This window comes from Pygocentrus nattereri, chromosome 1, assembly GCF_015220715.1.
Source record: "Pygocentrus nattereri isolate fPygNat1 chromosome 1, fPygNat1.pri, whole genome shotgun sequence".
NCBI classification, from domain to species: domain Eukaryota; kingdom Metazoa; phylum Chordata; class Actinopteri; order Characiformes; family Serrasalmidae; genus Pygocentrus; species Pygocentrus nattereri.
The window spans coordinates 43,731,406-43,803,494 of record NC_051211.1 but is presented as its reverse complement, the minus strand read 5'-3'; the positions used below and the strand labels follow the sequence as shown (position 1 = coordinate 43,803,494).

The 72,089-nt window shown below is 42.4% G+C and overlaps 1 protein-coding gene across 4 annotated transcripts; it reads left to right on the top strand.

Annotated features, from left to right (window-relative positions):
* Positions 1-14,859: 14,859 nt before the first annotated feature.
* On the top strand, positions 14,860-58,996 carry lmo3 (LIM domain only 3). Of its 4 annotated transcripts, none has more exons than XM_017695768.2 (4): positions 14,860-14,982; positions 21,742-21,955; positions 47,939-48,064; positions 58,339-58,996. In XM_017695768.2, exons 2-4 carry the CDS (start codon positions 21,750-21,752, stop codon positions 58,442-58,444), a joined length of 438 nt encoding a protein of 145 aa, XP_017551257.1. In that variant the 5' UTR covers positions 14,860-14,982; positions 21,742-21,749; the 3' UTR covers positions 58,445-58,996. The 4 variants fall into 4 exon arrangements, with proteins under 4 accessions (XP_017551257.1, XP_017551261.1, XP_017551258.1 ...); XM_017695772.2 differs by lacking the exon at positions 14,860-14,982 and adding an exon at positions 15,428-15,624; XM_017695769.2 differs by lacking the exon at positions 14,860-14,982 and adding an exon at positions 17,508-17,883.
* Positions 58,997-72,089: the final 13,093 nt, after the last annotated feature.

Here is a 72,089-nt window from a genome sequence, read left to right as displayed (position 1 = left end):
CTGAAGGTTAATGGTATTAGTGAGAGGAGGCGTCCTTCTGTGTTCTGCGCATAGCCAGTTGCTCTAGTAATGTCAGAGCAGACCGAGCAGAGGAGAAGAATGGGAGTTAATGTCATTAACCCTTTGCGTTATTCAAGACACTCAAATCCATTTCTGAATCATTAGATGAGAGACCCTCAAACTGATCCCAGATCAGCGCAAAACGAGATGAATGCTTGCAATTTTGCTGACTGACGTGTGTAGGTGGGAAAATCGTAACAAGTACAGGGGTGACATCTAAGCACTGCTTCATGTTGCCAATTAGTGCTCACAGATCCATGTTGCAATGAAATTCTGAGCCTGATCTAACCAGCTGAAAGCCTCTGAGATCAGCCCTTCTACAAAGGCTTCAGCAGTGCCAAAGCATTACAATATAATGTCTGTTCTTGTTGCTGGGCCTCTGGTGTCCCTCTCTAGCAATGTAAAGGTATAAGCATCTGTTGGTGTGTTTGAAACGGTAGCTTTGAGATTGTGACCGTGGTGGTCTGGTAAAAAGAAGTAACTTTTAATTTAGACTTTTTCTTCATTTATGTTTCCTTATAAATTGCTGCCAAAGCCAGCCCTGTTGTATTTTCACAACTATGTTATATCCTGCATTTTTCTTAAAGTTATGACATTTGTTTTATTATTTTATCATTCATTTTCCAATCTCTCTATCATAAATTATGTTCCAACCTCACTTCACATAAAATTAAACAGGCTGTTTTTGTTACTGTGCCTTTAGGACAGATATGCTGTATGTAAATGAGCTCTGTTCTGATTAGCTGCCCTGGGTTTGATAAAATAAAATAACAAACAAAGTAAATTAAACGGTCTTCCCCAAGTCACATGTTCAACAGTAATTTGCAAAATCAACATTTTCTGAAAGTCATGGGAAGAAGAAAAGTAATATTTCTGCTGTGTTTTCATTATTTTCAATGATACTGTGATTTTGACAGGCAGGGTCACTTTGAGTTCAATCCTGTTACCTAATTATAGTTTGAAAGTAAATTATTAATATAGAATAAGAAAGTCAATTAATCATTTAGAATGGCCCTGACGTTCTTATGCTATTTACATTTATGGCATTTGGCTGACGCTCTTGTCCAGAGCGACTTACAATTTAATCATTTTACACAGGTAGGCCAAGGTGACGTTTGGAGTCTTGCACAAGGACTCTTATTGGTATAGTGTAGGGTGCCTGCCCTGGAGGGGGATTGAACCCCAATCTACAGTGTAGAAGGCAGAGGTGTTAACCACTACACTAACCATCCGCTAGCTAGTTGCAGGATGCTAACCATATTGCATGTATTTGCTAAGTCTATGCTAAACGTTTTCCTTTACTTATGTTACTTTATAAATTACATGCCTATTAAAGCTGGTCTTGCTGTATTTACAATTTTTTTATAAAAGGCCCATATCCTATATTTTTCTTGACCTTTGTGTGGTTTTATTTACCAAAACCAGCCATAATTTATTTTTCATGCTCACGTCATAACTTCTTCTTCTTTCAGCTGCTCCCTTTAGAGGTCGCCACAGCGGATCATCTGCCTCCATCTTGCCCTATCCACTGCCTCCTCTACTTTCACACCAACCATCTCCATGTCCACCTTCACTACATCCATAAACCTTCTCTGAGGTCTACCTCTTCTCCTTCTACCCGGCAGCTCCATCTCCAACATTCTTTGCCCAATATATCCACTATTCCTCCTCAACACATGTCCAAACCATCTCAACCTGGCCTCTCTGGCTTTATCTCCAAACTGCTCCACCTTCACTGTCCCTCTGATCTGCTCATTTCTAATCTTATGCTCACGTCATAACACAGAATGAAATAGGCTGCTGTGGGCTGAATAGGTAAATATATGCAAATGCACAGTTTTGTGACAATAAATTGAAAACTTGCCATTTTTGCAGCTTAGTATATATGGACTGAGGAGTGAATAATATATATACATAGACGGAGGGAGTATAAAATCAGTAAACCATTAGAATGCCATTAATGTCCTTATGCTATTAGCATAGATGCTAACCACACTTTATGTATTTTAATTCTATACTGAAAAAAAACTCAACCGTGTTATTTTTCAGTCATTGTCAGCAGAGAATCCTTGTAGAAAAAAGCAAAAAAAAAAAAAAAACAGAGATAGAGACAGTGTTCCTGAACAACTTTGATTTAATGGGTTAATGAATGGCACCCCTATCAGGGAATCACCCACATATATACCAGATACATTTACCTTTAACATGCTGTTACAATATCTGAAAGAATTTGTGTTTATAATTATATCAAAGTTGTATGGTCAGTTAAAGTGATCACCGTCATGATATAACTGCTCAGAAGTATTATAAAAATAGTTCAACCAATTAATGTAACTTCTTCTTCTTTCAGCTGCTCCCTTTAGGGGTCGCCACAGTGGATCATCTGCCTCCATCTTGCCCTATCCACTGCCTCCTCTACTTTCACACCAACCATCTCCATGTCCACCTTCACTACATCCATAAACCTTCTCTGAGGTCTACCTCTTCTCCTTCTGCCCGGCAGCTCCATCTCCAATATTCTTTGACCAATATACCCACTATTGCTCCTCAACACATGTCCAAACCATCTCAACCTGGCCTCTCTGGCTTTATCTCCAAACTGCTCCACCTTCACTGTCCCTCTGATCTGCTCATTTCTAATCTTGTCCATCCTTGTCACTCCCAACGAAAATCTCAACATCTTCATCTCTGCCACCTCCAGCTCAGCCTCCTGTCTTTTAGACAGAGCCACCAAAACCATAGTTTAATGGTCTCCAAACCATACATCATAGCAGGACGCACTACTCTCTTGTAAACCTTCCCTTTCACTCTTGCAGCTATCCTTCTGTCACACATCAGCCCTGACACCCGTCACCACCCACTCCATCTTGCCTGCACCCTCTTCTTCACCTCTTTTCTACACTGTCCATTGCTCTGGATGGTTGACCAAAGATATTTGAAGTCATCCACCTTTACGACCTCTACTCCTTGCATCTTCACCTTTCCACTTGCCTCCCTCTCATTCACACACATGTATTCCGTCTTGTCTCTACTGACCTTCACTCCTCCCTTCTCCGGTGCAAACCTCCACCTCTCCAGATTCTCTTCCACCTGCTCTCTACTCTTACCACAGATTGCAATGTCCAACCAATTAATGCTAACATGGCTAACAAATAAGGCTAATAAAGATGTCATGCTATAGCTCACAAACAGCTAGGTGTAATAACTTTCCTTCATTGTTATTTCTATTAGCATTGCTTTGCCGAACTAGGCCTTTAGGAACTCTCTGGTTGTTCATGATCGTTTCAGCTGCTCTTTAGACAGTGAGCTGTGATACGCCAGAATGCCTGATGCTATTTTAAATTAATATTTAAGAGATTTCAGCTGTATACTGAAGTAGAAGGATACTGCTCCTTTCTCTGCTTTAGGTATGCACACAGCATTTGTTGCTCTACTGGACCTAAATTTAATGGATGTCTGCTCATTTTGCAGTGATGATTGTGCCTGAAATCACAGATTATTGATCTGTGTTCAGCTGAGCAATAAGGTAGAAAAGGTAATGGATATCCTTTACAACAGGGGTGTCAAACTCAACCATTAAAGGGGTCATATTAAAAAATTTCAACAAATCTGTGAGCCAGAGAAAAAAAAAAAAATTATTTTTAATTAATGTTGTGCTATAACCCAAACTGGCCATTGTTTATTCAAAATATGCAAAACATTTGAAATTTAAATGTCACAAAGAGCTGTTTTAAACCTACCTATTTGAACTAGACACCTTGTATCCTTTCTTTGTTAATTAATACTTGGGCATCATTTCCGAGCTGCTGACCCTGCATTAGGTGTTTATATTGATTGAACTGCAGCTGAAATGCAGCTACTGCGTTTGGTGATACGACTGATGTGGAATTGCCTAGAACTGCATAGAATTGAGGTGTAACTGCTGTGTCATAGATTGTCATTTGGGTAGGAGAGTCAGAGCGGTGATTACGTTGCAGTGCATGCTGGGCACTGTAGTGCAGTGCGTTGTGAAATAAGTTAACATTAATAAAAAATTTAAAAACGTGTGGGCTGGACAGGATTATGTTGTGGGCTTGATCTGGCCTGCAAGCCCTGTGTTTGACACATGGGCTTTACAAAATAGAAAGGCAAGATATATTGCCTTTCACTGTTAAAATTTGCTGGTCCTGTATAAATCCAAAATGTTCCATAGCAAGTTTGGGCTATCTAGCACCTAAAAGCAGGTGAGATTTGTCAGTTTAAGAACAGGTTTAACATTGGACTGCATACATCTCCCATTGCATTTTCAAAAATCAATAGATTGAACTGGCTATTGAGCATCGGGAAATCTGATAGATTGTGCAAAACACACAACTACTGAGATGCCTATGGGTGTATGAGAAAATGGTAACATTAAATCTTATTACAAGGCCTTTTGTGCAGCACATAAATGAAGGGTTCCAATGCAAGCCTGGCTCAATTTTACTGTCAACTGATGCTCTGCACTGCAATCAGTGATTGTCTGCAAGAGATTAAAAGATATTTTCCTCTTCAGGCGGAGTAAATTGGTTTTGGATTAAGGCTGATTGATTGCCGCGGAGGTATACAGCAGTCTGTTTGAAATGCTCAGTTCTGAACACACACGTAATTTCAGCCGAGCTACTTGGGGAAAGCATGCCGGATGGAATCGATTGATATTATGTAGCAGTTAGCAGTATTGCATTGCTTTGCTTAAGGTTATCATTAAAGACTTGAAGAGATATTATTCAAAGGTTCATCTTCTTGTGGTTTTGGGTGTAGATGAGTGTGTGTGTGTGTGTGTGTGTGTGTGTGTGTGTGTGTGTGTATCATGATAGCCTCATATCCACAGGGCGTGTTCATTGACAGTAGATGCCTATTGTAATGGAATATTTATTGGAGAAATGTAAATAACAGTGACCTCTAAAACTTCAGCTCAACCAAGAGCCTCATCTGTCAAACTAAAAGTGATAAATATTTCATTGCTATAGATATTTTCTTTCACAAAATGCTTCATTAGAGCATCCTTTATTACTCATGAATGCTCCAAACCAAGGATTTCTGAAAGTGATCAGATTGAAACACAGACCATGTAAGTGTTGAAATTTGGCCTTGTAAACTTTGTTGCAGCTAGAAGAAAGCAGATCTGTGTAAATCAGTGGTCTTAAGTGAAATAAAATTACTGCGACAAAGTCATTTAAAATAATGGGATTAATGGTGTTGGCTCGATCAATAAGCCCTGACATATGCAACTTTAATGAGGGCGGATTGTTTATTATCATTCTCTCAAAGGTGGAATTCGTGTCATAAGTGAAAAATTACCTCTGAAGTTTCTCGTCCCTGTAAAGTCATATTGCACTTTATTTTACCACCATGTACAATTAATATAAACTTTAGTGAAACTGAACACAGTGTTTGCGTGGGCTGACGTTTTTGAGCATAGCTTCAGGGGATGTTTTATTGCATTTGCTTCAAATCAAAGCTCCTTAGCTGTTAGAAAAAAACGAGAGGAAGTTTTCAGAAGTTTAGCAAAAAAGTTTGACAATTCCTTACTGATCATCAAATGAAAAAAAGATAAATTAGAGGGCTCAAGCTATCATCAGCCAATACTGTTTAGATGTAAAGGGAAATAGCCTTGGTGATAGGTTAAGAGGAGTTTGATCATCACTGAGTCAGAGCTCTTATGTAGGTCACAGATATGATGTTTTGAGTTTAATCAGGTTCAGAATGGCCTACACTCTGAAAAAAGTAAAGCTGCTGAAAAGGGTTCTTTGTGTGATGACATTGGAGAACCACTTTTATTTACTTTCAGTATATGATTCAGTGTATGAGAACTGTGTGTGTGAGAAGCATCAGTGTGAAAGTTTACCACATAATGTGAAGACATAGTTCTTCACGGAATGAAAAATGGTTCATCCATGGGTTTATTCAAAGAACCCTTTGTGGTAACCTTATTTTTAGTACTGTAGGCCATTCTGAATCTGATTAACACTTGTGTTAATGTGGTGTTCATGTTTTTGTTACTCAGTGGTAACATTATTATTATTATTAAACTAATACAGCCATAACAATTTATGTAAAAATACTAGATGTTTGAAATATCACGTGTCCAGCGTAAGGTTCTCCTTTAGCAGCTGTAGCCAGTCAGCAGCCTGTAGATGTTGTGCACCCTCACACACACACACACACACACACACACACACACACACACACACACACACACACACACACACACACACACACATATACAAACACTAACAACAGGCCAAGAAGGAGGAGAACAGAGTGAAGGACACAACACCTCCACACTTTTATTCCCTGTGGGTTCAGCCCAACACCACATGTGTAATATAAATGTGCGGGGGTGAGTAGAGTGAAGTGACTGAAAATGTGTTATTTTATATATTCTTCACAGAAAATGAGTAAAGGCCAAGGAATCTGAGGTTGAAATAATATTAGATTGCATAATTAATTATTTTGATGAACTCTGAAAATCACTACACAAGGGTTAAACATGTGTTTTAAACCTTTTTAAAGAATGTGCAATCATATCTTTCAAAAAAGTGAAAAAAAAAACGAAGTACATTAAGGAAATATGAAGCTGGCCATGAGATTGTCAACTTATACTGCAAGAATAACATTTCATAGTAGCAGTGTAGGTTGATAAGGTTAGATATGCTTGGTCTGTGAGGCTTAATTATTAAAATTATATTACCAAGAAAGTTATGTTGCTAACATTAAATTTAATCATCTGGTTGTGTTTGTGACATTGAAAATACAGATACTTTAAACTAAGGCTTTGGCCAAGAATTAAATAAGACACATTTGGTGTTTGAAGTTAGCTTGTTTAGTCTGCACTAGAGCTATAAAGCTAATAGCACTAACATCTACTGCATTAACAAGTAACTAGGTTAGCATGGCTCAAATTGCATATCTATGGGGGGGGGGGTTACACTATATACATTAATTGCAGACCAACACACTAATTTCCTTTCAAGACATGTTTTGCTAGCTGTCTTTGTACACTGGGCAACTTGCATTTTATGTGCTCCACATGGCTGTGTTTGGTGCAGAAAGCTTCAGTCACCCTGAGAAGAAAAAAGTAGACAGAAACAGTCAAGTAGGCTATGTCGTGAAGGTTCTTCTCTGTTGAGAAATCAAACCAATCAAATCAAAGGTAAGATCAGTGTGCGTTATAGTGGAGGAGGCATTAGTGGTTGCAGTCCTTTACTGATCAAAATCATGACAAACCAAAACAGCCTATTTTTACATTAGCTTGTTTCTGCTAGCAGCACCACATTTGCTAGTTAATTAAATGTTGTGCTTACACATGTAACCATAGCTTGCTAGCACAGCTTGCGGTGATAGTTATGATGCTGATGCTGTTTAGCAACAAAGAAACTCCAGTGCGATTTACGTTTTTTCTGCCTTTCAAAAAAATAGTGTGAACCCTACCTAAAGCATCACATACTTTCCTCAAACCACAGTTGTTCAATCATTTTAAATACATTTTCAGATTCTTACAGTGGATGAGATACTATTCTCCTGTTCTCCATGAACATGGACAATAGTATGGACAAAATGTAGGCTTCAAGGTGGCTCCTACTACTGTTTTTAGCTGTACAATGTACTTGTACCTGGGAAAATCTGATTATCTTGGTTATACTTATAATGTAACTTTTCCTAAACCTTATCTCTATCCTCTTTCATCTGCCTGCTTGTCCAAGGGCTTTGAACAACCACCCCTTTCTCTGATAGTGTCACATTCTACTTAGATATTCTGGCTCTTGGACTGGCCTTTGCTTTTGTTCTGAACAAATTAATTGCCAGTTGAATTAAGTAATCTCCATCAGTTCCCCCTGGTGTAATAGTAGGACCCAATTTCCTGTGGTCTGGATATTCTTTAAATCCAGAGGGCTCCCCTTAGACCCATTACTAAAGGTGATCCTTCAGACTTTGTCAAAGACAGCCTCCGTAACTCACAGTAGTCGCCACTCTGCCAAAAGCTAAAATTGGTCTGCGGGGCAGAAAGAGAGAGTGAAGGAGAGAGAGAGGGAGAAAGAGAGAGAGACTCAAGAAGAAGGGAGGGAGGGAATGCCAGAAAGAGATAAAAAGGGAAAGAAAGATGGCATTAAAAGCTACGCATCCCTTGACCCTACTTGAGGGTCACCTACCTGAAGCAATTACCAAGTATCCCTCTAAGGAGAGGCCCCACTGGTCGTTACAGCAAAGTCACATGACGTATCTCTGTCTTCTGGGAGGAAAGAACTTTGAGAGAGGGAATAAATGTGTGTGTGTTAGGGTAGCGTCCAGTTGCAGAAGCTTTATATTAAAAGTACAACATATGTTAAACTGAGAATTCAGAGCAGGCTCCTGGGGCTTTTTTTAAATGTCACGGATGCTCGGCAGAGGGCCTCAGTCAGAAGGAGAGGGAAATAAACCGGCACAATAAACCAACACATGGCGTCGCACCTGGATACTGACGCCCAGCGTCTCCCGGCAAGGGGAATAGTACTCATGCATCTCACACTTTGACGTTATTCTACGCATAAGCACATTAAAGCTTCAGAAAATGGGCAGTGAGGATACTTAGAATCATTTAACTTTTTAAAGGAATATTCCAGGATTCTTCAAGCTAAAATCTATTTACCACATCTGTGACACATGGCTGATTACCACAGACAATAATTATGATAAATTACCATGGAACTTATTAAACAAACACACAAAACAGCACCTGCCCATCGGCTTCTATCGTAAGTCTGTATCAAGAATTAGAAATTAGGTTGAAAACGATGGAATGTTACTTTAACCCCTTAAAATCTCGTGTTTATGACATACTAAGGCTTATTATTCAGTTTCTACATGGACAGTGCAAACTAACTAGTTTGTTCTTATTTTATAGAGTGTAGTAAACTTTGAGCCTACCTGTGGCCATTTAAGAAGTGAAAGTAATAGGACTCATTGATCATGCTCATACCTTACCTATTCCATCCATCCATCCATCCATCCATCCATTATCTTCCGCTTCTCCGGGGTTCGGGTCGCGGGGGCAGCATCCTAAGCAATGAAGCCCAGACCTCCCTTTCCCCAGCCACTTCCACCAGCTCTCCAAGGGGGATTCCGAGGCGCTCCCAGGCCAGCTGGGCGATATAATCACGCCAGCGTGTCCTGGGTCTTCCCCGGGGTCTCCTCCCAGGTGGACTCGCCTGTGACACCTCCCGAGGGAGGCGTCCAGGAGGCATCCTAACCAGATGCCCGAACCACCTCAGCTGGCTCCTCTCGACGTGAAGAAGCAGCGGCTCTACTCCGAGTCCCTCCCGGATGACTGAACTTCTCACCCTATCTCTAAGGGAGAGTCCAGACACCCTGGAGGAAACTCATTTCGGCCGCTTGTATTCGCAATCTTATTCTTTCGGTCATTACCCAAAGCTCATGACCATAGGTGAGGGTGGGAACGTAGATCGACCGGTAAATCGAGAGCCTTGCCTTATGGCTCAGCTCTTTCTTTACCACAACAGACCGGTAAAGAGCCCGCATCACTGCTGACCCAGCACCAATCCGCCTGTCAATCTCCCGCTCCCTTGTACCATCACTCGTGAACAAGACCCCGAGATATTTGAACTCCTCCACTTGAGGCAAGAGCCTATCCCCGACCCAGAGAGGGCTCTCCACCCTTTTCCGCCTGAGAACCATGGTCTCGGATTTAGAGGTACTGATTCTCATCCCAGCCGCTTCACACTCGGCTGCACTCCTCTCCTTGGATCACCACCTTATCGTGGTGGAGGGGTTTGCGTGCTTGAATGATCTTAGGAGCTATGTTGTCTGGAGCAAAAGCTCCTGGTAGGGTCTCCCATGGCAAACTGGTCCTAGGTGACAGGTCAGACAAAGTGTGATCCATAATAACCCCTATGAAGACACAAAAGCAGGACTTGTGTACCCTGCCCGGAACAGGGTTACCGGGGCCTCACCCTGGAGCCAGGCCTGGGGGAGGGGCTCGCCAGCGAGCGTCTGGTGGCCGGGCATTTACTCATGGTGCCCGGCCGGGCCCAGCCCGAAGGAGTTACATGAGTCCCCCCTCCCATCGACCCACCACCAATGGGAGGGGCAGTAGTAGGGGTTCGGTGCGTTGTGGATCGGGCAGTGTCCGAAGGCGTGGGCCTTGGCGTTCTGATCCTCGGTTGCTGAAACTGGCTTTTGGAACTTGGAACGTTACCTCACTGGCGGGGAAAGAGCCTGAGTTGGTGCGCGAGGTTGAGAGATACCGGCTAGATATTGTCGGGCTCACCTCAACACACAGCTTGGGCTCTGGGTCCAATCTCCTTGAGAGGGGCTGGACTTTATTCTTTTCTGGAGTTGCCCATGGTGAGAGGCGGCGGGCAGGTGTGGGCTTTCTCATAGCCCCTCGACTCGGTGCCTGTATGTTGGGGTTTTCTCCGGTGGACGAGAGGGTAGCTTCCCTACGCCTTCGGGTTGGGGAACGGGTCCTGACTGTTGTCTGTGCTTATGCACCGAACAGCAGTTCAGAGTACCCAGCCTTCTTAGAGTCCTTGGGAAGGGTGCTTGAAAGTGCTCCTCCTGGAGACTCTATTGTCCTACTGGGGGACTTCAACGCTCACGTGGGCAATGACAGTGAGACCTGGAGGGGTGTGATTGGGAGGAATGGCCTCTCTGATCTGAACCCGAGTGGTGTTCAGTTTTTGGACTTCTGCGCAAACCACAGTTTGTCCATCACAAACACCATGTTCGAACACAAGGATGTCCATAAGTGCACATGGCACCAGGACACCCTAGGCCGCAGTTCAATGATTGACTTTGTAGTCGTGTCATCGGGCTTGCGGCCATGTGTTTTGGACACTCGGGTAAAGAGAGGAGCTGAGCTGTCAACTGATCACCACCTGGTGGTGAGTTGGATCAGGTGGTGGGGGAAGATGCCGGTCAGACCAGGCAAGCCCAAACGTATAGTGAGGGTTTGCTGGGAACGTCTAGCAGAAGAACCTGTCAGATTGATCTTCAACTCACACCTCCGTCAGAACTTTGACCAGATATCGGGGGAGGTGGGGGACATTGACTCAGAATGGGCCATGTTCCGTTCCTCCATTGCTGAAGCAGCTGACTGTAGCTGTGGCCGTAAGGTAGTTGATGCCTGTCGGGGCGGTAATCCTCGAACCCGGTGGTGGACACCCCAGGTGAGAGATGCCGTCAAACTGAAGAAGGAGTCCTACCGGGCATGGTTGGCCTGTGGGACACCAGAGGCAGCTGGCAGGTATCGACAGGCCAAGCGATCTGCAGCTTCAGTTGTCGCCAAGGCAAAAACCCGTGTATGGGAGGAGTTTGGTGAGGCCTTGGAAAGTGACTTTAAGTCGGCTCCGAAAAGATTCTGGCAAACTGAAGACGTCATTGGGCGGTGGAAGGAATACTTTGAGGACCTTCTCAATCCCACCGACACGTTCTCCAGTGAGGAGGCTGAGTCTGGGGACATGGGAATAGGCTTGTCCATTGCTGAGGCCGAAGTCGCTAAGGTAGTTAAGAAGCTCCTTGGTGGCAAGGCTCCAGGGGTGGATGAGATCCGCCCTGAGTTCCTCAAGGCTCTGGATGTTGTCGGGCTGTCTTGGCTGACACGCCTTTTCAACATTGCGTGGACATCGGGGGCGGTGCCACTGGATTGGCAGACTGGGGTGGTGGTGCCTCTTTTTAAAAAAGGGGACCGGAGGGTGTGTTCCAACTACAGGGGAATCACACTCCTCAGCCTCCCTGGCAAGGTCTATGCAGGGGTACTGGAGAAGAGAGTCCGGCTTATAGTCGAACCTCGGATCCAGGAGGAACAGTGCGGGTTCCGCCCTGGTCGTGGAACACTGGACCAACTCTTCACCCTCTCCAGGATTCTGGAGGGTTCATGGGAGTTTGCCCAACCAGTCCACATGTGCTTTGTGGATCTGGAGAAGGCATTCGACTGTGTTCCCCAGGGTATTCTGTGGGAGGTGCTTCGGGAGTACGGGGTACATGGCTCTTTGCTACGAGCCATTCAGGCCCTGTACAAACAAAGCTGGAGTTTGGTTCGCATAGCCGGCAGTAAGTCAGACTCGTTCCCAGTGAGAGTTGGACTCCGTCAGGGCTGCCCTCTGTCACCGATTCTATTCATAATTTTTATGGATAGAATTTCTAGGCGCAGTCAAGGGACTGTCTCACCATGGGTCTCACCATGGGCAACTCCAGAAAAGAAAAAAGTCCAGCCCCTCTCAAGGAGATTGGACCCAGAGCCCAAGCTGTTTGTTGAGGTGAGCCGACTATATCTAGCCGGTATCTCTCAACCTCGCGCACCAACTCAGGCTCCTTCCCCGCCAGTGAGGTAACGTTCCAAGTTCCAAAAGCCAGTTTCAGCAACCGAGGATCAGAATGCCAAGGCCCACGCCTTCGGACACTGCCCGATCCACAATGCACCGCACCCCTACTACTGCCCCTCCCATCGGTGGTGGGTCGATGGGAGGGGGGACTCATGTAGCTCCTTCGGGCTGGGCCCGGCCGGGCACCATGAGTGAATGCCCGGCCACCAGACGCTCACTGGCAAGCCCCTCCCCCAGGCCTGGCTCCAGGGTGGGGCCCCGGTAACCCTGATCCAGGCAGGGTACACAAGTCCTGCTTTCTTCTTTTCTGTTGTACTGATGATATAATGATGTACTTTTCACTAAATCATTATAACTGAATAATCACCCAGGAGTTATGGGAACTCTGTAATAAGCCTAGAGATTGACTTCTTAGGGTCAATTGCATTGCTTTTCTTGAACCACCATAATTTTTGCAATATTCTTACAAAGTAAAGTTTAACATGTGGTTTTGGCTATGTCTGAACGTTGACACTGCTTACAGTCTGATTTGTTGTCTTTGTGTAGTTTTGTGTTATTATAACTGTTATTATAAACACTTAGCCATACCCCTCTGTTTGATTCAGTTGTCCTGATAGTTGTTGGGATGGAGGGGTAGGGTGAAGTGTTGGGGCTATTTGGCCCTTCAAACAGATTTTTCAGAGGCGCACTACAAACGGAGGGTTATGAGAAAATTCCCAGAATGCTGTAATCATCAGCAAGATGGCTGCACAAGCGGCCAAAGAGACACATAAATGTAAGTATTTCTCTGTTAAAAAGCCGCTGTATTGTAAGAACCATTGTAATAGCGTTTTATGGTCATTTCCTTCATAACACACATAAAAATCGCTAGTAATACGCTGATGTCTCAGTCGCTACCTAGCAAAATTTCCCATTCTACCTTAAATGGTGCAGCAGTTACGTTCTGGTACCTGAGGTTGCTGCACCATTTAAGGTGGAATGGGAAAATTCAATCATGAAGCTGGCGATTAAAAAGCTAAGTAAATAAATAATTGCCCCCTCTTTGAAGGCGTATGATGCCCTATATGTATTTAAGCAGTGAGGAGCTGAACTTTCCCCTCCTCTGCTGTCCCTGCTGGCTGGCAGGGTCGCCTACAGAGCAGCGCTAGTAGCTGTTAATGAAGTGATGTAGTTTTTTATTTGTGCTCTTTTTTATTCGGTGACTCGTTTGATTGATTGACGTGTAAAACTGAAGTTGTGAATGAATCTTGAGCGCCCTTTCTTTTCAGTCTCCTTCGGATAAAAGGCAAATGTCAGTGTGATATACCATTATTAGTGTAGTATGGAGACAAAGCAGGAAAACATGTCCTGATTATTTTTCCAGGCTATTTTAAATATGATTCACCTGTCCTGTCATGTGACACACAAGTGAGATCACCACAGCTGGAGGTGGCCTATTGGAAATGGCCGGAAAACCTTGTCTAGTCTGTTTACGTAAAAGTCACTGACAACTGATGACATTTCTGGTTCTTGAAGGGTTGTCCAATGTCACAGGGGGGAAATTTCAACCACTACCCCTTGTAAGTCAGTGTCAAGGGGAGGGTTACACTCAAAAACAAGGGGTAGGGGTAAAAATAAGAAATGGGATTGAGCCTGGGATTGAGTTTAAGGCTTCAGGCCCATTTAAACTGGCGTTCTTGAATCACTCTATTTGTAATATCCTCACAAAGTTTAAAAATGTGTTTTGGCTATGTCTGAATGTTGACGCTGATTACAGTCTGACTTCTTGGTCTAAGCCAAGGGTTATAACTTATTAATAAACTTAGAGTTTAAGGGTCTGAGGTCAATTTGCATAGATCATTTGTAACATTTTCACAAAGCCATGTTTAAGGTGTAGTTTTGGTTACATCTGAATGTTAACACTGTTTACAGTTTGACTTGTTGTGTCTATGTTTTTTTGTTTTGTTTTTTTTAACACACTCACAACCTGTGCTCCAGAAAAACGTGCCTGGCAATGATTGGCACCGAGTGCACCCGCGCTTTCTCTGTCTCCCAGTGTGACGAAACTGTCTCCCCTTTTAAGTGAAGAAGTGTGACATCCCCATTTCCCTTAAGTGCTCTGTGTTTTAGTGTGCTCGCTAATTAGATGGGTAATAGGAGTGGCTCTGATTGGCATTATAAACGCCTCGCCATCACTCCTCAAACTGTTCACGCCACCAGCCTCTTCTCCTTTCGCATCCGTTCCTCAGAGTTGCCATCAGAGGAATTATCAAAGATAAAAAGACATTATAAAAAAAGATCCTCCCCTGACAGATATTATCATTACAACCTTTTATCAAAAGTACAAACTTGTTTTCTCTCTCTCTCTCTCTCTCTATACCTCATTCTCTCCCTCCCTCCCTTCCTCCCTCCCTTCTTTTCATCCCTTCACACACCATCCTTCACTCTTTCCCAGGGTGGTTTTTCAGCAGGGAAGAGAGAAAAAGGAGCTTGAGAGAGAGGGAGAGAAAAAAGAGCGAGAGATGGAGGGAGACAGAAAAAAAGAAGACTGAGCTCTGTCAATTGGAGTGAGCGCACTACTAAGTCTGGCTTCACTACAAAGGTTAGCAGATCTGACTGTCAATACTGTCAGAGGGATGGAGTCTTTGGGAAGGGGAGGAGGAGGTAGTGGAGACATGGAGGTTAGGTGGTGGTGGTGGTGGTGGAGGGGTTGGTGTGGGGGGAGCAGGAGGGTTTTTGCTTTGAGAGAAAGAGATACTTTGATATTTCGGAATGTTAGAAGGGTGAATGTGGAGAGCTGGAGGTTGGGGATCTAATTACCGGGCCATAATTGGGGGCTGGGGAATAGGTTGCCGTCCTCTCAACTCGCTGCAGATCAATTATGTTAAGAGAACATCTGTAAGTAGAGCTTAATGAGGTCCATTAGAGCAACATGCGCTGCCTTCCCTAACGGTGCTTGTCAGCTTCTTGGATGAGCTGGAGCGCGCTGCTAACTAGGGACCTGCTGGAAGGTGCTTAAATAGGGCCGGCTCAGGTCCGCCTCAACTCTGCTGTCTTAGAGAGGAGAGGAGAGGAGAAGAGAAGAGGAGAGGAGAGAAGAGAGTAGGAAAGAAACAGTCGTTTCATCACAGAGGAGAAAATAAGGGAGGAAAAAGGGAAAGACGCTGCTTTCTGTATCCAGTGGAGGAGATCCAGTCCAGGCTAGACCTGAAGCATACGAGCTTGGCTGCTGCTTTTTCGCTCGGTACGGTATCCTGAGATTTCTAACATCTTTAAAGTGGCCAGCGTACGTGTATGCGTAAAACAGGCGGAGCGTTTAGTCGCGTTTCTGTGTTTTACATATTGGGGGCGTGTGTTAGAGTGAGGTTTGTGGACATGGATCGTCTGAAGGGTGCTTGATAAGTTTTTAGGAGGTGAGAAGTGCGTGTGGGTCTGGTGGGTGGGTATGGGGGGGCTTGACGTTGATGTTATGTATGCTAGCACTGGGTTCGTAGGTGTGGTGGAGGTGCTAAATGGGGGCTAAACGAGATGCACGTCTGTTTACTTTTTTACTCCAGTATTGTTGTGTGTGTGTATGAGAGAGAGAGAGAGAGAGAGAGAGAGAGAGAGAGAGAGAGAGAGAGAGAGAGAGACAGAGAAAGCGAGAGACACAGAGAGAGAGAGAGAGAGACAGAGATAGAGAGAGAGAGAGAGAGAGAGAGAGAGAGAGAGAGCGCGAGAGACAGAGAGAGAGAGAGAGAGAGAGAGAGAGAGAGAGAGAGAGAGAGAGAATGTATTCGTTTGTGTGCGTGAGTGTGTGTGCGCGCGCGCTTCCCAGTTCGAGAGCGTGTTAGTCCGAGAACTGTGGACTCCTCGTGCGTCTGACCGATGTCCGTTCGCAGGTGCACTGCGCGCGCTGCCGGGACTATTTCTCACACAAACACAGGCGCGCGTGCGCGGACGCACCGACGCTACCGCTTTCCAGCTCATCTCTCCACATAACTCACATATCTGTGCTGAATAATTGACGTGATAATGCGATAATGTGCGAGATGAAGTGGTAGTGGGGTGGGGGGTGAAGGGAAAGGGGGAGGAAGACGAGCCTCGTGCCCCCTCCCCATCTCTATCTCTCTCCCTCTCCCCTTCGCGCGTCTCTCCCCCGCAAATTGCATGATTACGCAGATAGCCCGCTTTGAAATAATTCAATCCATGACAAAACCTAATTACTGGCAGGTAATACCCTGTCAGCTTTAATGCATCTCATCACTCATAATGGTAGCGAGGAGCGTTTTATGACCCATCTCATTAGCGCCGCGCTTCAGCCACACTGATTGGCAAGAGGCCGCGAGCTACCAATGGACCCGCTGCCTCTGACCCCATCTCCTCCACTCAAACTGAGAGAAACGAGAAAAACAAAGTTTTTGGACACGGTCAAAACCAGAAATCTATCAGGCAAGTGTATGTGTGCGTGCGCACAAGCCCTGTGAATCACTCTCCTTGGCAACGGGCATCAATAAGCTCTAAACGGGAGTAAAAACTGAGCAAAAGCTTCAGAGGAAGTCAACAGCGACTGCAGTATGGCGTGCTGTAAACAAGAACCAGACAGCATGAAAAATGAACTCTTGCTGAAATAGTCCTACTCTAAAAAGTGCGATTAATCGGTGGGATAAAGTGGTTTTAGTGGTCAGAGCCCGGCCTGCAGAGATGACCACTTGTAGAGCAACGTTGGAAGTGTTGAACACGACTCTTCAGGATTATTACGATTGACCTTCACACCGCGCGCTCGACACATTAAGTCTAGGTGACATCTGGCTGATGCAGAACTGAGCCTTGTGGCTTTTGCGTAAAGTCTTCCTCTCAGAAAGTGGTGGTCCGGAGCGGCACGTGCACACGTCACTTGTGAAGAGCTTCGTCCGCGCGCATTGGCGGTTTAGAGTTGTAAAGTGATCTGAATGTATCACTTTGCAGCCTGTATGAAGAGAGAGGGAGGAAAAGAGAGAAAGAGAGAGAGAGAAAGAGAGAGAGAGAGAGAGAGAGAGAGAGAGAGAGAGAGTTAAAAAAACTGTAGGAAATAGTAGACTACAAGGCTCGTTTGTGCGCGCGGCTCGACCTCCCGCACGCGCCAACGAGGAGAGCGCGCGAGAGTTTGTGTACAGACGCGCGCGCGCGCGCACGCTCGCACACACGCACGCACGCGACTCCCGACTATCAGTTATAAGTGAGCGACCTTTTCCTCGCCGTGTAACGTCTCACGCACTGCGAACGCAATAAAGCTCGCGACTCAAAACTGCACGCGCTGCTCGAGTCTATGAGGGCTCGCGCAAGAGGAACACCTGTAGCTGTGGGCACGAACAGCGGCTTGCGGAGATCCATGTGGACCTCATTATTTTCCACCTGAAGATTCCGCGGCGCCATGTCGGCTTCGTGAACTTTTTGTTGTTTTTCTTCGCTCGGAGATATTTGAGAGAGTTGGGAGTGAGCGCCAGACTCCAGGGTGAACCTTCTCCTGAACTGGGCCAAGAAGGTGAGTGGGGTGGCTGGTCGGCGGAGGACACACTTTGGCTTTATTTCGGCTGCCTTTAATTAATAAAATGAGGGGTTTTTTTTAATACAGCGAGACGCTCTTGAGATTGGATTCTGTAGCTCCGGCTTTATTAGCATGAGTTGGTGCTAATGCACTAAATGCTGATGCCCTAAGAGCAGCACTGTGTGAAACCACGTCTTTAGAAGCGTCGCTGCTTTTTTAAGGACTATTTCTTTCACCGCTCTTTAAGTGTCAGATAATTGTAATCCTCCTACAGATAATTGTACCTATACATAAGTATGTATGCATATGCTTAAACACGCCTGAATAGGAAAAACGTGTTCATGAGTTTAAATTTAGGCTTTTCCGTTGTTATTACTAACATTAATAACAATGATTCTGAATCTTCGACGATTAAAAATGGAGCGAGCGAAAACTCTGTATTTTTTTAAGTCAAGCGGGCTAAACAGGCTGATCCGCTCCGTCCCCCTGTTTGTTTTGTCTGTGAGTGAAGCGGCGGGATTATAAACTGAGGGCGCCGCGGAGGGGTTTGCCTGAGCAGATGCCTTTGTCGTGCGCGCTGTCATTTTGCTCGCCGTCACTCGGCTGATGCTGCTGCTGGATCTAATTTCATAGTCGAGCACTGGTCGTGACGAGACGCACGGTGTTAACGGCGTGTGGCGCGAGGCGATAGCGAGTCTCTCTCTTTCTCTCGCTCTCTTTCTTTCTCCCCCCCACCCCCCTCCTCCGCCGCCACCGGTCCGACTGTGTTTCGCTGATTGGTGTTTTCCTCGTTTTCCCCTCTTTTCTTGTGAGGGCGAAGCTGGATTTGTTACTTCTAACAAAAGCGAACCGCCCTCAGAGCGAGAGGGAGCGAGCGAGAGAGTGAGAGAGAGAGAGAGAGAGAGAGAGAGAGAGAGAGAGAAAACGAGCGAGCGAGCGAGCACGCGGCTGCTCACTTTACGGAGACCGAGGGGAAAAGCCTTGGCTCTCTCCTCCTCTTGTTGAATGGTGTGTGGTGGTGTTTTTTTGGGGAGCTGAAGCGAGTCGACCAATGCAGAAAAGGGAGAAAAGTTTCGGTAAGAGCTTCCATGTGTGATTTTCTGTCGTTGTCGCGTCATCGTCAGCACTGTGGCGCTAATGCTAAACTGTTTACGCTGTTTCTGCGCTTAGCTAGCCTGTAGTTTACCTCGAAAAACGCGACATATCGATATTTCTGAATCAAATCGTTAAATATACCATGTATTTGTGATGTGTGCACATTTTTCTCACCAACAAACGCGTGGCTCAGGCTTCGCGTAGACTCGGAATGTATTTTTTGTCGTTTTTTTTTGTGAGATTTCAACGCCTTTAACGGTCTCTGAGTTTAACGGTTTGGTCGTGTCGCGAGCTGCTTCGAAAATTGGGTTCTCTGTAGCAAATCTTATTGGCCTTTTCCGAGCACCGCGCTGCCATGGCAACCGTAATTAAAGTGATAAGCGGGTGAAATGTCAGCATCTCCGGCTCGCGCAGCTGTGACGCGCTTCAAAGGAGGGTGGAGGGGGATCAAATTGGTACTTTTCTTTTGCTCAAGTCTGTCCAAAATAATGGTGAAAAGAAAAAATCCAGATCTACATACAGTTATAGAATAGCTCAGTAAAGTGCATGCAGTGTCCTTGCCTGGGAGAGCGAGATGTGATGAAATGGCCATGGAGTAAAGACTGAAATAGGGGGGACACATAAAAGACACCCATATGTAAGACCTCAGCTTAGGCTGGAGAAACAGATAGTCGCTCAGCAATCAATAGAACAAATTCTCCTCCTGTAGACCCGCACACAAACTCAGACTGGCCATCTCGACGCAGAGCGCAGAAAGAATATAGCAGCATCCCAAACCGCTTACTATACCATAGTATACACACACTGTATGTACTATACTATTGAATGTATTGCTGATGGGTGTGTTCTGTTTTGACATGTTGTTTCGAGTGGCAGTGGACACACATAGGACATGCATGCTTTACAAAAGAGCCATCGACTCTGGTTCTGAAAAATGTACGGCAGGCTGAAGTAGAGAAAGGGCAAAGACTCAAACTTCTTTGGCTGGGTAATGAGAGGTGCCGGCTGTGTTGTGTTCCCCGGGCTGGTGCGGATGAGTGCTGCTGAAGAGGAAGCTCGCATAGCAGAGGCGATCAGCCGTGCGCTCCTCACACACATTCACCATCCAGCCAATTAAAAGCTCAACGGCTTAAATGCAATGGCTTGGCTCATTACGGCAAACAGAGTGGCAGCCTTGCAGCTTTTTTTCTCTTCCTCTCTTTTCACAAAAGCTCTACTTTTAATCGGCGCCTTTAAAAAAAACTTCTAAGCGCAGCAGCATTTTGTTTGCATTCAAATGACATGTGTTAAGGGGGGTTTGCGGCCTTTTGTATAGTTTGCACACTTGTGTCTGTGCATTTCCACTTTTTTGGCTAACCCTTCAACAGATTCCTACAACTTGAGAATGGCTCTGTAACAGAGGAGTGTCATTGCATGCTGCTATGCTCTGCCTAGTGCAGCAATAGATATTTGTTCCGCAGTGATAGGACCAGATAGATTCACTTTAGTGGTGTGTTTGCTTGAATTTCACACGTCTCTGATCTCTTATGTTCTGCATCTGTGGCATACAGTCAGTCATCACTGACAAAAATCCCTTTACATAGAAAACAACAAAATGTATAAGCAATAGAAGCCATTGGACAGTTGCTTCAATACCTGCCCATAGGCTTCTTTTGTGCATTTTAAGTTTTTTGTTCTTTTACTAAGTACTCAGAAGTGTGTCAAAATTACTGTCCATGTTAACTGACTGTATGCTACGGATGTGGCACACAGATGTTAGTATTTCTTTTATGGTTTGAGAAATTTAAAGGATTACTTGCTTAAAGGCGTAATTGTGCTCTGTACTGCATGTATAATGCATTTACTTTGTCCTTGTGCAGAAAGGTGGTAGCACCACAAGCTCCAGTTGCAAAGGCTTCAGGCAGCCCCCTTTACTTAAACTTTGCTCTTCTGTTTGCAGCTTTGCGATTAAGTCTGTAACATATATATTCAGTGTAGTCACTGTAGGCTGTGACAGTTCTCTCTGCAGCACAAGGTGAGCGAGGCATACTGTCCCGGTGTCAGCACAACAGGCGGGAATCAGACACACTAGTAATGGAGGACAAAAACTTATTGGAACAGGACAAAAGGGGAGCGGGAGTGCAGGCGTCGGGTAGAGCTCACTCTCCTCTGTATGGAGGGAGAATACTAATTACAGGCCGTCTGCATGAGCCCGCATTGTTCCCTCTCTACCCAACAAAGCCCTTTCAGAGCCTAAATGGGGGCTACACAATGACTGCTCTGGGGGCAAGCTTCTCCTGGCCCCTCCCATAGAGAGGGGGAAGAAAGAGTGAGAGCAAGACATGGGAAGATGCTAGCAGCTGTGGCTAACTGTTTTTTTTTTTTTTTTCGTTCGTAGATGCTAGCAGCTGTGGCTAACTGTTTTTGTTTTTTTTTCGTGGATAAGTAGCAGTGTGTTTGCATTTCCTTGTTGACTTGACAGATTTCTTCCCACTAGAACTGATCGGTCTTGTAAACAAAGGTTTGGATATATGGGGTTTTGTTGTTATATCATTTCACTCAAAAAATGACTAAAAAAAGTAGTGAAACCAAAAATATTTAAACATTCATTGCAGTTACATTTTATGTTGCGGTGACAAAGTCTGTATTTACAGACTCTACTCCATTTAAATGAATACAGTTTTGTGCCGTATCTAAATGAATACAACAGTTTATTTTTTTTAATGTTATTCAGTTGTCTTTTTTTTCCTCACAGCCTTTACTATTTTCTCAATATTGCAGGTATACAAATGCTCTCCGTCCAGCCGGACACGAAGCCAAAAGGCTGTGCCGGCTGCAACCGGAAGATCAAGGACCGTTACCTGCTGAAGGCCCTGGACAAGTACTGGCACGAGGATTGCCTCAAGTGTGCCTGCTGTGACTGTCGCCTGGGCGAGGTGGGCTCCACGCTCTACACCAAAGCCAACCTCATCCTTTGCCGGCGGGACTACCTCCGGTAAGATCCTCCACCACCTCACTGTACCCAGTATTTATCCCAGCCTGTCAGTGAATGAGTACGGCGTAGCCCAGCCTAAGTTTTTCCTGTGCCAAACACACTTCCACTTTATGGCATGTGCTTTGTATGTGTACATTGTGAACAAATGAATACTGCTGCCTATTAGAAGTTAGTTATATTTTTAAAACAGATTTGTTAAAACCCACGTGTATGTGTTATTTTTGAATATACTGATATGTCTATTCAAGAATGTCATATATGTCATGTTGTGTGTTGAATGTACTTGCAAAATAAGATAAGACTGTGAGAATTTATACTATGAGAAAGAAACAGGAAATTTCTCTTACATTTAAATGGGGTCATTAGGTTTCTCCTGATTGATGGGTGAAATCAAATGCTACATTGACCACATTCAAAACAACGCTGTCTGGTCAGTGTTCTGAATGCCTTGTGAAAGCTAACATCTAAAATGCCATGATTACTTGCAACACAGGTGTTCCTACTATTCTCCCTTGCATTTACACATGCTGTTCTCTTTATATACAAATGGGAACTTTATGAGCCAATAAAACGTTAGTGCTTCTACTCTAGTTTAAAGGAATTCACTTTTTTGATCCAATCAGTTTGTGGGAGCATTGAACCTTTAGACCACCCCAGATCCTGCAAATGAGGAGTCAGTGTCCAGTCCAGTGAGCCATGCTATACTTTTAACTCTTCTGTAGCAAAGCGTATAGTGTCTGATATGGGTTTGTTTATTTGCACACTTTTCAGTAAAGTTTTGCTTTGCCATAAGCTCACTTTATTGACCCAGTAACAGCACAGACACTGACCTTGTTTCTCTTGAATTGCAAAAGAATTTTGGGCTTGTCAGTGAATACAGTTAAATTTTTAAAGTAGATGATATAGGGGGTTAGCTCTTTGGCAATTTTGCTTTTGAAATGTAAGTCCAGTTTACGTTTTAAATTTAGAATTTTACATACTATTGGCAACATTAAAATACTTCACTAAAAGACACAATGGAAAATGTGTCTTGATAAAGCTTACTTTTCGTGTACTAAAACATTATCGTGAAAATAAGGTTATCCTGATGCCAAACCATTTAGTATCAAAATATTTTGTGTGTACCTACTGCTGAGTATTTTCATTAAGTTTAGGATATGTTGTTTGTTGACAGTAATCATGGTGATAATTATGGCAATGAGATTTTTTGCAGAAGGGGCTCCAAAGACTAAGACTAAGATTATGATAGTTCCCTGCTTTATCTGCTAGATGTTTTGATTCCAGTTGTTGCAGTATTATCATCAAGTTGATTTTTTACATTCAAAGGGTGTTAAGATTTGCTTGTATTGATCAGATCTAGTAAGCTATGTTCGTTGTTAATGTCAAAAAAGCATTTCGTTTTACACCAGTGTCACGTATAAGCATGCATGTAAGCAAACTCCAGGGGTGCAAAGCTTTTGTGAAAATGGTAGAAGCTACAGTAGGTGCTTGGTGCTTTTCAAAGTCACAGTTCATTTAATTTGGGTGGGAGGGATGAGGGTCTCTATTAGGCGTGGTGCACACAAGCAGACTTTGGGGAGACGAGAGGGAAACGCTGCCAGAGGGCTGAAACTGTGCTCAGATTACCATTCTACAGCAAGCCTCATTGGCTGCCCCCTGCTAAAGTGCATCTCCATTCAGGACAGCACACACTAAGGGTGGGTGATTTGGCAAAAATATAACATCACAATTCATGATATATAATGTGTGTCACAGTGTTTAGTTTTTGTAAAGTTTGCGAATGTATTGTAAATACAAAAAAAATCAAATCATCATATTGCTGATATTATGTATAATGAAACTGTGCAGCCTCTGACTGCATCTATATAGGATCCTTTTTGTTTTTGTTGCTCATGAGTGTTATTTTAGATTAGCACATTGATACGTTAATCTAATAATAATACAATCAGTTAAAGGTGGGCAATATGAAAGTATTTTATTGTTATCCTGATAAATCGTGTTGTCATGTCAAACAGTATGCTTTGCAGAGCGTGTCATGGACATCATCAGTGCTTAAAGAACACAGATCAGCTGCAAGTTTCATTACAAAGAAAGTATAATTGCTTCTGCAGTATAAATGCGAAATGTTAAATAAAATTATCCCCAGGGCTTTTGAGGTCACGTTTCAAATGTTGCTAGTGCATTGAATCTGTATGTCAAAATATTATACATATTGTGTATCATGAAAATGTTTTAAAATCGTGATACAATATTTTTTGCCATATCATCCCCATATGTGATTATTGGCTGACGTTGTCTGTATACTTAAAAAAGTGTACAAACACATGCACGCAAGTGCCTTAAAACAACAGTAGGATAAGGAAGATGACAATAAGTCTAAGATGTGGAAGCTGGCATCTCTTTGATAGAATATAAAGTGTTCTGCTAATGCTTGTTGGCAGATGTAACACATGAGGCCCATAAGTAGTTTGTGTTAAAAGTAAGGGATTAAAAGTTCATTCCCTTGGTAGCATTGTGTAATTCTTTTCTTTTTTTTCACTCAGTAATTGCCTGAGCTGTTTTGATGTTTGTCTATGTTTTTGAGGATATAGGTGCCTCTTTCTTTCTTTCTTTCTTTCTTTCTTTCTTTCTTTCTTTCTTTCTTTCTTTCTTTCTTCTCCATCATCAAAGTTCAAGGTGACTGAATTGATTTGATTGTGACTATCACGAGAGTGGCCCGTCTGCCTGGCATCTCCTGGCTGGCGCTTAATGAATGGCAAACATGGCCAAGGCCCGGCTCCTCACATCGCATTTGCAGCACCACAAAAGAAAAGCGGTCTTCATCGACGAGACAATCAATGGGCCACTCTTACAAAGCACTGCCTCTCGACTGCCGCCCCTCTATCCAATCGTTCCCTTATTTATTTTCTTAAGTTAACGCTGCAATCGGACACAGAGATAAGAGGGAGACTTAATCCCTCTCCCTCTTTTTATTTTGTGTTCTATTTCAGCATTCTATTTAAAAGTGAATTATGCTTGGATTTATTATACACAGCCATCCGGCCCCTCCGCCCACCCCTCCACACAGAATCAATCCAGTCCTGTTTAGCAGTGTGGCATGTTATTAAGGCTGACATAACCCGGGTTAATAGAATTCTTCAGGGGTCTACAACCATGAGCGACCAAGAGCAATGTGATCCCACCAGCTGAGAAATAATAATCCCTATCACAACGAACACAAAAACAAATTAAAAAAAGAACAAAAAAATATATAATTTTTTTTTCCCCAGCCCATCTCCCTCGCTGTATATTGTATTATCAAATAGAATGTAGGACTTTCTTTAGGCAAAGGGAGGGGCAGGAAGTGTTTGGTCTCCGACTGTCAGTTTCTGGGGAGAGAAAATCAGTCGATTCATATTCAGAGCATTGAGGAGGTAATTATTGATAGAAGGTGTTATCACATTCGACTCGGTTCTTGTAATGCACTCAGAATGTGGGTATGTGGTATTGGGCTGCCATATCGCCAAATGATTCTTTTGATATTGTGTTGACGTCTCCATTATTGATAAAGGTAATAACAGCAATAACAGTGTTTATGCTGATGTGGTTGCATTTCAGAGCGAAGAGCGATAAGGTTAAAAGGAGCAGACAAAAAAGACATGGACACATTTAAGTTAGGAAGGTGGAGAAATAAACTGTGTCGCAGCCTACAGAGAGTAGCCACAGACAGAGAAGCCATCCGCCAAGGCCAGGATGCAAGCAGGGGGGAAAAGCTGTTAGGCATCAGTTAATGGAAAACTGTAAATTTCAGGCATCCATTTTAAAGACAGCACAGGGAGACCACTTATTTATTTATCTATCTATTCATTCATTTTTTTTAATCCAACTTCAATTTTCCTCTACAGTGGTTTTACTAAGATTGTAAATGCAAGCCAACTCACAGAAGCCGTCAACATGACTGGATTTATTACCGTTTTGGAAAGCAGGCTATCGGTGGAAGATAACCAACATGTAAAGCGTGGTTTAGTTGTAATAACTTCTAGTCTCCCTCACTCATTCAGAAGCAACTTTGTGGACCACATCCACCTTGTACTGTATAAACTCATGGAAATGAACCATGAAAATGTATCTTTTGACTTTTTTCATATTTGCATCTGCCATATCGTGGGCAGTGCAGAATTCACATGCATTTTATGTGTTGTCTGTAATACAAAAGATCAATAAAGTGTGACACATTTGCCTTATCTGGAAGAAGTTGGGAAGTGAGTTAAATTGAATTGAATATATTGTAGTTTTTTGTAATATTCATCTTGTTTCTTTCTTACCAGTCCAATGTTCCTGATATGTTCAAAGTTTATGAATAGAGGTGTGACTGTTTCCAGCTGTTTGGCAGGAAACACCATCAGAGTTGATCAGTGAAGTTCTATCCAAGTTACAGAGGGCACACGTCTGTGAAAGTAGATCATATGTCCACACCAAAGTCAGCCAGTGTTCCTGGCTTAAGTGTAATTTTGTGCAGTTGTCCTTGAAAGGTCCCACAAATGTTATATTTGGGTCAGTGCCAAAAACGGGCCTAAAGAATAATGACCTAAAAAGACAGAGACAGATTGTTTGGAAACGCTTCTTTTGTGTGTGTGTGCACAAATAACTTTGTCCAATCAGCTGTTTTATTGAACATTTCAGATGTGGTGCAGGTGTGAAATCTTGTGTTACTCTTTGGTTCTGTTTAGCATTTGGCTTGATATGATTACAAAAAGGTCATGTAGGACTTAGAAAGTTTGAATGTACCCATTTGTGCCCTCAGTAAATAAATCATCATATGATAATTCATATGTCAGCCCATTAATTGTTCACTGATGATACATTGGAATCGTAGTGCAGCAGTGTCGTCAGTGAAAGGTTAGCCTGGGCTCTCCAAGGGGACCAGTGCAATGCAGCCTGCTGTAGTTTGTCATGGGCCCCCCCCCCCTCCCCCACCCCGTTTCTCTGAGGCTAGCTGAAAGATTGAGGCCAGCTCTCCTTCTAATGACCAGTACAGATGTTCTTATGAAATACTCTCTGCACTTCACCACTGTGGGGCACAAGGCAGGACTCAGTCAGTCGCTTTCTATCTGGTTACCCACCTAATGATCTACAAAGGCCATTCACACCGATATAAGTAAGTGCAAGATGCGTGTATATATGTACATGCATGGAGTTGTGTTAAAGAGACAGTGGGATACAAAATTCCACTAGTGAAAATGCTTCTTTTTTGCATTACTTTTTAATTTAATAATGTTTTTTTCATTGTAAATGATATGTTTAACCATTTGAGTGAAAAGTAGAATCTTTACATGAAAGTTTTTGAATTTCTTGGTATTTGGTATGTCCCCCTTTTGATTTAATGACAGTGTGCACTCAAGCTGGGGTGGACTTGTGTAAAAGCCTAAGGATCAGTAGATTGAATCCACCTGAGAGTTGTCTGAGCATGTGTTTCAATGTAGGGAAATCATGCTTCTTTCACAAATTTGCTTCAGTTTGAATAGTCATGTGGAAATGCAGAATATTTCCTCTTCATTTTAAGTGACATAACTTTTGTTTCTTTAAAATTTTTTCACGATTCAAAGATTTTCTGTTGATCATTTCAAGGCTTAAATTAAAACATACAATATTTTCAGTGTGGTCTCAGACATTTGGACCACACTGTATAAAAATACCTCCAGAACTCTATAAAACATATTTTTGTATTAATTTAATGTGTTTCTAAACAAAAATAATTATTCACAAGATTTTAAGGCAAGAATATTTATGGGTTAATGCAATATATTGTTCCATTTACAACAGTAGACTAGAATAGATTATTGTCAGAGCGATAAAGTTGATCACATCAATTCACATAAATTACTTTGATTTCCAATAAAAACATATTCATATAAACATTTCCATTTAATGTGCTTAATGTTTTTGTAGTGTTTTATGATAATTTAGTTTTCAGTTCATTGTTATTCATTTCATTTTGATTTACAGCATATCTTCATATTGCTGCTTCATATGCCATTCTTGATGTTATTACCTAATATGTGAATCACCTTGAAAAAAAAAGAAATTAACTATGAAGGAAAGAAGACCTTCTTGTTTAATCATGCAAACATATTGACATACATAGCACCCTTCTGCCCTCGATAAGTGTTGTAGGACAAATATTTGCATCGAAAGTGGCAGCAGCGTGTTAATGCATTAGTTGAGAAAGTGTTAATGCATTAGTTGAGATTATGGTGCTCACAAAGAAATACACTCTTTGGTAGGTCAAACAAACAAACACCTCTCCAAAACCTTTTATAAGCAACCCTGAGTTGGAATTAGAAAAGGTCTGGAGTTTCAAGTGTTATTAAATTGTTGCATTGCCTTTTTTGTAGGATAAACAGGTAAACCTCTCGGTGCACCTCGTGGATGAGCATAGATGCTACAGGTGGAAACGACCTACACAAGTAGAGGCAGAAAAAGTACATTCTGCTTTCACATAAAGTATTTCAATAAATATTGTATCACAAGGAAATCGATACACCCACCAGTTCAAGAAAATCTTATAATGTAAGTTACAATGTGTACTGCAGTGTATGCGGTATTCTTTTCTTTGTATACTAAAATATAAAACTAAGTTTGGACTGCAGTTGTGCACGACCTGAGTGAAACTGAACACGTTTTGCTGTCTGGGTTGAGATACGGATTGAGCTAAGCATTAAGGCTACACATATTAAATAGATGAGGTAAAAACAGCTAGAGAACAGCCTCAGGTTAATTCTGAGATGTCTCAGGTGAACATTCCTGGAATACAAAATTTAAGAACATTAAGAGCGCCTTTGTCAGCAGTGTCATCTCCTCGTTGAAAAATCTCCACACTGGTCAACTTTTCAAAAGGCATTGTGCTGAACACAATGTTGCTGGGTGCACCTGTAGGTACACCTGTGCTGTGATTTTCTTTTTGCAAAGAATGCTTATTTTTCCCTCTCTGTCTTTTTAAAGAATGCTTCTTTCTTTAGGGTGATCAGTTTCCCAGCAATTGCTTTTGTCTTTGCTTACTGTGTCCTTGTGTCGACCTCTTTTGAAGCTGATGTACAGCTTGTGAACATTAAAACAAAAAGGTTGTCGCTTAAGCAGAAAGATATGGAGAAACTAGTATACGGTAATTGTACTGCAATAAATAAAAAAATATTGGAAACATTAAAAGTGGACCTACATTATCTTCTTAAATATAAAACATTGTTAGATTGCCCACCCATCAGTATGGCAAATGTCATGCGCTGTGATAATGACTAATAGACAATGTATTGTGCAGCCCTAAGTGCAGCATGCTCTCAGGCTCTGGAAGCAACCTGTTGCACTGCTGACGTGGTTAGACATTTAAGCTCCGAGATAGATGAGAAGACGTCATGGCTGTTCATTAAAACACTCATTAAGTCTTCAGTTGCTCAGCACAGACTTATGAGGTCCTATTTCAAAAGAGGACATTTCAATGGCTTTGAGGAGGCAAACAGAGAGCATGCACTATTATGAGCTGCCTTTAGTCTTGCAGGATCAGAGGCACTTGAAGTGTGGATTCAGCAGCTGCACAGTGTCTCTTAGACCCCGATAGCCCTCTGTCTCTGCAACACTTGTTACCATAGAGCACTCAGTGTGTACAAAAGGGCCTCTCCCAGTGAAGATTTTAATGGGCCTGCAGCACCGGACTCTTCACCTCCTTATCCTCTAGGTCTCATTAGATAGCCCCACATCGCCTTCCGTCCCCTTACTTCTGAGCCCATGTCCTCGCTAGCACTTCTCAAGGGCTCTTGTGGTTGCAGGTTTTTCTTTAGTAGCCTTGTTTTTGTTGTCATGCTGTTGATATCAACAGCCAGTTTGTCTCGTCCTTAAAGGGTAGCTGACATTTATCAAAATGACGAACGCTTTCGCTGTTGGAAATTAGGACACTCATATGGTGAAGTGACTGATTTAGATAAACTGCTTCACTTAGCCCTGAAAGCAGTAAATGAATATAAACTAGTTTAATGTGTAATGGTATAATTTATATCATGTGGTATTTATAGTGACCAAACAGTCCGTTTTAATGTTTTAGCTCAAAAGCTAAAAGTTTTCTTGGATTTCAAAGCATTGGAGGAATGTGGAAAGGCAGGAGCAAATAGTATTCACTTAAATAATAATGTACTCTAGTTTGTATAGACTATGTACCAAAGTTAGGCTATGAAGCACAAAGGGTCTGCATGGATGTTGACATCCTGGCATCTGAGCATGCTCATTTGAACACATCTGTCATCTGAGCTCCAAGATCCATGTGATTCAATGCAGGAAGGTGATGTGCACAACATAAAAGGGCATTACATTGTACTCATTATTTCTTTTTTGGGAAACAAATCAGACTTGGAGAAAGGTCTGCTGTCAAGGAAATATATTTTAGGAGGAGCAGTGCTATTTAATTGTGGAATATAACAATTATTACTTTTTATACAGAGTTATTTCCATATATTTTGGCTGCCAAGCAACACGAGTGCTTAAAAAGAACCTGGATGTCACAACCTGGTCTTGGGAGGTAGAGCAGTTCAGAGCAGTATGGAGATGGGACAAAAGGGTGAATGAAAGAAGAGTGGAATCAAATGAGGATGCATGCAAATTAGAATTGTCTGATTTGAAATTATGTTAAATATGTAAATTGAAGTCAAGATAGTTTTATGTGTAGATTAGAGAGGCACCGGAAATTTATCAGCTGAAAAAGAAATCGGCCAAAAGTTGTGAAAACATTAGCCGTTTAGAAAGATTAAGCAAGGAATTCATAACCTCTGTTCATGCCAAGCGTCAAGAGAAGATGCAACTCCAAAGAATTTCCACACTACATGTTTAATACTACTTGAAAACATGATCCTGCATGATACGATAAATACATCAAACAATAGGAGCAGAAAGGAAAGTCCTTGATGGTACGCAGATGCCCCCTGTAGCCACAGTTTTTTAATTAATGATAAAATTCACAAACAACAGTGCAAAAGTGGACACGCTGAAGCCTACGCTAGTAATTTTATTTTATAGAAACTGTTTTTCATTTATTTTCTGCTTTTATGCAGTTCTCAGTTCTGGCCAAGGATTTTCATTTCAGTGCGTCACAAGCGTAGAGCCTGTATGTGAAGGGACCTGGTTGACTAGGTAAACTAAATGGTTGGATACAAACTAAGAACAGTTTAGATAGATTAAGACAGTAGGAAATGGTGTTTTGTATCTGAATGATCCAGTCAGGTTAGTGAGCTTAGGCTACTATGGTCACGTGCACACCATAAATTATAATGTCAGAATATCTTTGTCAAATAGCTTTATCATTGTCTTCCATTAGGTGGAAACCGAATCATTCCAAGTGCAAAGAAAGTTCCAGAATCTCAGTTTTTGTTTCAGAGCTGGTCGGTGGCTGTATTATTTGTTCCCCGCAGCTCGTCGTATGATTCCTGCCCCCGGAGACTCCCCGGCCAGGCTGTGAGCTGCAGCGGCCGCTGCATCGCCACAAGGTGAACTATTCCCCGCCGTGCGTTATTATTAATAACTGTCAGCCAGAGGGGGTCACCCACGACAACTCCTTGAAAAGAACCCAGGGCGAGGCAAGTAGGCCGCAGCTGGGCGCCTTGTAAAACAATACCCCCCATGCCCCCTCCTCCCTCCTGCTTCCCCAGAGGATCAGTGCTTAAGGCAGGAATAATGCATGGGGGCGATTGGGGACTAGAGCGCGGCCATGTTTGCGGCCGTGAAAAATTAAGATGTCACCACCTGGCACTGTTGAGCATACCTTTTGCCAGAGCACAGAAGCTATCTGTTAGAGCAGAGCAGGGCAAAGGGAGGGACTTTGAATGTCTTTTTTTTTTCATCCTCATCACCCTCTCCCCCCCTCCTTTCCATTTATTCTCATCAAAGTTTAGTGTTCCAGCAGCACTATTAAATTGAAATGGATGCAGAAGATTGGAAAACAAAATTGTGTGTAGCTCCTCTAATTGGTACAAAACCGATGTTGAATATCAGGAAGTTATATTGGCAGTACTAAGCAGTATGAATTTGCTAGTAGGATGGAATACGCTGGGTAAAATTTTAATTGATTTTCATTTCGATTTTTGTGTTGATCCATTAAAGAAAGTGGTCAAAATAAGTGTTTCCACAACCTCCTTACAGCAACTGTAGTAATTCTAATCCACCAAGTTTCTATTAAAATAAATGTTACTGCTGATGTGTGGTGGTAATAGTGTGTGTGTGTGTGTGTGTTGGGGATGGGGGTTGGTTAGTGGGGGGTGGTGACAGCAATTTATTCATACTAACCTCCCCTCCTGTGTACTTTCTTTTTGAATGCATTACAAATCCTGCTTTAATTTTCTCTGCGGTACCACATAGACATCCAGCTACATCACTCCAATCTCTCCAAATGAAATTGGTTTTGGAGGGGTCAGAGTTCAGTGAGTTGGTCTGTGTTATGATTTCCATCTAATCTGGGAGAGGAATATAAAAGCCTAATCCTCCCTACCTTTTCCAGCCACTGTTACATTCTCATGCCTGGCTAGGGGAGCCATAGAAAGGTGGCAGTGGCAGCAGGGTGGAGGGGCGCAGTTTTTCTCTCACTATTTGTTTTGTGGATTTATGGAAAGCGAAATGTCGGACGGCTCTGACTGTGCCATGCGTGGACAGACTCCATGAGTCCGAAGCTAGATTAAATGTCAACTTTGACCCTGCTGCTGATCAGAAAGGGCCACCCAGGGGCTGGAGATGGGGTTGATGTGGTCCAGAGGAGGAAACTGAATGCCTGTGGATTTATTGCTGCGGACTGCTGCTGTTGCACTGAATTCCCTCACTGGCACATTTTTCATCATAGCTTTATTATGGAAGGCAAATGTCCACCATGAGTCCTGTTTTTTTCAGAATCACAATTTAATGTTTAAAAAAGAAAAAAATCCTCACCCAGAAAAGATTATTTTTCCCTCTGTTCAACCTTTTATTTTCCTTCTGTTTCAACTTTATATCACTCTCATTGTTCTCATCTGTACTTGATAGATACATCTCACACATTAATGAATGTACTTATTTTATTTTGTCTTCACTAATCTGTACTCATGGTGTGAGTTGGTGTGAGAAATTAAATTAGAGAAATAGCAGGGTGTGCACAGTTTATCGTTTTGGATTCATGGTACCTGAGGCAGTGCTGCTGCTGCAGCTAGGCTTGGTGGACGCAGACCAGCAGCATGCTAGCAGCAGAACACACTGCTTCATGCCACAACTACCTGCTGAGTGCGGTATTATCTTTTATCATCCCAGAAGTGGAAGAAACTGTTTGCCAGCAGCTTGCTGTTCCTTGTTGTTTTTGCGGTATTGATTTCTGCCATTATAGGTTTTTTACCCCCCATTATGTCGTGATACAATTCTCTAAGGTTTGATTTGTATTGACAAAGCAAAGGCTTTGAACAAGAGCAAAGCTGTTAAGGATATTCATTAACTCCATGTGTACTGTATCTCTTGCTAGCTCCTGTGTGTAACACACCTGATTGTTGGCACTACCTGTTTCTCTGTGGGATGTGTGTTTGCAATGCCTTGCCTCTAATTCTCCCAGCTCATGATAATCAAATTTATGCTTGTTAGTATTTTATGTATTTGTTTTTTTGTTGTTCTTTTTTATTAGGTTGTATTATTTGTCCATCACATTTGTTACAGTTAGTTTTGGTTCACAGTAAGATGTTTTAAGTAGTTGTCATTGTGATTCATTTTGCTGTCATTCTACTGTCAACAACATGTTCACAGATGTTAGGAAAATGTATTTCCTCATCCTTTTTCCCTAAATTTTCTTTCTGATGGAATTAATTTGTAGAAACTGCAGCAATCGTAATGAGTAAATTAAATCAAGCACCTGCTGACTGACTGATGATCATTTTTTGCACTCTGACAGACTAAATTTAACTTTCACTGACAGACATTCTTGCCATTTCCTTTTTCTTGCCCTCCAAACCATTTGATATCCTTGCTCCTCAGAGATTAACCTTTGCGCCCTTAATAAATGGTCTATATCGACATCAAAGGGACAGGGAAGATGGCGCATGGCCTTCTGGGAAGGGGTCCCAGGGCTTCCTAAAAGAGCTAGGCCCCAGCTCTCTTACATTAACAGTAGTAATCTGGGGCGGCCTTATGGAAATTACCCTCTTCTTTGTCTTTTTAATTAAACTTGAGCGTAGTTTGGAGGCTATTTGACCTTTCCCAGCCCCTCTTTGTGAGGATTGCTGCAGGTCATTTCCATGCATATATTACCACTGGTCTGCCCGTCGCTTCTTCTAGCCTGACCATGATCCGCCAGGCTTTCCAGATTAAGTCTGAGGTGTGGTTAAAGAATACCGGGTAGGTTCTTATCTACAGTCATTGAAGAATCTTGGAGAGGATCAGGAGCATACTTTGAAAGAGGCCTCATTTTCAGCATGGGCTAAGTGAACGAATATAGAAAAGGTTCATCTGCCCACTCACATTTTTTCATTGTAATTTCAAGTTTCATTGGTATTAACAATACAGGACCAAACTGTTTTTTGTTTCCTTTTCAAAGACCTCCCTTTCATCTCATTTCAGTGTTGTAGGCACTCTCTAAAGAGGACAACTTCAGAGCATATGCAGTTACCACTGTGTTATGAAAGGAAGCTGAGGAAGGAATTGCGTTTGTCTTAGAGATTACTTACCTTCCAGGTCCATGCTGTGTTATGATTGTGACTGCAGTAGTCCTGCGGCCTGCACATGCTAATTGAAAATCAGGAGGTGTGTTTTTGAGGCATGGTGTACCCTGGCCCAGCTGTGGTAGTGGTGACAGTGGTGGGGGTATGGGGGATGTGGGGATGAGGTGCCATTGCATACTTGGCTGGCATCTCTTCTCTGCCGGCATGTGAGAGTGTGATAACCAGCCTTGCCGTTTGACACGCGCAGATATGCAAGCCCCCCGCCGCCCCCAGAGCTTTGGCAGACACTGATCGGCTTTTGTTTCTAGGCTCGGCGCTTTGGAAACCCACCGCCATCTTGGCTTGAGATACACCGCAGCCATTCGAAAAAGCTTGCTTCTCAGCCTCCAACCTGTCTGCACAATCCCTCCAACCCTGCTCGCCTCTCACCTGCGATAAAGCAGCATGCGCAACCCAGGAAACAAGACGAGAATGGATCCCTTGCCCCAAGAGAGAAGGAGGAGAAGCTGTGTATCTCATAGGAAGGCTCCATTTTAAGAAATCCAGCATAAATTTGGTTGCAATGCAAAAAAAAAATCTTCGTTGATGCAGGTTCAAAAGCGAGTACCTCAGATTCACTTGGCCCCTTCAGTGGCTCTGGGGGTATGGTGCAGCATTCACAAGGGAGAGACACTGTTTGGAGATTTGCGCAAAAGCTTGAGCTCCATCTTGCTGCCTTCTGCCTTCTCGCTTTTTCCCCTTTGCTAGCAGCATATGAGAGTGTAAGTCAGTAAGGCTGTGAGCTCTCCATTTCATCAGGTTGAGGAACATACTGCCTCTGTGGCTATGCAAGTTCAGCAGGGCTCATGCAGGTTCATGGAGTTTGAGAAGCAAATTTTTTAACAGTGCTTAATAACATATTCTTACTATTCTCCAACAAGTGAAGCATAACTGAAGAAACATGTTTAAGTAAAATATTATTATATTATCATTACTTCAGGCTCTTTTTCACATACAAGTTTCAAGATGCCGATATACCCTCCACACCTTATTTGATATGTCTGCTATAGCTTTCTCCAGTATTATACTTGCCAAGTGCAGCCGTTAGCGCTAACAAAGCCCACTCTGGAATTCTGAGCCCATCAGTCTACCTTTCTCTCTATATCTGCCCATGATTGGCAGCTTGGCGGACATCATCAGCAGTTGGTGTAGCTGGCTGGCAATTAGCCTACAGTATACGAGGGAGAGGGGGCAGGCCTCAGCCCCTGGCCCCACCTTCTGTGTAATGAGCCTTTTATGGAGATGAAGTAGGGTTAGATGGGAAAGTGAAGGCCGCAGCCCATCTCAGTATGATGAGGGGAAAGAAACCTCCAGATGGTGATTGGTCCATGTCAAGCCCATTTACAAGAGCTTGATTTGGATAGGGAGTGCAGTCCCATCTTCCCTCCCTTCCCCCAAACACCTAAACCCCTGAGTGACTTCTCAATTAGTGTGCGGCCTAGCGGAACTGCGAGACGCCACTGGATGCTCTGTGGCCCCCTCTGCTTCTGCAAGCGTCCGCAAGCTGAGATCTCTCCTGCGACCACATGGTCAGGGTTATTACGCCGTGGATACAGCATCAGTACACATGCTTATATTGCGCCCAGCAGACCGCAGCTCAGTCTGGCTGTGAAGGTAAAAGCAGAAGCCTGATTTTGACCACAGGTTAACACAGGTTGCTTCTAGTTTGGCTGCGTTCTTAAGGACAAAAAACAATGAAAAGTGAGTCTCACATTTATCATATTTTTCTTGCCAGCACTGCATAGTATATTGTTTGTTAAATGCAGTTGCAATATTGATCTTTGCCATACTGATGTCATAGAAGGCTGCAATATGAAAATAAGCCCCCTCGGACCAGTCCCAATGTTTTTCACTGTGTGCTGTGAACTATCACATTTCCACATGATTGTTTTTATGGGTGATATTCCATGTCATGCAATAAACTTATAATATTTTGATCAAATTAATGCAAACTAATTTTAAACCATGTCACAATACTTTTTCACCAGAGCTGTTTTATAATATTGCAAGGCAGATTCGCAATGTGTAGGAATACAATCCCAATACTAGCATAATGGGTATGTCTGACCGTTCGCTGTTGTATTATATACAAACTGCACAGTACACGTGAAAGAAACTAAAGATTTCTCTCAAATTGCTTAAATGAGCCAAATGAACACTTTCTCAAAGGTGGTGAAACTTAGTGATATCTGAACCTACATATACACGAAAGAAAGGGAAGATTTCTTTTCTCTCAAATTGCATAAGTGCATTCCATCTAGGCCAGTCACTCGACTGTACTTGTGTAAAATGAGATGTAAATGCAGCCATTTTAACAGCCTGATTTATTCATGAGCAGGCCAAAAGAGAGAGAGGAATGCAAATGAGCCTCTCTGGCTTTGCCCTTGGCCCGGGCATAGCCACAAACAAGCCCGTCTCACTGAAGGAATTAACAGCTTTATTATCTTACCTGACAATATGCCCCACACTTGACAGCTACCTTGACTTCCTGTGTGAATGCTGATGTCATCAGCTCCTGTTGTTTCAGAGCCACGAGGATCAAACTGCAGGTAGCTCAGTTTGATGTGTGTGGTTCTGGAGGAAATGAGAAGAATTCCCCTGTGTTATTGTTGATTACATATATATATATATATATGTATATATATATACAGGTATATATGTGTGTGTGCGTGTTTGTGTGTGTGTGTGTGTGTGTTTTCTTTCTTCTTGTGTCAGACTTGGAGCAAAAGAGACTTGGAACAGAAGTAATGAAATTTGTAAGTGAGTGATCAGTAATATACCCGCTTACACACTACATGTTAAGCCTGCTCTCCTGTGTGGTGTATTCCAGTGGAGAGGTCTGTGGGGGTAGCGCTGTAGAACTGTAAGTAATCAATGCAGTCCTAAAATCACACCCAGCCTCTTCATTAAATGCCTATCTGAGCATGGGGGAATAAAGGCATGGGATTAATCCAGCTGTCTGCGTGTATTTGTGTGTGTTTGCGCGTGTGAAAGAAAGAAAGAGAGAGAGAGAGAGATGAGGCAGCCGCTGTTGGTGCTGCCGCAGCATTGATTGTGCTGAATCTCCGCCACTTTTCCATACACTTTTAATCTCTCTGAAATGCTAAAGAGGCAATCAAAGGGAATCACCCTGTGTATGTGTGTGTGTGTGTGTGTGTGTGTGTGTGTGTGTGTGTGTGTGTGTGTGTGTGTGTGTCAAAGTGTGTCAGGCCTGGTGATTTCTCAGCCCAGCTCTTCTGCACTGGGGCTGTACACACTGATCACTTGCACACATATACACACCAGCTTCCCTTAGCCATTAAAGCCGAGCCTCAGAGAGAGCCCAGCTTCTAGCTCCTGTACTGAGTCTAAGCTAACTCTTGTCCATTCATGCCAAAATCTATCATAGCCACTTCAACAGCCTCTGTATATAAAAAGAAAAAATATACAAAGAGTAAATGATATGGCAAAAAAAATTAGCATTTTCACAGTATCATGGTATTTAGTTTTATGACATTTATAAAAAAACAAGTTGAAACAGACTAAATAAAACAGTAGTGCTAGGACAAAATTAACTATTAATACAGTTTAGCATTTGTAAATAATAAACTTCTTGAAAAGGTACATGAGGAAAACAACTGATAGAACTGAATAAAAAAACAATGGGCATGTGTGAAATTAGCTACTTGTTACTACACTGTGCCTGCAGTTAATATACACTGGTTGTTGCTGTGTGAAGGATCTCTGTAAATCTAAATCTGTTTTTATGATGCATGCAGTTGGTGCCTAGCCCGACCTGATACTGTTCTATGATGAAATAGAATTTGAGCTAGGCTAGTTCTTGTGTAGCCTCTGACTGCATCCAAAAAAGATGAATTCTGCTTAATTTACTCAAGGTTTTTTTTTAGGTCAGTGCAGAACAGCATAATTCTTGACGGCTATTGTTTTTGTCTACAGTTAAATTTTTGTTCCAAAAAGGTCCTTTTCATGAAAGGAAAAGGTATGCCATAATGAAACAGTTAAGTCTTTTTCTCCTCCAGTCAAAGTTAACGCAGCGCTGGCCATGCACATGTTCACAGCTCCAGATATTTGGATTTGATCAGGCCCAGGGCTTTTGTGTGCTCTCATTAAAATAATTGGCTGCTCTTGGTCCATTCATTAGAGACTCCTCTATTGTTAGGCATGGGTAGCGAGATCATTTGCCCTGATTCTTTCCTCCCTACCACACATTGGAATAATAAAGAGACATCACACCCGAGGAAGTGGAGGTGCCGCTCTCCGTAACGCATTACTCTGATACCCATATGTCCCTGGCACAAAGCAGCAGAAGCTTTTGATACAGAGAGGGGGTGTGGATAATTAATTTGATTTTCAAACGAGGAAGGGAGGAAAAAGCGTATTGATCATGAGTTCATTTGACTTTATCTTTATTCTACTAATTACTTTTAGTCTGAAGAACATTAAGGTAGATTTTCATTTCAGCCGACAGTGGGAATTCTTGAGAAAAAAAATCCCAATCTGTATTTTATCAGTGATTAAAACATTTCAATCATTATGCCTACAAAAAAACACCCCTCAAGCTGAATGCAGGGAGCCATTTAGAATTCCATCTAATTAAAACCTACATTAAGTATTTCTTAATTCTCTTAGTGGTGATGTAAAAAGGGAGGAAAGTTAATCAGGTCGTTTTTTTTAAGTCATTTTTGCAGATTGGATCTGAAAAAAGTGGTGCTATTGAAATTCATTATACCTCTCTTCTCAGGGATTGCCTGAGTGTGATAACATTCTGATCATAACATCTGATCACCACGTTTTAGAAGACTGCAGTTTTAAGCTTGACTTTTTACTTTTAAAAGCAAAGTTTCTTTTTTTGTATCATAGCACTTTGACACTCGTCATCACAGAATTTGTTCAAAAGTTGTTTAAGTGTAAACTTAATCGAGATGGGCAGATTTCTCTGTTTTGACAGTTGGCCCGAAGACAAAAGAGTGAATTTTTCGCCACACAGCAGGATAGCTACCTCTGCCTCATCACACTGAGCTTAGTAAAGCACTGCTCGTGTGGAACAAACCACTGTGCAGGGGTAGTAAGATTGTGTATGAGCATATTGAGAAGCTTTATGTATGTTTCATGTAGATGATATGGTGTATTTCTGTGCTGCTTCTCCTGAAGAAGCTTGTCTCTCAGGACCATATACCAACAAATTGCATCACGCATTATGTTGAAACATTAACCTTGTAAAAGTACATCACTTAGAACCTGTATTAATGGATTTGATTCTTCACTGAAAGCTAATCTTTCTTTTCTTTGCTGTCCACATGCACATTTTCATGTGGCATTTCAAACAAAGCCTTACACAGCCAATCACTATTACAAATATATGGCTTTTCAATGAAATTTAAGTTCCTTTACTGCAAAAAATCTGAAAAGCCATAGCACAAAGAAATGTGACATTCCTGCTAGCCTCTGTTTTGCGTTTTAATGGGATGACATGGAGATGTTAAAAGCTCTGAAGGCGTCTGGTAATTGCTATGTTGTGATTGGAAAAAAAGCTTGCCCACCATTAACCTTTCCGCACTAAAATTCACTTCACATGTCTGGCAATTACCTCGCCAATAATGCCCATTCTTGCAAATGTGTGTGTTCTTGACTTCCTGTAATTAAATTGGGCTTTTCACATGTAATCTGGAAATGCAGAGAGGTCAGAATGGGCACCTGTAATCACCATCAATCGAATCTGAAGTAGAGGTGCAAATACTTAATCCTCTGTTTTTCTTCCATGCTAAATTGTCGTGATGGAAGGGTCAGGGTTTCAGTCGATGGGTCAAGGATAGGACGGTGTACGAGCGTATTGTTTTCTCTTTCTAGTCCTTGACAGGTTCTAATGAAATGGAGTCTTTGCAATGAGTGAATGAATAGATGTTCTGTTTGTCCTGATGGATGGATGTTTTTAGCATATGTACTGAAAAGAGAAGAGGTTCCTATTTTCTTTTTGTAGTGTGAGGGTTCCTCTTACTTGAATGGAATTCATCTCTCAAGAGGTTTTTCTCAGTAAGAAGTTTGGGAGGCTACAAAGGTTAAAAGTTGTTCTTTGAAAAGTGAAAACGTTTTTGAGCATTCTGCATGCTCAAAAGCATTTTATTGATCTCCAAGACTATCAGTCACTGAATTCAACTCGCACTGATAAACATTGTATGAACACATATCTGAGGCATGAAATATAAAGGGGGAGAAGAATTCATCAGATTTTTTTGCATTAACACTACACACCAATATGTGAAACAAGTCTGCATTTTGACTCGGAGGTGTCATAAACAATGGCCCCTGTTTCCATCTAGGACCTCTCCACAGCAGCAGTGCCACTGTCCATCATTTTATTTCCATTTGGGAAGCTAAAGATCAAAATGCTGGTATTTCCATTTGAACTAAATGGTTTCAAGATCAGTCGACCGGACGCATTATGTTTTTGGATGGTCCCCTCCAGTTGAGATTAGCTTAATTAGCTGTGAAGAGCACTGACTCATGGGACCGCGCCTGTTTGGTGCAGATAATTGCAGGGCTAGTGTGGCGCACCCTGGCGCCCAGCTTGCGACTGCAGGTGGGTTGGCACTGAGAAGTGCCTATCGAAGTGCACATCTGGGCCCTGTGAGGGTTGAAAACTTTCATTACACCCTCTTCAAAATACCCTCCGAATCCCCGCACACCACTGCCAAATTTCCTCCCTGAAAGGCCTTCCAAGCTTTTGGATGGTTGTATTTATCAAGGGCATAATTATTTTTTTGTTTGTTTCACTACAATTTGCAGTTAAAAATGGAAGCCTGTACAGTGCCTTTTTCCATTCTGTTTGCTTATATGCTCAAATGCAAATGTTTGACTTTCCCTTATTCCTCCGCAGGCAATTTAAGCCACCTTCTTATCTCATATTTGTTCATCTATGTTATCTCACTTATAATGTAGTCATTTTCTGAAGTTGTTGTCTTCTTACAAGACTGTTTACAATTAATTAACTTCTAGAGGCAAACAGAGCCAGTAGCCTTTTGTGGTGAAGACACAGTTGACCTATCCATGCTCCACTCACCAATTAATTCTTTTGTAGCAAAAGTTGCTACATAAATTCAACACACACTAAATTTCTATATTTTGATTAAAGCGTGAGTTGTGCACCTCATAAAATGGAATGGATTTTTGCCTGTGTTCTGTGAAGCTTGTTCAACCTTCAGAACACATTTGTGGAGCATGGGAGGGTCATTTAACCTTTTTTCAGTAGGTCAGTTTGTATGCATTAGATCTCAAGCCTTTTCTTCTGTCTGCTGCACTTTCTCCAACATCTGAGATTTCTAGGAGAGAGAAGAAAAAGAGAGAGAGATGTGAAGCTTAATGAGTGAGGGATGAGATGGTCATGAGATGCTCATGAGTCTGAAACATGTGCGCAGCCTTTCTGGGCGATTAGCTCAGATCCCTGACTTAGCCTGAGCAGACTGACAGTTGGGTGGAAAGTCTGCTCTGTCCGTACTGCAGCAGCAAGAAAGAGAGAGAGCGAGAGGGGGCCCATAATTCATCATTAGGATATCAGAGTCCAGGTGCAGATTAGAACTGATCCAGCCAGCAGCCAGGCAAGGCAGGGCACTCAAGGAGGAAAATCTTATCCCACGGACAATTCCCAGGTCATGCCCGGCCTAATTGAAATAATTTTGCCCCAAGAGTTGTTTAATCTTTGGAAATCGCACATGCGGGAGGCTGTAAATTGAAGAAAGCACACGTCTGATCACATCTGCCAGCTCTATCCAGCTTCTATCTGCCCCCCCCCCCCCCCCCCCCCCCCTTCCTCTTTTATATCTTCCAACCTCTCTCCAGCAGGCGGACCGGCGCCGCTACCTCCTCTGCCAAACGTTGATGTTTAAAAGCTTACGCCAGCGCGGGGTTTGCGGATGCTAACACTGCCGCATGCTAGCACAGGGGCGCCTGCTGCTCGAGACGCAACAAATCATTTGTCTGTTATTAACCCTGAGCCTGTAATTATGCAGATTGCCATAGATTTTCCCTGGGTGCCGGGAAGTGAGATCCAGGGGTTGCTCTCAGCGTGGCAGGCGGACGAGGGAACGGCCGTGCATTACTGAACTTGCCACATTCATCATGTTGACTGATGGCACGGGGAGCCGGTCCCCGGGTCCCGGTGGTTAATGTAGTGGGTAATTAACTGTCATTTGCCTGGTAATAGGCCGATGATCAATGGTTTGTGAGGAAACAAATTCTAATTCGGCAGCTGAAGAATGCACGCCGAGGCCGGAGCAATTGAAGTGGCGGGGGTGGCAGAGGGGAAGGGGAGGAAGCAGAGAGAGAGAGAGGGGGCCGCTGTCAGAATTTCAAATGGCTCTGGAGGTGGCGGTGTTATCACTCTTTCTTTTTTTTTCCCTTTAAAGAAAAAAATTAATGATTAGCCCTCAAAGAAAGTAACGCTTAATTTGTTGCCCTTGATGTTCACAGAATACCCAAACAGATGAACAGCAGAGACTATAGGTCTGATGAACTGAGATGAAGATGTTTTGGGTCATGATATTTCTCGGGAACCAGTTTTTCTCTTCTAGCTTTTTTCACTTTATTTTTTGTATCTCATTGGATAGCTTATGATAATGATAAAAGGCTCTCGTTTGAGTTTGACAGCGAGTAAATTACATGAATTTTGTAGCTTGGTGAGCATGTTGAGGTGACACTGTTTATGCATTCTCCAACGGGGCGCTGTGTAATGATTACAGGCCAGCAGAGTGCCTGGATTTCGCTTGTGCGACCACTGGGCTAAAGCCTTGTGGAATAATTTAATTGGTGTCTGTTTTTCTCTCATCAAATAGGTACCATTCAGCCATGAGACACCGCTGTGCACTTCCAACGCTTTTTGTCTCCAATAAGGTGCTGCTGATTGCGCATTCTCTTTCAAATTCGCTATGTGAACTGCCATGAATTTTAATTTCATGTTGCCTCTTCAGCCTTTTTAAATATACATGCTATTTTGTCAAACCTTGAGTTGGAGGGAATGTGATTTCCTCTGTAACAGGCTTTCTACTCAGCCCCTGACCAGACTCAAGAGTTAACCAAGCTTTGAGCTAACATCCAAGATCTGGACAAACAGACTGAGAAAGGAATAATATGTTTGTGTGCTGTATTGCATTTATCACCCACTGTTGATCGAATCATTAGAAGCTAAGATTAGAGATGCTAGAGGCTCGTTGGTTTTGCACTCTGAACTTGTAGGCCTCTTAGAGACCACATTTGGAGAACATGTGCCTTTTGAATTCATTACTAGCCAAGCACGTTTAATTTGCCGCCTCCCCTGAGAGCCATTAGCGTCTGTGGCATCAAACTGGCGGAGCAGGGAAAGACAAGTGGCAGGTAGGCCTCCATCCATCTCCCCCTTCCCCCCTCCACTCCTACGTGGCTTAGGCATGAGCTTTTTCTCTAGAGACACGAGTATTTGTTGCATTGTCAACATCTGTAATAACTAGAGTTCTATCACAGTTTTTCTGTAGTTCTGTAACTTCAGAACATGTATTTGGCTCTGTATTAATGCTCTGAATGGAGTGTTTGATAAGAGAAATGCAGTGATGTGCAGATCACCTTCACTTTTTAGCCATCAACTATCCTGTGTCCCAAGAAAATGACATCCATCCACCAACTTGAATCAGTATTAAACAACTTGAACAACACTGAAACATTTCATTTATCAACATCAAAATATACATTTCCTGGAATTTTCTTGTTACTGAAATTCAGGAGGAACCCACGGAGTGTGCATTAAAATGAAAAATTATTCCTCTCAGCCAAAGCAGCCATCTTTCAATCAGTAGGTTTAAGTAACTGACGACTTGCACTACATTTTGAATTATAGAGCAAACAAGTGGAGAAGAGAAGAGTTTCTGTGAGGCGTCAGGACTCAAGTGTCTCCTCCTTTATTTATAAGCTGAAAGTCAAGCCTTTTTGAAACTCTTGAAATAGTTGAATATGTGGAAATTGTGACTTGAAGTAAAGTTGTCAGGCACTGAAAGAAGAGTCAAACCAAAATCAGTAGCCAGAAGTACTTTGTGTGTGAAGAAGAGTTGAGAAGTATATCCCCAGAAGAACGGCAGCCTACACTGAGATGTTCTACCGATTGATTCTTGAGCAGCTATAGAGCAAAAATATTCCCTTTGGACTTCCATAGCTTTCAAGGTCGATTCCTTGCATTTTCTTTGTGCATTTTTGGTTTGTGTTCCTATAGGACTGTATAAATATTCATATACAATACATTTTTCCACTTAGTAGTTTGTGATCCCTAGAATACAGTTGGAGATGCTTTCTGTTTGAGCTTTCAGTTTCAGTCATTGTCTCTTTGCCATGCAGGCATGTAACCAGTACAAGTACATAATATAAAAAAGGATACTTGCCAAATGTCCCCACAACAGTAGGGAGCACATTCAGCAGAGTAAACTAATCAGTCAGTTACTCTATGAATGGGGCAGCTCTGCTTTTTTTAAAAAGGCTTGTGATTTCAGCTTAATAATAATACGCAAAATGTGCAGGTAAAAGCTTGTATACCTTTAAATAATAAAATGCTCTGCACCATAAATGTGAATAACTACACAAATGTGTCATTTTCCCATTGTGCCCATCGTGATATTTCGATATTTATATGTGTAAATGTTCTTTTTTTTCTGGTTGCTTCCCCAGCTTTACCTATCCTGTTGATTTAATATCATGATTGCTTATATTTTTATCTTTTTCAAAGGAGTGAAAAAGAGCGTGCTTTAAGGACACAAATGTGCAGAATAAGCAGATAAGCTGGTCTGCATATCATCTTGGTGCAGGGAAAGACACATAAGGCTCCTCCTCCAGGCTTTAAGAAATGTTTTCCCACACACTAAGACACTGAATGTAAAACTGAAATTGACAGCATCCTTACATTTGTTCTGTTTGTAATGTAAGGATGATTTAAGCCATTATATAAAAATATATATACAAATATAAAGACATATGAAAGTGTAGTTGTGATGTCACTAATCTTTCTCAGCAGTGGGCATTCCACCACATCACCTTTAATTTCCTGAGTTGAAGCAATTGAATGATTTCTGTAGCTTTGGATGGTGGCAAACTGAAAAAAAAAGATCCTTTGCACATTTTCTGAGGATATGTGTAGGTGTAAAGTCTGCTGCCTACATTGAGCATTTTTATTCTGCTAAATTGTATACACACAACACTTACAGAGCTTCTGCACAAATTTTATCTGATTCATGTTAAGTTCTTGTTGCTTAGTCTCTCAAGAGTGAAAAACTGGATGTACAACCTAGATCTGTTCAGCTGTTCAGAGATGTGGTGAATACATACAACACATCAATCTCACAGCTTCTGCTTTTGCACCTGGTGCTTCTGTTTCAAAGTTTTTTGTGCATTATGGTAGCATAGTTTTTTCTAGTTTGTCTATAGTTTTTCTTGCTATCCTTAAAGCATACTGTGACTTCTCTTGCAAGTCTTCTATAGTTTTTCATATTATGCTTAAAGCATACTGTGACTTTCCATACTAGTCTAACCTTTTATGTCATCACTGACATATCAAAACCTCCAATTTGTTTATGTTTTTATACAATGAAAACACCAGCTACAGCAGCAGCATTTCATTAACGATGGATCAATCAAAATGTTTCAAAATTAGTTGGAATAAAATCTTCCTCTATAAAGTTACCATTCTGGAGATATGCTATTTCAGCTGTACTCTGGACTGTTAAAACATCATTCCAGCTGCTGATTTCCTATATCGTTTACACCTTTGTGTATTACTCCACCTAACAGGACCCCAACTGAGGTGAAGCTGAAACACAGCAGGCAAATAAATGCAGGTTTATTCCTCACGCAGGGGGGCATGCAAGGCCTTGTGTATTTCCAAAGCCCACAACTATTTGCCCATTTGCTCAAAGCAAAATTGTGTGACAGGCCCATTCAAAGGTGTGGGCCACTTTAAATTTAAGAGATGGGAAGTTGAAGCACTCAGATTGTGAAAGTGGTGAAATGCAATGCTATTTTGATTCAAGCTGACAACAAAAAAACCTTCAGGCATCACTTTTTCATATGGGCATCGTCTATCATTTATCAGATGAAAGCCGAATGTTTTCTCGGCCTAAAACAAATCCGCTTTTTATCCCAACAACATTTTTCATGGAGTCTCTTTTTTGTAACCTTACATTGTATGCCCTTCTCGTTTTCCATTTTAATTCATCATAATTGTAGGTAAGTGTATCTCCTTACATGGCTGTAAGAGCTTACAGCACTTTGGATCAATTGCAAGTCTTTGGTAAGAGTAAAATTAAACCCATAATTTCATCTGTTTCAAGCTGAGGCCTTCTGGCATTTGCACAGAAAAGAGTAGGGGACGAAAGATAACACAAATGTATCTATATTTAGACAGCTCAAAGGGAAAGGCATAATTCTCTTAATTATGTTGGTACTTAACCAATGACTGAAACCTCATTTGCTCTCCCCGGTTAGCCTTCATTGTCTCAAGGTGCGTTGACAGTAGCCCTTAATTCTGTAGGTATTCATAAGAGTACAATCTATCTATTTCCTTTTTTGCCTGTGGGGAACATGCTTTCTGAAGGTTAATAAACAACCCTGCATATCCCAGGCCCTGAGATCATTTATCAGATTGCGATCTCTTACAGACTCAGAGAGTGGCATGCAGTTTTATCATTTTAACAACGACGGCTAAAAGTGCCTGGAGAAGTCTGCCTAATAGGTTATTTTGTTATATGATTTTGTTATCAGATCTCTCTCTCTCTCTCTCTCTCTCTCTCTTTCTCTCTCTCTTTTTCCTGCCCCCCTTTACTCAGGCTAGGTCGCGATGAAGTAACAGTCATGAATCCCTAATGAATCCTCTCTCTCTGTGTAATGTCCCGCAAGCAGCCTCTAAAATAATAGGATCTTCCCTGGGCAGAGTCTCAGCTGCTTGGCCTCTATGGTGCTAACCTTGTCTAGCCCATGTCAGTGGCACTAGTCATCTCCATGATATTTCCATTGCACTTGACCTGTCCATCATACCTTTAGGGCACCTTCTAAGTCCATATTATTATGATTGTTTAACCCATCACACCAAGCTGTAATGATAAGCTGTGGGGAGAAGAGACCAAGCCAAGGCAGCAAGGTTTTGCTTTTGCGAGGGCAGGAAAGTAACCCTGTGCAATCCGTTGCATTCCACCACATTTCCGTTATTGATCTTTCACTATCTAGGGATGGTCTTCCAAAGGGGTTGAATCTTTGTTTGTTTTGGCAGGTTGTTTGGCGTGACGGGGAACTGTGCAGCTTGCAGCAAGCTCATCCCAGCTTTCGAGATGGTCATGAGGGCCAAGGAGAACGTCTATCACCTCGACTGCTTTGCCTGCCAGCTCTGTAACCAGAGGTAAGCACTGCCAGTCTGTCTTCCTCCAACCTGTGGGAACCATTGAAGTTTTGATCAGAGCCACTGTGTTAGCTGACATTTCCGTCAAACCTGAAGCTCAGGGTTGCATGCGTTTATGAATGCGTGTGTGAGGAGTGAAGACTCACTCAGGTCTAGGTGACGCTTGTCAGTAATCCTTTCACACACTCCTCATCATTATGATTACTTGCTGTCATCATAAACAGCCATCACACAAACTAGGCCATGTTCAGACTGTCATAGCCCACACATATTAGTCAAGAAACATTGCAGAATCCTTGATGCAGTCAGTGAAACAGTTTCCCTGTTTGATTCACACACTACATGTAGCTCATGTTGGAAAGTATTCCACCGAGATGTCTAAAACTGGAAGGCATTCCCAAGATGCACTGCGCTTCTGTGTTTTAAGTAAATTCTGAATTGTGACCAAACAAGGAATGCAGTATTTTGAATTATCATACATACTATGTTTTTTTCATTTTCTGATCTGTTTTATTCCATCGTTCCATAAAGAGTAAATTGCACTGTCAGTCCTCTTTCACCATGAGAGAAAACGGCTATTTGTCATCTCACCATGGTTAACTGTGGGAAGGCGAGGTCAGTGTAGCGTCCATCCCCTTTACACTTGGAAGAAAGTGTGAGCATGGACAGTTTAGCAGAGATCTCTCTGTTTCTCCGTCTCTGAGAGCAGTGCACATCAGCGGGAGAGATTGCAGGCTCTGGTTACGCACAATTAGCACTGGGTTATTGTCTTGCCACTTCACTTGACTGTGCGAGACACACTCACCTAATGCAATAAGTCAGCTAATCTTCATCAGCAGGTCCCAGCCTGGGTCCACTGGCCTGCCTGGCATTAAAACCTATTTAAACCTGGGCAAATCTTTCTTTTTACATTAGGCCAGCCGATCAACTGTTTAATAAAATCGACGTCAGTTCCAGGCATTCTCCACTGAGGCCTCGCCTGCCCATCACAGTTTCGCCCGCCCTCACGACAAGATTTATGGCATAGTGTTGGCACTAATTGCTGTTGTTGCTCACCCTGAGGCTTTAGTTCTCCTGTAGTTTCTCAGCACTTTAGAGCTGTGATGTTTGGAAAGGTCTTCAAGTAATAATCAAATTAAAACTTTTTGCCCCTTACCCTGAAGGTAGTCGATTACCCAGGACATACTTGATGTCCAATGTGTGCTTCTTTGGTTTTGCCCAGGAGCTACAATGCTAATGTAGCTATCTAGTGATGGAAACTTATAGCCCACAAATTAGCACTGTGAAAAATGGTATTTGAAAGACGAAGAGCCTGTTTCATCAGATCTCCTATGTAGGGAGCAAGACTCTGGAGAATGGAGCCTCAATAGTGCGATATGTAAATCTACCCCCTCTCAATGCCATTTGACTGCGCACAAATTCATTTGTCAACAACTTGACGAGATATTATCTACACAGACACGCACACATACACATGGCACCTGACACTTCTGAGCGGCTTTGTTGTTCCCTTGCTGGATTTTTGTGAAAGCACCTCACAAAATTTTACGCGCTTCTCCGAAAGAAAGGAGGATGGAGGAATGGCAGGCCTGTGCATTAGACTGCTGTCACACTGATGGCTCCATGCGTCACCCTTGTATCGGCTCACACCAGCGCTGTGATGTTCCTTGATAAACATCAGTAAGGACAGGCAGACTCTGTCAACTGCCTGCGATGGCAGTAGATATTCAAAAAAAAGGGAGGGAGCACTCCCTTCGGTTTCAATTGGCACTCGTACCAAATTCACTTTGAATGTTGATTTGCTTATCAGGGTCTTCCAGTGCAGTGCACTCCTTGCTTGCTTTCCACATTTAGTTCTGCAGGCAAAACTACAAAGGAACCAAAACCATAAAACGCAACCATGAAAATTAACCATCACTGTGTGTGTAGGATTTTTTTTTTTTTTGGAAAAAGATCTAAGAACCTAAATTTTAGCTGCCACATGGCATGTTTAGCAGGAGAGAGATTAATCATGTCATACAGTGTTCAGGGTTTTAGAACATAATTGGTCACATTCTCACTGGAATAGAGTAAACTGCTTCACAGACAACAGCTATACAGCTAAAAGTGATGGTTCCTAAATAGTTACTTGGACATACAGTTCTGGGAAAAAGAAGGCTTATTGGTATATGAACTTTTTAAAAGTTCTTCATACTCACACATCTTATTTGTAAAAATGATTCTTTACATTTTTATGTAACCAAAAGAGAGTATTTGATGGAATTGATCCAGACAACCCTATGTGACTTTATTTTTATGAGGGTATTGGATGATGGGGAGAGATGTGTCCAACACATATTCAAATTGGCATTGATTAATCCCTTAAAATCCCAGGCCTATTTCATACTAAGGCTTGTTATTCACTAAACACAGGGAGTTCAGTGCAAACTCCACTGTGTGCACAATTATTAGGCAAGTCTTATTTTTGAGGATTATTTTCATTAATGACCAACTACAGTGCTCTCGGTTAATCCAAAATGTTAATAAACCTCAAACATGAATGTTTAAAAAAGTAAAAGTGAAGTTTTGGCTTTCCTAGGAGAATATCTATATGTGCACATTTATTGGGCAACTATAATGGTGCAGAATTATTATGCAACTAAATGAAAAACACACATTATCTCATCTCACTTATATTTTCATCTGTTCAAGTGAGAATTATAAACAAACAACTCAAAGCTTTCCAATGAACATTTCTGAGAAATAAAAAAAAATAATTAGTTACCAATATAGCCACCCTTCTTTTCAATAACAGTGATAAGCCTTCCATTCATGGAGTCTGTCAGTTTCTTGATCTGTTGACGATCAACTTTTTGTGCAGTAGCAACCACAGCTTCCCAGACCCTGTTCAGAGAGGTGTATTGTTTTCCTTCACTGTAAATCTCCCATTTAAGAATTGCCCACAAGTTCTCAATTGGGTTCAGGTCAGGTGAGGAAGGGAGCCACGTCATACGTTTTTCATCTTCAATGCCTTTACTGGCGAGCCATGCAGAGGAGTACTTGGATGCATGTGAATGAGCATTGTCCTGCATAAAAATCATTGTCTTTTTGAAAGATGCAGATTCTTCCTGTACCACTGCTTAAAGAAAATGTCTTCTAAAAACTGGCAGTAGGCTTGGGAGTTGATTTTGAGCCCATCTTCAACCTGAAAAGGTCCAACCAGCTCATCTTTAATAATACCAGCCCATACCAGTACCCCACCTCCACCTTGCTGGCGTCTGACTCAAAGTGGAGCTCTGTCCCGTTACTGATCCAGCCACGGGCCCATTCATCTGGTCCGTCAAGAGTCACTCTCATTTAATCAGTCCATAACACCTAAAATTAATTAATGTCTTCAGATTATTCTTGGACCAGTCTAGACACTTCAGCTTATGTGTCTTGTTCAGTGGTGGTCGGGTTTCAGCCGTCCTTACCTTGGCCATGTCTCTGAGCGCTGAACATCTTGTACTTCTTGATACTCCAGCTAGGTTGCAGTTCTGGAATATGACAGAACTGGAAGATAATGGGTTCCTGGTAGCTTCACGCTTGATTCTTCTCAAATCCTTGCCAGTTAATTTTCGTCTTTTTTCTCAGCACGTTTCTTGCGACCCTTTTGACTATTTGCAACAAAACGTTTGATGACTTTTGGTAATTTTTTACTTTTCAGAGTCAGTTCAATCTCTTTTTTGGCCCATTTTGCCTAAAGAAAAAAGCTGCCCAATAATTATACACATTGATATAGGGTGTTGACCTCCTTAGGCCACACCCTCCCTCATTACACAGATATACATCACCTGCAATGCTTAAATCCATTAAGCATTCAAGTTTATCCAGCTTGGAGTTAGAAAATATGCCTAAAAATGATAATATGGTCAAAATTCTCACTTGCCTAATAATTGTGCACACAGTGTAGTTGAGCTATTCTTAGGTAATACCATTAAAACTTTGTATTAAAACTTTTGGTCTGCTGAAAGCCCCATGGCCATATAAGGAGTTAAGCTGGTAGAAAGTTAGGCGAAAATAAAATTTCAGTTAAGATAATAAGAAAAGAAAAAATAATAAGAAAATAAAATCTTAAACAAAGAAAATAATTTCTTTGGTTTACTATAGAGATAATGTAAAAATAAGAAGTTCTTATCCTTTGGTGCTTGTGCTGCGTCATAACACTGCCTCAAACAAACTAAAGCTCTATGAATCATTTGTCAATCATTGTTGCAATATTAGCATTAGGGGTGCGGGAAAAACTTGATTATTAGATGCATCGTGATGCAGAACTTGGCGGAACTTAGAAGTTGCTAAGTGCAGCGCCCGGACAGTCTGTGGCGGCGCATAACAAGAACATGGATGAGCGAGAAATCCGACCGACTCCCTCCGCATTTAAAGCCAGGTTAGGTCAGGAGTCACAAGCCAAATGTTAAATAGAGACATTTTGTCCTTTCAACAAAGACAAACCACCTTGGCAGCCACAATATTTAATGTCCAGTATGTCTCAGTGTGTGCTGATGTCCTAGTATAAGCTAAAAAATATAAACAAGAGCACAGACTTAAAGCTCTGCTTTAAGCTTTAGCTCAGCTATAGCCGCTTTCCTCTCCTTTCCATCAGGAAACATTTCCTCAAAGCTAGAACAGTTTCTTGTAAAATCTCTCTCAACGTTGGGCTGTTTTACGAAGCTGAAGTCGCTTAAGCTCTCATTCGCCAGCTTCTCGTTAGAGTTTTCCTGGTAACTGATGGAGCGGGAAAATTCGAAAGAGAAGTGACTAACTTTTTTGTCTGACAGTCTCAGATTTAACATACCAGAAACCAACTGCGGTGCTTATATATGCAAATAAGTCCATCCATCCATCCATCCATTTTCTAAGCCGCTTCTCCGTCAGGGTCGCGGGGGGATGCTGGAGCCTATCCCAGCAGTCTTCGGGCGGAAGGCAGGATACACCCTGGACAGGTCGCCAGTCCATCGCAGGGCAAATCGTCTTAATCTCTTTGCCTTTTCGTAGCTAAGTTACTCGCTTGGCGAGACTTTGTTGCTATGTGATCTGTAGTCTGCACGGCAGTTGAGAACCAGGGCTTTAGCGCCATGCTGCACCCTTTGGAGATTCAGCGTCTAGTCTCGAAAATATTTTACCTACGTAAGGAACCACCCCCCCACACCCCCCAATGAGACCAAAACTTAAGTTATAAAATCACCAAAGAATATGGACAAGACGGCTGTAATGTACTGCATGGACATCCAATATAACAGGATCTTATTTCACCGTAACAGCACATTTTATCGCAGATGAGTGGCAGCAGCATCTCATGCGCCAAACAGAAGCAGCAAATGAGAGCCTTCCAGTTCACTTGCCACATCACTTAAATCTCATTTATTAATAGAAGATATTTGAAGTAAATCCATTATGGATCATTACAAATACTTTGCTTTAAAACTACCAAGTCCTCAGACAGTAGGAAAATAGAAATCCTGTATAGAAAAAAAGATGCATCACGATGCATCGATAATCGTTTTATAATCGCATCACAACCTCTGAATCGTAATCAAATCGTGAGGTGCCTAAAGACACCCCCCCCCCCCCCCACCCCCCAAATAGCATAATGTTTTTTACTGAGTGCTATGAACATCATGACCAATCTCAGATTTTCCATCTGAATTGGAAAAGGCATTCTTAAAACAAAACAAAAGCAAAAATTGTATAAATACTTTTTTTTAAGCCAGTTTTTACATTTGACAATGATACCAGTGTGTTTTAGTGTATTGTAAGGTATAATGCAATCACAATTCGTAACAATATAATCACAGTTATAGTATTTTGTCTATATCGTGCTGCTCTAAAACAAATATAAAAGGGGCCTAGCCTATAATAAACTAATCCATCTTTGAAAATGGCAGTTATGGTCTCACTTTTAGATTCTGTTACACAGATATGGCTATTGGATATTTGCAGGGTTCACAACATGTAATTATTCTTCCTCTAAAGGGTCAACAGTGGCCCAACATTGGTGTTTGGTGGTTAAATGGCTACAATCAAGCTCATAAGCACACCATAGCCCCCCTCTTACCCCTACACATTCGCATCAACACAGCCATCATCTCCTTTAAAGCAGCTTTATTAGTCAGTGCAGCCCACACAAAAGCATAGCTGAGAGGAGGGAATGTTACATACTGCCAGTGATTAGCCTGATTTCATCAGAGCGAGCTGCACTGAACTGGACTGACTGCTACGCTCAGGCATGGAATGGAAGCTATTTAGAGACACTGAATCCATCTCCTTGGTGCTGGACGGACAAAAATGTATTGCACCGTATAACATTTTTCAGATATGAAATGGTTGCTTGGTATATCTTTTGTTAATTTATATTGTGGTATTAACCATGGAAATACTGATTTCTTGATAAAATCTGAAGGCCACAGTACACCTGCGCCTCTTACAAATCCCTGTATTCTAGTTTTGATGTGAAGCTAGATTCAGTGACTCAAGGAATTCACATGATCCTGTAGGCTTAAATGAATTTGCTAAAAGTAATGACGACCAATGTTTAAAGGACCTATTGTTTAAAAAAATAAAACTGAATCTCCTTGCTTTTTTGAAATAAAGAGTGTTATGTTGTGTGCTAAAGTTTTAAAACATATTGTTCACTCTGCAGTCCTTACAATCCAATATGTGGAAATTAAGCTGCAAAAACAGCTCATTTTGAATTCAGTGTTTTTGCAATGTCCTTCACAAAACAACAAATTTAGTTTACAGTGTACAGCAGAGCTCAGCCCATTCACGCTGAAGTTATAAGAGCTGTTTCAATGTGGACAGCTATTTGAATGAGGCACATTACTGCTCAGCCACACAGAACAGACCTCATTTTAGACATATTAGCCTCATTTACATATATCAGTGTGAAAGGCACAGCAAAAAAACAGTCTGTTTAATTCTAAGGGATAGAGGTTGGAACATGTTCATGTTAAAATGAATTATGGGTGTTTTGGTTCATAATTGGGTTCACCAATTAGTATTAATTTCATCACTGTTATATCAAAACCTTTTCTCTTCATTGTTGTTTTGTATTTTTTACACCATTTGCCAGCTGACCCTTTGATTATTTGAGCATTGAGAAGGACCAAGAGAAATTCCTAAATTCCTTGGAATGAAATTTGTTACATTAATGTACATTTAAGTATTTCTCCTTTAAAGTCACCATTTCAGAGATACAGGTTTTCCAAGCAAACCGCAGTTGCAGTACCTAGCAGTACAATCATATAGCATTTTGCTCACAATGTGTGGCCCTAGATATGATTTATGTATCTCCCAACACTTGTGCAAGAAAAATAATCATTTGTAGTCAGTCAACTGTTTACAATACAAAATAGTACAATACTAGGTCTTATCCCCTGTGTGAATTTCCCTGTCTGAAACCTGCCCTTAATCTTTTGGGGTTAGATCAGAGTCTCATCACCTGGGTTAGAGTTATTTCCTCAGCTTAGTTAACAGCTACTGCCCTGTCATGTGTGTGTGTGTGTGTGTGTGTGTGTGTGTGTGTGTGTGTGTGTGTGTGTGTGTGTGTGTGTGTTAGAGGTTGGGAGACTCTAGCCAGCCATTAGCCACAGATCAGCCCTGAGGGAACAGCTAATCGATGAGCCTGTCGTCCACTCGGGCCTCATCAGGCTGCTTCAGACAACTCGGCTCGTGCCGATGAGCCTGACCACTGCCGCCCGGAGGCTCCCCGGGGACAGGCACAGGGACCTGGGCCCAGGGTCCCATACTGGGGTGGATGTCACTGACGAGGCTCACTGTCCCTGCTAGAGAGAACAGAGAGTTTGCTGAAGCCAAATTGGGCTGGACAATGCTCAGGGACTGCACTTCTGCAGGAGGGATCAGTGTGCTCCGGACTGTGGGAACCAAATGACTATCCTTTCCCTACAGATAGATCAGTGTGTCTCAGTGCCAGTCTAATGGTGCTTCTAGTGGTCACTGAAAGGTTGCAAACACTGCTTCTAATGGTCACTGGAAAGTTGGAAATAATCAGTGGCACAAAACGGTTCACTGCTGGCATAAAAAGATCTCATATCTCTAAAAAGAGCAACTTTTAGGAGGAGGAAAAGACATAGCTGTTCATGTAACAAAAAAAATTAAGATCTTTTGTCTTGTTAAATTATTTAAAATTACATGAAAAAATAAAAAATTAGCTATAAGGATTTCTTATGAGAGGCTTCTATTCCATTGTGTTCCTTTAAACTCTATTTTATTCTATTCCATTCTCTCCAGCGCTCTCATATTCTGTCAAGCTCTCTTGTATTCTCTACATCCCTCATTCAGTGACTGCCTGTTATTTTGTCGAGGAGATGTTACTACTATAGTTAACACAGCCCTTCCAGGCAAATCGCAGACGTAGCCATACATCATTAAGTGTGCTGCCTTGGAAGCTATCTTTTCTTCAACTAGATGGGTCTCAATAGACATATTCATCATGACTGTCAGACCTGAGGGGGGCAAGGAGTAGGAGGGAGGGAAAAGAAGGAAGGAAGGAGAAAGAAAGAACGAAGGAAGGAAAGAAAGATGGAATTAATTCCATCAGCCTATGTTGTCAAAGTACAAACTCAAAATCAGACAGTTGTATCATTTACCCAAAGTAAAGCCACTGAAAAGCAAGTGAGGATGTTGAAGTCAGGCAAAAAGCATTATTGAGAGGGAGGGATGGCACCACATAAGGCTGAGGGTAATGCCGGTGCTCTGAACATGTGGTGATCCGTAATGACTGCAAGAGCTGCAAGACGGAGGGCAGCACAAGGGCATTTATTACTGCTACCTCTGATGGGCTGCCTGCAATATCCTCGTCATAATTGGCGCACAGATGTCACAAGCGCTGTTGACATTTCGCCAAGCAGAAACAATTTGGCGCTATGAAACAGGGCGGTGACGAGACTAAGAGGCAGCAGAAAACACAGGCTTTAAATAAACACACAAGGATCCTATTAGCAGAGACACAGAGAGAGAGAGAGAGAAAGAGCTGGAGGTACGAGGAGGAGGAGAAGGCCCGAATGTCAAAGAAGACAGACACTAATGGATTCCCAGGAAGAATGTGTCATTTAAACAGGACGTTTTTATTGGAGCCAGTGACACCATTACATTAAGCACACCTCTGCTTTGTGTTAATCACCGTGTCAACAAGCAGGATTAATGGATATTACTTGTTGATACTTGATCCTCCCTAATGGCTGTGGCTGCCGCCTGACATTGTCACCTGTGACTAATAGAAAGTTTTCAAAAGTTTCACCAGCAAAGAGAGCAGGATTAGATGCGGTTTATTCCAGGCTGTCTCTGTCACTTATTAGGCGCTGGAAAGACGGAAAGGTTAACGTATCTTCATTCAATTGATCTTTCTATTCCCCAAAACAATGCAGTGTGGTCAACAGAACATATTTAAGCTCTCTTAATTGGAGGCAAATGGGCACGCAGGGGGATTGAAGGGGGATTGAAGCCTACTTGCGTTGTTTGTGCTCCTGTTACAGCCTCAAGCAGAGAATGAACTAGTCTTTTAATCTTCTGGTAAAAATGGTGATGGGGGAGCGTCAGGTACATAGACATACCGAGAGAGAAAGGAGAGGAGAGAGAAACTCGAGTAAACAGAAGCGCGCACTCGTAGTCCGACCTTGTCGAACTCTCGCTGTGAGCAAGATAAGCGGCCCTCAGGACAGCTCGACACAGAGGAGCTCTCTCTATTTCTCTACACCCCCCACCCCCCCACACTGTCTTACTTATCATTACCCTTCTCACACTCTCTCTCTTACTAGCTGCTCTCTCTCCCTCTCCTCCTCTCCCCCTTACTCTCTCTCTCTCTTCCTCCCCCTCTCTCTTCTGGCCAACAAAGCCTCCTTTCTGAAAGGTCAAGTGAGACAGTGGCCCGTTGGGCAGGCTGCAACTGTCTTCCGTCTTTACGATTTATTTATGTAGCAGCTGCAGGTACAGGAGCAGCTCCGTGCTACTGATGCACTCTAGAGATACACACTATATACCATACACACACACCGCTTTTCCTCAGGTCAAGTCCTACTCACACAGTAACAGTGAGGTGGTGGGTTAGCACTCATGGCCAAGTCTCATTGCCTCAGTATACAGAGGAAGACTTGTTCGCTATGCTGAGGGAAGCCCACAACTGATGGCTAATGATGAGCCTGTCTGTGATTCTCTCACATTAAATAAAACCCCCTATCTCTCTCTCTCTCTTTCTCTCTCTCTCTGTCTGTCTCTCTCTCTGTGTTGTCATCTTTCAGGTTTTGCGTCGGAGACAAATTCTTCCTGAAGAACAACATGATCCTGTGTCAGACGGACTACGAGGAAGGTCTGATGAAGGAAGGCTATGCCCCGCAAGTCCGCTGACCCCTGTGTGACCCTTTTCGCCTGCAGGGGGAGAGAGAGCTGAGAGAGGACCCAAAAGAGGACATGCAATCAAACACCAAAAGCACTAGCATCCTCTCCAGCCCTTGTCCTTGATAATGTACATAAGATAGCCCAGTTATGGGGCACTGCTGTACAGAATAGCCATAGAGACTTTTGTGCGTGGGAAAGGTGGGGTTTTATTAAGCCCCGCCCACCAAGATCAAAGTGACGGTGGTCATGGACATTGCTGTGGTTCTTTTGAAAACGACCCTGCCTCTCCCCTGTCCCACATGGCCTTATGGAGGCATTTGACCCCTTGGCCTGGCACCTCAGCTACACATACACACACACACACACACACACTCTCTCTCTCTCTCTCTCTCTCTCTCTCTCTCACACACATACACACACACACAGACACATACAAAACGCAGCCACTCTCCAAGACCCCTCTCCAAATCACAGTGACCCCCATTTCACTCCCTTCACAGGCCGAGGACCACAGAGAAGGGAAAAAAATGAGAAAACAATCAAGGAATTGATTGGTGAAAAGGCACAAGTGTGGTATGGCTGTGAGAGAGGGAGCTGTGTCAACATAAGATCTCAGGTTGAGTGGGTTTCCTTATTTCTCTTTTCTATTACTTTTCTTCTCTTTTCCCTTTGTGAGAAAAAAAGCGATAGGCAGTCATCCTTAGCCCCGTCCAGCTGAGCACTATTCAGCTCTCCTTTGACTCTCCGTTGACTCTTTCTTATGGATTCAGCAGATCCACCTGAAATGACTACACTAATTTCATTACTAAGATTATACCATGTTCTGAGAAAGAACACCTGCTTTGTATCTAAATTCGGCCCCTGAAAGTGACTCAGAATACATCAAGGCAGTTTGATGAAGGAGAACATACACTAGACAGTTGTCAGGACATCGGGTGGGATTTGGCACAAAGTGAATTTGTGAGGTGGGGTGGGCAGGGGGGTGGGTCTGATTTACTTCTTTTATACACTGTATTTATTTGATAGTTTGTTTTTTTCTTTTTGTCATTGTGCATCGTACTGAGGCTTTGTCCTTGGCATGTTTATACTTGAATTCAATCACTGTCCGGTTGCTGAACCTCACAAGTGTTGCCTTGTGCACGTCGGCAAACACTTGTGCTTGAAGACCACAATGGGTCACGAAAGCTAGAAGTGTTCATGTATCTTCTGAACTCTTGGCTTTGAGGGTTTTTCCCCCTTTGGCCAGGTGTTTGGCTGTAGGCTCAAAGCAACCAGCTAAGTGCAAGTTAACACTGCTGTACCAAGCTTAAGCAGCATCCCTCTGACAGACTTCAGTTAAACTGAGGGCAAAGCCGAGATAAAACGACAAAATGATTTGTAAATGGTTGTTGTACATATTTGGAAAAAAATATTCCTTTTTGCTTGCTATTATATAATGATTTTCTTTTTATGTGTCACTCAGCATGAGATGTTTATTTTTAGGACACGTGTACATACTGTATTGTAATCATTTTAATCACAAATGTAATACAGTTTTATTGTGTTAATGTCGTGTGCTGGTGTTTTCTTTCCCCATCCTTAAGCCGCTAATCCAGTGGCGCATCCTTTGCAAGAAGAAGGCTAACAGGCTTGTTTCACATAGTCTTCCGTCCATTTCTGCCGGCAAGTGTTTACTGAAGCAATTTAGGTTAAGTGCCTCACTCAAGGGCACAAGTGTAGATGCAAAGGAGCCAGTGGAGGCCTTCTCCGGTCGCCACTCCATTAGCCTAGCCACCAGACCATGCTGTACTCTCTGCTCAATGATTGATCGTAAGTGCAATCATTTTTGTCAGCCATTTTGTTGTCATTGCACCTCAAAAATCACCCCCCACCCCACCCCACACACTGAAAAGCAAGGGGTAGAAGCATATCAGCCAGGGAATCTGTCAGCTGTAGAGTGCATTTAGAGGGATCAGCTGAATTGAAGAGTAGAGAAAATCACCTACAGTTAAAACGTTGGGGGGTATTAATGTATTGTGTGGCGAGGAGACCGAAGCATTTTAAAATGGCTTAAAGCCGAATTCCTGCTTTGCCTACGCCAGCTCTACAGGCCCCGACTGAGGCCCACACTCAAACCACTTAAAGCCTTTTGTAGTTTGGTTTACAAGTGAAGCCAGAAGAGTGTTCTAAGATCCTTCTTACTGTACAAGTAAAACAGTGAGATTAAAGTTCCTCTAATTAGGGAGGCAGTTTAAAGTAGCCTGTGAAGTTTGACAATAGCAGCACACTCATCACATTACAGCCCATAATAAGCAGACCAATTAAACTAATTGAATTTCTTTAGCCTGAAACACGGAGGGAAAAATGTCTTTGATTAGACTCAAGCTGTTAACTCCCTCAACAGAGACAGAGACTGCTCTGAAACTACACTAAGTCTTGAAGAAATGGTGGGAGAGGGATGAAAAACACTTGATTAATGATCAGTTTCTCATGACTTATCAAGAGAATGAGCGACTATTGAATCATACGCTATCAAATTGTGATTTTCTAGTTTTAGAGTATTGCGCCTAGGCTAATTTGTGTAGCATGTCGTTGTAATTGCATTAGGCTAATATATATTGTATTAGCCACAGTGACAGTAGCTTATTGATGCTGTACATACAGAACTTTGGCACCTGCTCATCCAACGGTTCCTGGAGTATTAATAGGGTGTTTGTCCCACCTTTACTTCAGGAACAGGCTGTAGTTTACTTAGGAAGGCTTTACAGTAGATGTTGAGGATGTAGGTGTCAGATAATGATATTGGATGACTGGCTCTGGATCACAAACGACACTGCAGCTCAACATGAAGGTACCGGGTGGTGCTCCTAACACAGTTCTACTGCTCTGCAGACCAGTACTGAGCTTTATACCCCTCTAGTGAATCCTTGGCATTGGGTTTAGTGACAGACTCATGTCAGGCTGCTTCAAAGTGTCACAAACTTGAATGGGGCATTATTCAGCAACTTTTAGTGCACAATTTCTATTTGTTTATGAGTTTTTAGGAAAACAATTAATAGAATATAAAATGTATCAAAACTTTTGCATAGGCCACATGTAGTGTTTTATTTTCTCAATATGTTAAATTCAGAGAATAAACAGCAATTTAAATGTGAAGAGGATATGTTCTCACATAGAAAAAAAAAACGTGTAATGTGACCAGGGCACCCAAACTTTTGCGTACTGCACAATGCAAATGACTGCAGCAGTTTAAAATGGTATCTACAGTGTAGGGGGCCAAGTACTTGAGTCACAATGTCAGTCTATAACATCCAAGTTCTATGCGTTAAACAAGCCTCTACGAATTGCCTGTGGTTATGAGAATTAAAGTAGCCATTACCACGTTTGGAGAGAAAATTCCAGTCTCCTCCAGTGCATTCACTAAGTCTCGAACGCCTCACCTTATAACTTCATCATCACAGTGAACAAAAAGCAGTTTCATCAGCTCTTTTTTTTATCCTCTAAAAGGCACTGGCGCTGCAGAACACCCAGCTCGCCAAGAGCATGCGGAGAAACGACGCATGTAAGAAACGGTGTCTTATTTAACATGCTGTTGTTATTGTATCAGACCCTTGCTACTCGCCTGGGCGTTTGTTAGAGATCTAAAAGCTGAAGAGAGCAAAGAAAGAAAAGAAGATAAAGGGAAAAAAAACACAGCTTCGTCCCCCCTTAGCAACAGAGAGTCGACAGAGGAAGACAAGAGGGAAGAGAAGAAAAAAACATGCAAGTTTTCTTCCACAAAATAGTCATTAGGAGCATTTAGAAAAAGCATTAGCTGCCAGGCCGCGTATCGTTAGCCGCCTCATCCCCGTGCCGCAGCTGACCCCAAAGTCTCCGTTAGCCCCACTCTCCTCGTTTGGCAAACGGCTCCAGGGGCGAAAATAATGATCTACGCAGACATGCCAATGCTATCTGGACCAGATAACACTGCCTTAATGACTCCTTATCCTTCGGCCCCCTTTTCGTAGAGATGGGTGCTCTGGCAAATGTATTCCTGCTGTTGGGTCATTATCTCTTTATTGCAGCGATAATAGAGTTGAGTATTTTTGGGTCAAATTTGTGTGTGCTTAGCCAGTGGCAAAAAACAGCCTTCAGATACATTAGTCAGCCGCCAGTAACAATGTGCAGTGGTCAGCGTGCTATTGCAGATCATTGACTGGTATTGCCAATAAACAGTGACATGCTTATTTTACTAAAAAAGTGATAATGATAGCAAGCAAATGGTGCTCCAAATGTGGCTTCTTTGAGACCCTGCCAATCCTCAGAAGCAGAGCAGAAATGTAAATCTCTCTGGATGAAGTGCTGGCTAGATTCTGAGCGGTTTGACAGATGAGTTCGGTCATTTTAAATGGTCTTTTGCATGGGGCTGATTACTCAGGCCTTTTCATAGCTAAAGGCATTATCATCATCTTAAACTCAGCTAAACCCCTGCGCATGGCACAAGAGCAAAGCCTTTCAGGAATTTGGCAGCTATCACATCAATCAAGATGATAGCCGTGGCAGCCGTGCACCTGACCTCACACATATGCGCACGCTCTCACCGATGTCCTGTTCCATTTTTTATACATCAGTCCCAACTCTGCAGATTCACATAAGTGGCTCAGATAATAAACTGTAAGTCGGGAGGAATGATAGTTATTTCACCTAGAACATGCTCAAATGCCACTGGCAATTTCTTCCATGAAGCTCAGTCCACTGATGTGTCATTTAAAGAATGTACAATATGTTATCGGTGGTGAGCGATCTGCAAAGGCTGCCTGCCATTATCAGGAATGTGCTCTGGATAGCATAGCACAGGGCAAATGACTCAGGGAGATGGGATGGGGGTGAGATTCAGAGGCCGTTCGCCTCTGTGAAGTTCTCCCTTTGATGTGGCAGGCTAACCTATACCAGATGCACCAGGCCTGGTCCACTAGGCAAGGACACAGAATTGCAGCGAGATCAACAGATCATTCTGTCTCTCCCTTTACTCTCTCTCTCCCTCTCTCTCTCTCTCTTAAGCACACAATCACACATTATACGGTTACAAATGAGGTAGGTTGTGCTTTGTGGAACTGTGCAACTGTTTTAATTAGACTGCTGCAAGTCATCTACCCAGTGCTGTGTGGTTGTTTTGGTGTCTTGGTGTGATTGCACAGTTAGAATCTCATCCCTGCAGCAGCCCTGTTTGTTTATTGTGCACCATTTCCATTTTGCCTAATCTAGAACTGGAGAGATGATTGTATTCAGCAGGGGTTGAATACACATAACCGCCAACAATAACCTTCACAAAATCCTTCAAAGGAGAGATACAAACGATTCATTTTTCTGCTATTCCTGTATTTTTTTTTCCTTTGGTTGGCAAGGGCACACACACCCTGGAACATCTTACTTGGCCTAACTAAAATGTCCAGGCAACGTGAGATCCTTCTCAGAGATTGATGTAGGAGTAATCGAGTGAATCTGCAGCATTGAGGAAAGGGTGTTAGACTGAGGGGCAGAGAGATGCGATCCCCCCACCTGATCCTCACCCAGCTCAGAAACATTGTGCTGTCCTCTGAGGGCTATTGGAAGATGATGGCTTGTTATCTCAGCAACAAACACCAACAAAAGGGATGATGAACGAGGTGGGGAGGGTATGGATCTGCTAGGCATTAGCACATAGCGCAGCTCTACTGTATACCCACGGCCTTGAGTGTGTGCTTGAAGCTGTAGCACTATGTCAGTCTGTATCCTCCAGTGGATAAGAGCTTTATTTCAGGTGGGTAATTGGACTCCTGGCTTTTATGGTCTTATTTGCTGGCGGGAGTGGGTAAGGGGGGCTTGTGTACACAACAACAGCTGAAGGTTAAGTTTGTGCCCGAGCGCCTGTAGGATCACCCGGCGTATATAAACCAACAGCTCCATTGCCACAAGTCGAGTTGACTCTGCAAACAGCAAACCGACTTCAGAAAGCGCTGACCCCTTGCTGACCCTAACCTGCGCCAGCTCCGAGCACAATGAACCAGCCATGCCTCAGCTGGGTTCGAGCCTCTCTCGAATGAGAGCGCCCCGGCATAATCGGAGCGGCTTCTAATGGCCACTCAGGAGACCCAAAGGCCGGCACAGACTGGCAATCAGCCACTCCCGTTTTTGACATTGGGATCGCCGCATAGCAGTGGATCCACGCAATTACCGCCCGCTGTCATGATGCTGACAGCCAACAACACCTGACCGGGATCCCACACTAAAGACCAATTGGGCCTCCACGTCACAAAAACTGATCAGGTAGCAAAGAGCAGACAGCCATGGTTGCTAAGGTACTGCACCAGAAATAAATCATAAGTGTGGCATCCACAGGTGAGACTGTATGTTTATGTGGAAAAAAAACCTATGGTATATCTGTAGCAATGCAAATCTGTGCATACAGGCAAAGATTGTTAAAAGCAAGAGCAGCAACAATGTGGTGGTAATGGAATCAGCCAGAAATTTAAGACTAGCACTGCAAACATTAGCTTCGTATGGAAAACACAAATATATAATTGTATTGTATTAAACAAGAGGCAGAGACACATGCTGATACATGCATTGAGTAGCTTCTAGTACTCGCAGTCATCACAGTCATCATAAATCCAACAGAATACATGAAACAAAAAAGACGTTTTGAAGCAAAACATCTTTTTGGCCTTTACAGTGTGGTGGTTTTAGTTTGTGCAGTGCAATGGATACTGAGCAGAACTCCTAATCACTGTGTTGTTTGTTCTGAGACATCCCCCTGACTGCTATTGGTCCACATGCTTGATTGCATCACCACATGAAGCAGGCCTCTAGTGGTGCTGAGTGTCAGAAAGACATACATCAAGTTCTTTTTTTACATATAGCTATGAGTGTGCTAGGCAGTAGTTCAGTTTCATTTAGTTCTTTGAAGTATGCTGCCAGGCAGGGGTCAACACTCATGTAGGCAGGTAAATACAAGGATAATCCATGATCAAAAACCAGAAAATATGAGATCAAGGCTCAAGACACAGAATGAAATAGACAAAAACAGCAGCTGAGAAATCCAAAGGAATTTGGAAGATGTTACAAACTACAAGGGAAACCTTGGGGTGTGTATATGAGAGTTAATTAAACAAGACCCAGGTATGTGTAATCATGAGTATGTTAAGGCAGTTGGAAGTTGACCCTGTTTGGAGTTGACCAATCCAAAAAGGCAAGATCCATGTGCTGTCTTCCAGGGCAGAGATGCTGCGGTTGTGGCTTTAAATGAAGGCAGCAGCCAAGGTAGGAAAGACTAGCAGTGGGAAATCAAGGCCCTTCTTCAGTCACACACATTTGAGACAATCTGAGCAAACTGTACCAACATGTTACGGCCTGCTGACTTAAGCAACAGGACATATTTAAAATTTTATTGTAAAAATATTAAACTATACATATCAAAATACTTTATTACAAAGTTTCACAGTATGTCACCGGAAGTAGCTGTTTCTGCCATTTTTCAAATGGTTTTAAGCTGAAACACAGGATGGTTTATTTCTCAGAAATGAAGGCTGCATTTCTTGGCTGCATTCGAAGGATCCTACAAACCGGAACAGCCTTCGGTGATGTAACAGCTGAGAAATTTTGCCTTGCTCAGCTGCATGCTTAGCTTTGAGATATAGGTCATGACATATAAGCTGTATTCCAAAAGCCAGGGTATAGTCTAGGGTCTAGGCTAGGTGGGATTTGTAGACTAATACGTCACCAATGCTAATCGTAAGAAAGAAATGCCAGCAAATGAAACCACCACATCAGCAGAATTCCTACTTAAATAAGAGTTGAAAGTTTAGCTTCAAATTTGTCTTCAAGTTTCTAAAGCATAAATCAATGGAATATCAACATAAAATAAAATTTGTAAGGAAAGTGTTGCTAGTATCACATGGATAGCCAATACAAACAGTAAAAGTGTTATGCAAATTGTAGTGCACATTGATTAAAAAGGCCAGTAAAATGTACAGTAAAATATACAGTATACAGTATGTTCAATTGTGTCTGTTAAGAGGGTGTAAATTGAATGCAGGCACCTGCTTGCAGTAAGCTGAAGAGTTGTACACTTGCAGGGTAGCGTTTACTTGACAAAGCAGCCTGGGTAGACCCAGTTTTGCGTTATGTAATACCAATGAGAAGCTCGCATAGAACAGTGCTACTGACCACTCTCCCTTTAGCTTGCAGCCTAGTTTTTGAAATAATTATGCATTGGAGTACTGGGGCTAGTAGACTGCTTTATACTGTATAGTACACCCGGATAAACTGAATACTGCATCCTACTCCCCATATCAGTATACAGTTTATCTTGGTGTAGTTTACAGTATAAAGTATGATACTAGCCATGGTACCCCAGTGCATAATTATACTGCATAAATATAACTGCATACTGCATACTACTCCACATATCAGTACACACATTACCCAGTTTGCCACCATTACCATCATGTACCCTACTACAGGGCAGGACATGATTAGACTGTACTAACATCAGAGGCTGAGTCAATCGAACATATCTCTCCACTCACTGTAAGCAACTGTTGCTAGCCACTTTCCAATGTTGCGTTATGGGACATAGTATATCACAAACATAGTTTTGGCTGCATACCCACTTGGCCTGAGTAGTACATCATCATGGGTATCTTTGGCATACTCAAGAAATTCATGTTGGTCACGTACTTCACAAGTACTTTTGGCCACAATCAGTGTGCAGGCAGTATGTTGTAGGCTATTTTGAACAGAGCCTCTGTCTTGTTAGTGAATGCAAGGCCACTTAGAGGAAATACTGTAACATATATGTGTAATCATGATTAGAAATACCCTTTTAGAAAAGTCAGTAAGAATAGTAATGAATTTAAACCACCAGTGTTGAGTATGGCATGACGATGGAGTTGGAGGCATTACCCCACTAAGTGACCCCTTGACCCCAGGCCTGTCTGCCTTTGCCATAATGATATGTAGTGAATGAGGGGGGCTCAGGTAGAAGAAAAATAGTCTTTCGGATACCAAAGACAGTACAAATGGAGCACTTCTCAAAATCATTCTGGACAGAATGAAGGAAGTTGTTGTTTGTTCCATGTTCCTGTTTATTTGTTTGCTTATTTGTCAGTTAGATGTGTATTAGCAATGGCGAAGAAAGATGTCTGTTTTCTGCCTCGACTGGTGAACTGCGACCCCCTGGTAAAGCACGCCCACACACATGCTGTGCATTGTGGTCCCAAACAGCTGCGGGTCAGATACGTGGGATGAAATGTGTGTGTGTGTGTGTGTGTGTGTGTGTGTGTGTGTGTGTGTGTGTGTGTGTGTGTGTGTGTGTGTGTGTGTGTGTGTGTGTGTGTGTGTGTGTGTGTGTGCGCGTGTGTGTCTGTATGTGCGACTCACTCAACCTCCAAGCAAATGCTGTAAAACGAGTGATTATTTCTTGGGTGCTTGTGTAAGAGGAGTCTTAACGTTTGTTATTCCAGTACAACAATGAAATAGTGATCACAGTTATAAATTATGCAAAAATATCTCATATAGCATTAATAAATCAGCACAAGATTTATTGATTATCAGGATACCTAAGAGCCCAGCAATCATACCGTGGAGAAACAGTACCTAAGCATTCTTCCCAACCCATGTTATAATATAGGGATGAATATGATGTTTAGTTGATGTGATATTAAAGTCTCAGTCACCTTGATCAAAACATTTTTGAAAGAATTTAGGTTCAGTGTAATCAAATTAGGACTATTTGAAACTAGTGACACCTACCATATCAGCAGGCCACAGTGTTCATTACCATTGCTAATAAGAGGAACATCTGCGAGGCCTAATCTCCACCTACAATAAGACTGCTTTTGTCCTCACTGGGGTCATTGTGTTTCCACCACTCAAGAACTGTGTGTGTGTGTGTGTGTGTGTTTGTACATTTCCAAGTGAAAAATGCCATGACTAAGTGCAAAACTATAGAAGCAAGGACCCCATTTATATGGTCACCTCATGCATCTTGAGTATCAGGACTATATGTGGATAAGTGTAAATGCACCCAAGACACATTTAAAACATATACAAATCCAATCACACAACCACTTCAGGAAGTAGTCTAAGACACATTTGAGCCACATGTTATAGCAGTGTAAACACATTCGTCTCTCCAAGACATATTCGACATCCAAAACCTCTCCCAGTACAACCGAAACTCCTCCTCTTGTGGTATGTCACTGGACACATGCAAGGAAGATAATCATGGAGGATGCACGTGGTTGGGGACCAGACAAAGGGAAATGCTTAATAGCAACATGGACAGATACTCCTGTGAAAAATACTGAACAGATAAATACTTTGTAATTTTGTTGCCACCTAACAAGCAGATTTGCATATTCCATCCAACACAGCAATTGGATCTCAATCTAAGGCCTTGTTCAGGCTGCCATGGCCGCAGGTGTATAAAATCAACTCACTACTAAATATTCCACAGCCAACTGTCAGTGGTGTTATAGCAAAGTGGAAGCGATTGGGAACAACAGCAACTCGATGTGATAGGCCACATAAAATGACAGAGCGGGGTCAGTGGATGCTGAGATGTGAAGAGGTTGCCAACTTTCTGCAGAGTCAATCACTACAGACCTCCAAACTTCATGTGGCCTTCAGATGAGCTCAAGAACAGTGCGTTGAGAGCTTCATGGAATGAGTTTTCCAAGCTTTACATCACCAAGCGCAATGCAAAGCATCAAAAGCAGTAGTGAAAAGTACTGCCACTCGACTCTAGAGCAGTGGAGACGTGTTCTCTGGAGTGACGAATCACGCCTCTCCGTCTGGCAATCTGATGGACGAGTCTGGGTTTGCTGGTTGCCGGGAGAACGATAGTTTGGTTGTTTTTCCGGTGTTGGGCTTGGCCCCTTAGTTCCAGTGTAAGGAACTCTTAATGCTTCAGCACCAAGAGATTTTGGACAATATCATGCTCCCAACATTGTGGAAACAGTTCGGGGATGGCTCCTTCCTGTTCCAACATGACTGCGCACCAGTGTGCAAAGCAAAGTCCATAAAGACATGGATGAGCGATGAACTCATGGATTAACTGTTCAGTAAACATTTCCAAGTGAAAGTATATATTTGTGTTTAAGGCACCTCAGTGTAAATGTAGCACCATTTTAGGTATAATGGAAAATTCAGCGGAGAAGCTGACTTCAGTTTTATTTATGTGTATGAATCTTTGCCAACTTTGGTAGCCTTTTTAAAATCTGATGAATTGGAATGTTCTAAACTCTCAAGATATACAGGCTATATGGATCCAGTCCACCGATCTAGCTAATGTTCTCCTCCGCGTTTTCTGGACACTGCAGCTAAAGCATCCACATATCTTTTTATGCTTTTCCTCGTCATTCTGATCTCTTTTGCTGTTTTTCTTCTGGTCTTCAGGGTTGTAACTGCCATAACGGTGATGAGACAAACTCAAGCAGAGCACAGAGTTACAGCTTGCCCACCAAAATGGCAAAATTAAAGTTTATAAATCCTTAAACAATTTTTATATAAAAGAATACTTTAGTTTCCTGAACACAGAACAGCATAAAACATTTTAACACTGGTATTATATTTTTGAGCACATTTGAACTTCTGTTATAAACGTTTAAAATGGTGCCTTATATTTGTTCATGACTTCAGTGAGTGTGAACAGCTAACAAGCTGCTTTACTTGCCAACAAAACAGCACTCAGTAGCAGTAATGCTAGTGTCCTGTTGCCCAAAACCTGTATGCCGTTGAAAAAAGGAAACATACATGTAAGTTTTCTTTGTTTTTTTAGCAAAGTACTTCTAAAATTAAAGGACAATTCTGGCCAAGTGATTAGAAACTATTGTAACTTTTAGTTTTTAGCTCTATTCACCCCCAATCATTGAGGACTCACTTGCGAGCCCCCTTTTACACTCATGTTGTTGATATAATGGGTGAAATAGGAAGAGGCTAGGCTCCTCATTAATTGGCTCTGGTAGAACTACAAAGTGCACCTATATGGTCATTTGACCTGAGAAAATGGACAGTATGTGTAGATACAAGTGTAGGTACCTAATAAAGTATCCAGTTAGTTTATATTTAATATATATTAGAGGGGAACGACCCCTTATCCTGAGACTGTGTAAAAACAAACCTGCGTGTGTGTGGGTATGAATGTTCAGAGTGGTCCCTCTGGGCAATAAATTGCTAGTAGCCTGGTACCCTAACAGCACCAAATCAAAAGGGGTCCTTCAAGGTCTATTTATTAGAGTTAGCGTTTAAGTTTCTCTCTCTATCTACATGTCTCTCTCTCTTTCTCTCTCACCCACCCCACCCTCTCTCTCCTCCCTAAACTTAATCAAGTGATGAGGGGTGGAAACAAGGCCTGCTAGATAAAAGTGTTGGAGATGGTAATGATGCCAAGTAATGATTTCCCCAGAGGAAATCTGATCTATTGCCACAGGGAAGAGAGGGAGAAGAAAGACCTGAGGGAGAGACAGAGGAAAGGGAGGGAGAAAGAGAGAGAGAGAGAGAGAGAGAGAGAGAGAGAGAGAGAGAGAGGGAATAAGGGAGGGGGGAATCCGCATCAGCATTTCATAAGAGGCACCTCAGCCATGAAAGAGCGTTAGAGAGGGAGGTGGAGGCCGTATTATGAGGAGAACGATTCTCATCAGCCCCTGGGTGCCTTGTTCCCTCGCTCCTTTTCTGCTTTCTTTTTTCTTTTTTGGAGGGAGGGAGAAATATAAAGTGCTTGTGTACACTTGGGGGATCAGTGGGGGAGGTGCCAGGTGAAATTAAACAGCTGAAAGGTATGATTTAACAATGCTCAAAACTCAATAAGTATAAGATAAGCAGCAAATTAGATGTGTCTGTGTCAGGGAGATGGGAGGGAGGTGCAAAAAAAAACCCTCTCTCGATCGATTGCATCGTCAAAAATTAATCTCCTGCCCTGCACCCCGGACTCACTGCCAAGGTTGGTGAAAAGTAAAGTAATAAGCACACAGAATATAACTATCCCCTCTCTCCCTCTCTCTCCTCTATCTGTTTCCTTCACTCTCTCACTCTTTCTCTTTCTATCTGTTTCCTTATCTCTGTCTCTCTTCTCTATCTGTTTCCTTCTCTCTCTCTCCCTCTCCTCTTTCTATCTGTTTCCTTCTCTCTTCTTTCTCTATTTCCTTCTCTCTCTCTCTCTCTCTCTCTCACTCTCTGTTTCCTTCTCTCTCTCTCTCTCCTTTCTCTTCCCTTCTCTCTCTCCCTCTCTCCTCTTTCTGTTTCCTTCTCTCTTCTTTCTCTATTTCCTTCTCTCTCTCTCACTCTCTCTCCTTTCTCTCTTTCCTTCTCTCTCTCTGCTCTTTCTGTCTCTTTCCTTCTCCCTCTCTCTCATTCTCTCCTCTTTCTGTCTCTTTCCTTCTCTCTCTCCTTTCTGTCTCTTTCCTTCTCTCTCTCTCCTCTTTCTGTTTCTTTCCTTCTCCCTCTCTCTCACTCTCTCCTCTTTCTGTCTCTTTCCTTCTCTCACTCCTCTTTCTGTCTCTTTTCTTCTCTCACTCTCCTCTTTCTGTGTCTTTCCTTCTCTCTTTCTCTCCTCTTTCTGTCTTTCTTTCTCTCTTTCTCTCCTCTTTCTGTCTCTTTCCTTCTCTCACTCTCCTCTTTCTGTCTTTCCTTCTCTCTTTCTCTCCTCTTTCTGTCT

Coding starts and splice junctions, on each gene's coding strand:
- lmo3 (XM_017695770.2), top strand. CDS start 18,938: ATGCAGAAAAGGGAGAAAAGTTTCG. Junction 18,963..21,741: donor GAAAAGGGAGAAAAGTTTCG/GTAAGAGCTTCC, acceptor TCAATATTGCAG/GTATACAAATGCTCTCCGTC. Junction 48,065..58,338: donor TGCCAGCTCTGTAACCAGAG/GTAAGCACTGCC, acceptor GTCATCTTTCAG/GTTTTGCGTCGGAGACAAAT.